This window comes from Nymphaea colorata, chromosome 5, assembly GCF_008831285.2.
Source record: "Nymphaea colorata isolate Beijing-Zhang1983 chromosome 5, ASM883128v2, whole genome shotgun sequence".
NCBI classification, from domain to species: domain Eukaryota; kingdom Viridiplantae; phylum Streptophyta; class Magnoliopsida; order Nymphaeales; family Nymphaeaceae; genus Nymphaea; species Nymphaea colorata.
The window spans coordinates 6,136,259-6,206,941 of NC_045142.1; the positions used below are offsets into that span (position 1 = coordinate 6,136,259).

Sequence of the window (70,683 nt, forward strand, 5' to 3'; positions counted from 1 at the left end):
CGTGAACCGATTTAATTAACGCTGGTCCTAACCATCTTAAGACTGGTATAATGTCTATACATTAATGGGTCCTGAAATTAGCAGTTATGTGCAAAAACTGAAATGCATTTTCTGACCTAAGCCTTTGGTGACTAGATCCATGCAAGGAAATATTTGAGCAACATACAGTATGGGCTTCCCGGACATCTGATGATAATCACAATTAGCAGAAATAGCCGGTTAACCATTCTTGCATTCAACCAATTGCCATCGTCAGAGTTCCTCCAAGGATGGTTGCTTAACATAATACAAAATTTTTTCTCCATTGGAAGAGAAGATAAAAACAATGAGTAGCAAAACGGCGATGATAAAATTGCCATGCTTACAGTCACACGAAGCCTTCCTGCCTCAATATGTAATCTACGGCGTCTCCAACATTATCAACTACCTACAAAAACACGAAGAGTTTGGGATTTGAAAGCTATTGCCTATGGAAAAGAAGAAACGGGAAAAAGAAAAATCGATCTTTAACTCACGAGATCTGCTGGGAACTGGGGATCGTTCTCTTTTCCCTTGAAAACTCCTGTCCTTGTCAAAATACTAAACCAAGGGTGACCAGCCTGAACAAAGAATCATGAATGTTACTTTCATAATTGCAAAAACAAAAGGCAATCGGCAGTCCTGATGTCCAAATAGTACTCTATCAGGATAAATGAAGAATTGAACAACTCATAAGATTGCTGAATTGATCATTTGCTATTGCAAAACTTCCGTACATTTGAAGCAAGGTGGCTGTTCTATCATGAACCAGATGAGCATCATTCAGCACTTTCTTAGTGGCAGAGGCACATGGGGCTTATGTAGGCAATGTCAGCCTGTGTGGCAACACAGACCCATAAAAACTACTTATTTACATAATATCTCATAGTACATATTATTAGCTAAATTACATATCACTGCCCCTCAGTCATTGAATTTTGAAGGGTGGATCCCTCAGCCAGAAATTTCTGGCTGCGCCACTGATTAACCCAATTAGGATGTTACAAATGGCCAGAGTTCTGTGACACAACTGACATGTCACTGTTTCATGGATTGACTATTTCAGAAAAAATTATAGTGAAACACAAAATAAAATTACATGATACACTAACCTGCCGTGCTCCACTGATGTCCACTGCCGGGTTATCCCCCACCATGTATATAGTTTTGAATAAATGAGTTCCAGTGATGGTACTGTTTCCCTTATATGGCTCCACATTAGGACAACATGGAAGATGACTTAATATGTTTTCTGCATTTCTGAAAACAGATGGATTTGGCTTCCCAAAGCATGTGTACTCAAGAGCATTATCATGAATTCTGCACATTATAGGTAACCGGTTTCAAGCTCAAAAGGAGGGAAGCATATGAAAAATTTCTTGTACCCTATGTTTGCATCACAGGAACTTGCCTATTGAAAATGGCCTCAAGTGCTATGCGATAAGCACCCATTCCAAGACGATTTGTAGGAAACACAGCCTGCATCCAGTCGACGAAGAAAAGAGACGCTTTAAATAACGGGTAAGAATTAATGGAAACCTATCTAGCTTGCAAAGTTGACTAACCTGGTACTCAAGATCATCATTTGCAAAAAAAAGAGGAGGCTGGTGGGAGTTTTCTCTGCCAGGCAGACCTCCAGATCTTAAAACATCACACAGTACCTGCAATTTTCATGTGGTTCAATTTGGTTTAGAATATGGTACTTCTGTTAAACAGCATAAGGCCCCCATAACATTGTGCATATTTGTCTCAATATCACGAATACCTCAGTAATCAGTATGATGTTATCCAAGCTACATAGTGTTTACAAGTGCAGATTAAGTAGTAATTTAATGAAGTTCCAGATAATACACAGCAAGGAATCAAACTCCTAAAAGAAAAAGGTAAAGTAAGTTAATCATGTCCTTATGCACCTACTAGATATGGATGCATTTTTCCCATCAGAGAAACTTTTGAAGGCATAGTTGGACGTCAAATTAACAAAAACTCTTACAAAGTAATGTATTCTAATTTTGGAACACGGAATGAATCACAAATTTTAAGCATCTTCTACTTACAGACTAGGAATCACTTTTTATGGATTAATATCCTAAATTTCATTAAGAATGAGACAGCAGAAAAAAATTTCGGACAGTTCTATACTCTGAAAAACAAAGCTTCAGAAAATGCTGGCCAGCTTTCTTTATTTAAGTTTCAGAGCAACACGACTGGATTAAGACAACCATTGTATAAGCTCTCACATCTCCATCATGTAATTTGATTGCAGAAAGTTGCAAATACATAACATATCTTTACCAATAAGATACACATATCCGCTTTACATCCACAATTGTACAATGGTAAAACAGCGTGACACAGAGTAGTTGCAGAACCTGGATATCCCTGCCCCAATCAACAGGGTCACTAACAACAAATGCAGCTTCCACTCTTTCTGAAAAAACATTCCTCGTATGAGGTGGTTTACATGGTTCTTTTTCTCCCTTATCGATCATGCTCCTGGTTTTCCATGTTTTATATGGGGATAAGGGATCTATGCCATCAAAGTATGATGCATACTCATCGATTGAAAGAACATTTCTGAAAATAGAAATTGAGAAAAATCAAAATAATGGAAATACCAATATAACAGAAATACATATGATGCATAGAAGGAAAAAATATAATAATAATAGTAATAACATGAACTCAAGAGCATAAATGCATAGTTGACCTACTTGAAACCGTACTCAAGCATAACATCTGCTGGTTCTCCTTTTCCCACGGCAATGACTAGACCTTCTTTAAACCTGAGCAGGCTCATCCATTAATTTCACGAAACTACATATGGAAAATATGTTCTATGCCGATATAGATAATATTCCAAATGTGGCCAACCGTGAATAATTAGAAAAACTTTGATAACATAACCATCAAACTTGCCTATTTGCAAGATCTTTGAAAGGTGTATGACCCTGTAAAACCTGCATCAGGAAAAGAGGCCAAGAAGGATCTGCAATCTACAATCAAATTCTGAAGAAAAAGCGGGACATACAGAAACTTTTAAAAGAGACATATAAGTATAAATGCCAACTACATAAGATGTTCAATTGTGGTGGAAGATTTCCAAAATAAATGGCATGACCCTTCGCTGTTGATAAGCTCAGGAATGCTACCAGTATAATCTTCCTCAAGGTACTTTAATACAAAGAACCATTTCCTAATAAGACTAATATTGAAGAAACGCCTAAATAAAAAGCATCTTACATGTCATAACAAAGAGGGCCACTAGTCTGTTCACTTTTTAACCCCATCTAGTAGTTCTCAAGATAAACTCTGTTCTGAATAAAAAATCAAAATATTCTCTTTCCATTCCTTTTGCATTTTTTTCCATTGATCCTTCTTGATTTAGGTCCCCCCCTTCATGCTTTTATTTTTCAGTTAACAAGTAAAATGTTTTTCTTTTCCCGTATCTCCTTATTCAACCACTTGAAGAAGTGCTTTCTAACAAGCTTAGCTTGCGGCAGTTCTTAATGGTCGATAGCAGTCAGAAATGAATGCACATAAGGACTTCAACTAGTGATACATACTATTGTGTATGACATAAAGCACCCAAAGAGCGTACACAGCCTGAGTAGAAACAATGACATGTGTTTCATGCTTAGCTTGCAAACTATCACAAAAAACTGAGCTTCAACAAGCTCTGGGTTAAGTGAGTTAATCATATGCATAGTATAAAAATTGAAAAGAGAAGGTTCAACTAAAAGTACATAATTACATAAATCTATGTCATGAAAGAGTACTTGTAAAATGGAGGTGACTAAGTTTGTAGACCTCATAAAGTGCATATTTCCATGCGGCAGGAAGTAAGAACCCACACACAATTACATACAAACAAAAAAAAAAAACTAAATGGTACACATATGTGTGTGTGTGTGTGTGTATATATAATATTATAAAAATAAACTCAAAATTAACAAGATTTTATGCAGTACATATCAGAAACACTTAAGATAATCGATCACAGTTGCACATGAGAACCGCTTGTGACTGCTGACAAATATACCACAACATGAGATGCACAATGTAATGACTAATACAGCTCGGTATTTATTCCTAAATGATCCAACTAATACAACAGTCAGTATTTGGATAATGGGCCACCCAAAATGCTACCTGCTGATGCAATATGTTAATCCCTAATTGCAAACTTAATTCCTTGGCTCTCTTTGACTCTCGAACACCACCTCCTGTCAAATAGAAAAGAAGATCCATCTCAGAATTCCTATTCCACAAAAATGTTGAAATGCTACCACAAGCTCCATTATTAGCTAATGTTGGACCTAAGACCTGGACTTTTTTCTTATGCTCTAAATAAGAAAGACAAACAGACACGATCAGATAACCCACTTAAATTCAGAGACCAGTCTTACAAAATGTATTCAAACTCCTTTCAAAGATTCTGTCCTCCTAGTATCTTAAATAGCTGTCATGTTGAAATTTATTCTCTAAGAAAAGCTGATAAAACTGACTCACCATTCGTTAGAAACAAAAATGGAACCTTCAAACCACCTGCAAAAAAGGAACAAGTAGGTTAGTCTGGACCAATAGAATTATGAACAAAATGAATCTATCTGAACGGCTTTGAAGTCATTGTTTTTTGAGAAAGGGTGAGACCTGACCACCAACCTTTACAAGGGCAACACTATCGAAAAGTACAGAGGATAGAATGGCATGGCTTGACTTCATCCAGGGTCTTCCACTTGACACTATTAACATATCCCTCTTACCACCTGCTTACACTTCTGCCTTTCTTATTTTGTCAATTTAATATCTTAAGAACTATGAGTTTTTATATTCTTTTAAAGAAAATTAACATGAAGCCTATTATTCAACACCTTGTATTTTGTTCTTTTGTCTTTTCAGTTTTGGAGTTCAAATGCATCCCCGAATTTTATATATCTTGCAAAAAAAAAAAAAACTGGCTGACAGCTGACAAGAAGGATATTGATGATCCCTGTAAAAACTAAAGATGATCTTGATTAATAACAGCATCACTCAAGGGATGTTTAATTTACATGTAAAAAACATCCCCGTCTGAGATCTATCGTATGACTTCTTTCATCACCATTTTTATCCTACTTATTGAAGAAATTCCAAAGATCCTTTCGACGTAAATTTCCAAGATATCCATCAACCAATTATTGCTCTTTCTTTTTCAAATCTTATACATATTATGACCTTCCAAAACTACCACTGATCTCATACGATCAATTGAAAGTGACAAAAGAAAATCAAATTTCATGGCAAGAATACCACCCACAGGAACAAGTTCTCAGAAATAGTGCAATCACAGTAGTCAAAACTGAAAAGCACAACACCTGGGCTCTGAGAAACCCTGTTTGTGACTAGGCTATAGTACCCAGGCAGGGACATCGGCCGGCTAAGGCACCTGAGCCAGTCTGACTGCAAGCAAAATGAAAAGAACAAAGAAAAGTTAGAAAGGGTTTTCATCTCCTCCATCCCCATCATCATCAATTTTGGTTCTTCCTTCCTTTTGCTGATTATATAACATACTGTTATGCTGTATATATACTGTTATATACAGGTTTTGACTGTTAGGTATTAATTATTGTGTTGTAGGCACGTTTAATCTATTTAGATATTGTGCACCGCTTTCTGCTTTTGTAAGGTATACACTACTTGTTCATACTTGTTTCGTCCCGCCTAGTCATTTTTAAGGTCCACCAGCAACCTAATTCTTTTCGAGTTCTGATTGTACAGTATGCAGTACATACAGGCAATGCAAAGAGATTTCAGCAACAATTGCGCACATCCTGTAGCAATACTTTGGTCAATCTCAAATTCATCATTTTAACCGTTTAAACGACCGACATTGCACGTCCAGTTAGTTCAGGTAAATCACTGTCATATACGCCTCTCGCCAAAATTGCCATTATCCCCATTATTTCAATCTAGTGACGTTTGAAACTTTGAACTCAATCAGAACTACATCTTTAGACATCACCAATCGACCCTATCTGATCAGACAGCATCTCCTCGGCTTCAATGGATGCTCCATTCATCTGCTTCCAAAATTTCAATTCCCGAAATCTCCAACACCAATTCAACTGCCTTCAAAATTTAATTGTCATTGAATTCCCGGACAAACTAAATCATTCTGTGAATCAAGCTGGACCAATTATCGAACACTACCAAGAAGAATGAACCCCTTGGGAACCTTTCCTTCACGACACTCGCCGAGTAACACGACCCAGACAGAAACTCCACAGAGCAACACCAGAAGAAAGAAAAGGAAAGCCCTACCGGAGTCGCTGTACAACCGTCTCAACGCTTCAGGAGCCCCGGCAATCGGGGTTTGCCCGCGGATAAGCACACCGTCGATGTCGAATGCAATCCCAAATGACGGCCTGCACAAAACCAAAAAAGGAGAAGGGAATAACTTAAGATTCGGCTAACGTCCTTGGGGAGAGAATTGTCGATGAAGGCGAAAGTTTGGAAGTGAGAATCTCTGGAGACCTTGGAGGAGGATAAGAGGAGAAGCAGCGGCGATGAGAAAAAGAAACGGAGGGTCGCCGTTTGCATCTGCATCGAAGAACAGCAAATGCAGAGCTGAACCTCATTCTCCTCCTCGGTCTTCTCTCAGTCGAGAGATCAAATCCCTCTCCTCCAAGCGCCTGGAAAACGAAACAGAAGCCCGGCCCCTTCGACAGTGGAGTCGGGGAACGCGTTTGCGTGCATGGGCGTCATTTCTAAGGCGCGTTTGATTGTGGAGGTAGTTTTCCCTCTGAGAAAAGTTCTACCCATGGAAACCTTTGATTCAGAACCTGCCTCTTAAGAAACGTTTGATTGCAAACAATTCTTTCACATCAAGAAACTTTTACCCTGAATGAGGGGGGTTATCCAGATACGACGATCAAACGCACAAAAAAGTTTTCGTGGATTTATTGTTCGCCTGTATCTCAAAACTAGTATAACGGCACTTCAAGAGGCACTCTTGACAGAATCGGCCGTTATTGCCGATACGATGCAGACTTGGCGTTATATATATATATATATGTTTAAATTCTAAATCAATTTAAATTTGTTTCAAAAAGCATAACATACAAAAAAAAAAAAAAAAAAAAGTAGGTTTCTAATTTAATTCTCATATCACTATGCCTTTGTGGCATGTAACTGAAAGGGTGCACAGTTGTCATCGCATACTATCGCATACTATAAAGCAGCCCATAACCTTAAATGTACAGAAAATTAGCAGCATTCGGGTTTCTTTTATAGGTTGTGAGTTGGTAAACTCTCACTCATTCAAAATTAGTTTAAATCCAAAAAATAAAAAGTGAGTTAATAGAACATGATTTTTATAGACTAATACATCATATTTATGAGCAAGCACAGTTATGGATATTGACTTGGCCCTAAAGGGTGTGTCAAACCCGGTGAGGTTTGACACACCATGTTGGATAAGAAGTTGGTAGGCAACTGGTCTCTGTTGTAGAGCGACATGAACGTATACAAATCAGATAAACTTCCAAAAAATAAGAGGGTAATGCCTCTTAGAAACTTAGCATGTCATGTTTAATATTATTTAGAATCTTATTATGTCCCATTTAATATTATTTAGAATCTTATTATGTCCCATTTAATATTATCCTGACCAGTAGCGTAGATGTTAACCTATTGACGGATACGAACTGAATTTGCTGAACTAAGTTTCATGTCAATTGTTGTTCACACGATTTCCGTTCCGAATCGTTCTAATGAGGGACCGATACGTTACACATCAACCAATGCCGTCGCATACAACTAGTGATAAAACTAGTCCCAAGATCAACTAAATGACATACTAAAATTTGTTTCATTTTTAGCAAGGAGAAGTTTGGAAAGCAAACTAATGAATTGGCAACTATGATAATAAGTTATATTCTTCCATATTATTCCGAACACGCTTGCGTTGTTAGTAAAAAAATAATATTATATTGTTCAACAATGTAAGACCACTTACTTAAATTAGGTTAATTAAGATAAAATGACTAAAATACCTTCAATGTGAACAAATTTTAACAATTTGAGACAAAAAATCACCGGTGTATTTGCTATAATATGTATATTTCTCGTGTTCATATTTAAATAACAACATAATAATTAGCTTAACTATCGACTTAGCAAAATGAACTTATATATATATTTAATTAACCATAAGAAGTTTTAAGTGTAGTTTCAAATTATCCAAACGCGGTTGTCATTTAATGAAAATAAAAGACGTTGCCACCAGTTCTTCCATCTTTAAGTTTATATTTGACTTAAAATTAATGAACATTGTAAGGGTAGGCCGTTTTATGGCAGTTGCCATTGGAGAAAGGTACTTATTAGGAAATCAGAAATGTAGGACCCACATTTTAGATTTGTGCCAAAGAAAGTGGACGTCAAATGAGGATTCTCCCACGACCTAACACGGTGAAACCTATTCGGGGACAAGAGATCTCCTCTTCTTCAGTTTCACCCGAAAGTAGGGTGAAAAAAATCTCTCCTCTTCTTGTGGCAGGGTTTCCTTCGCCCCCAATCTGCGACATCTAGGGTTTCCCTCCTTGGCGCCTGGCGGCCATACTCGCAGCAGACGCCGAGCCGAAGGTTTCCCTCTCTTTCGTTTTGAGTGCGTTGAATGCCAAGGAGTTGTATTGGCTATTCCACCCGTGGCCACTTTGTTGTCTTGGAGTATCTAAGAAGGTGATGTCTCTATAACAGCAATAATAAGCATATTTCATTAGGTCATGCACCATCCCTTTTGGTGTGATCAATCCCCATTCCACCAAGATGGGCAGATGTGATTCTTGGCTCTATGTGCTGCTGCATTGTGTTTTTTCCTTTTTGATAGCATATTGTTTTTCTAAAAGAAATATATTTTAGCCATGTTTAGGTTTGGTTGTTATCTGATATGAGGAATTTATGATTTGTTAACGTTTTCTAACTTCATATACGTTTCAGGGATTTGCGGTTATTTTTCGTCGGAGTTACGGTCAAATATCAAGCTCTCTTCCTTTCAGACTGTCCTTTTCTTTTGAAGGTGGTATTGAAATATTTTCTTCTTGTTGGAACTTCACATGACAAATGCTTCACAGAACCGTCAGCATGAATCGTAAAATATGTTGTTGGCATTTTTTCTTAAAATATTGCTCGGCCTTTCTGCTTGCCTTGTACACATATTGCTTCACGCTTTACTTTCCATTTGCTCAATCCTGCTCAATCATGAAGATGTGGCCCTTGGGACGCTTATTCCAGGCTATTCAGCTGCTTGACAACCCAATTCCAAATATCAATTGGCATATCTATTTCTTTGTTGAGCAGCCTGGTTTTGATAGGATGTTGAATGACTTCATATAATGTGTTAATTGAGTTGCCCTCATACGATGGTTCCTGCATGGAATAGGTTATTTTCTAGATGATACACTTGGTTCGGCAAAACTTGAAGTTTTTCTGCTACGGTCACTACTGTAGCACGTCGTGCAATTCCAAGGTGTATAAGTTTCTGATTGTTTATAACATCATTGTGGCTTTCGTCCCCTTGAAGCGACTTGTTGTAAGCTGCAAAAGAGTGGTTCTAGACTTTTAACTGCCACTGGTTTGTCTCAGTTCCTTCTTAATTTGTTTTTACTGATTTTCTCTGGAGCTCATAGTAACCAACACTCAGTAATGGTCCATTTTCCTCGTTTCCCATGCCCTAACTTATACATTGGTAGGGACTTGGTTTCCGTCTTTTTTAATAGACTACATTGTTGTTGTTGCTTATCATGTCTAAAATAAACTGTCCGATGAATTATTCTACATGAACATAGAACTATAGTGCCTTCTTATTTTTTTTTTTTGTTCCTTTAGATAATTAGGAAAGTGGCAACAATTATAAACTCTATTCTCTGTTTGTACTACATTGTCTAATAGGTTCTTAGAGTCAGAAGTATCAGTAATTCCAATTTCTATCTAACGTTTTACTTAATAGTTAATACAGTCTTTGTAGGTGCATACGGAAAAGTAACTTAGGATCGGTGTGTTTGCTACTAGATATGGAAGATGATGAAGTGACATCTGACCAGATTAACAAGCGTGAGAACATAGTTTGGGCAGATAACGAGATTGATTATCTGGTCCAGTGCTTAATAGAACAAGCACGAATGCCAGGGATGAAAGTAAAAGGAGGGTTAAAAGGAAAAGCAATGGCAACCATTGAGAAGAAAATGATTGAAAAGTTTGGGCCAGAATTCACAAAGGAAAAAATTAAAAATAAACTGAAGTATGTGAAGCCAAATTTGACAACTTGCAAGGAAATTCTCGATACTAGTGGCTTTAGTTGGGATCCTGTAAAGAAGTGCATCGATGTTGATGACAGTGCATGGAGGGATTACATTCAGGTAATTGTTTCAAAAGCCCATAAATTCAAACTCTCTTTTGGCAATCTTCTCCTCTTTCCTGATAGCCTACATATAAGATCATAATATTATGCAGAAATATCCGGATAGAAAGAGATACAGAAATGCTCAAAAATGGAAATACTTCGAAGAATTTCAAGAGGTATACGGAGACTCTAATGCTAATTGTGAAGGTAAGAGCATTGTTGATCATGTGCTCGTAAACAATATAAATGAACAATAAGTTTGTCTATTGGTAAAAAGAAAAAAAAAATCCAGTCGCTGCATATATCCATCAGTGAGTGTTGGATCCCACCATTCCATTGCATGGAAGCTCCCCTCTCACACAGACATCCGACACCTGCCCTCCTAACCTATTGTTGTTCCCCAGTTATTATACATATTATTTGTTTTCCCCATTACACTGCTCCCACCCTCCATCGACTGCCTCCAATTACATAGTTGAAGCATTGCCACATTCCAACAGTTGTTCCATGCCTCCTACATCCGTAATCTCCTCCAAGAAGCGTATCTCTTTCTCTTTTCAACAAGCTACAAGCAATATTATAGAATCTCTTTGTCAAAGTTATTTGAACTTTACATGGGTGCAGAGAGGGGTGGCCATGAGGAGACCCATTTTGGGACTGGTTACCGTTATCCTGATCCTTTTTTTTTTCCTCTCTCACCTACCCTTTAGTTTTTCCCCTTCTATTTATTTTTCTTTGTCACAACCATTTATGCCACCATAGAATTGATGAATCCTAGGAATGAAAAGCGATTTGAAAAACCATTCCCATTTTGTGACTGGTATTACTCACACACACACACACACACACACACACACACACACACACACACACATATACATATATCATATAATATATCATGTAATTCACTTGTTTCTGTTTTATCAAGTATTTTCCTAACCCTAATTTGTGTTTGATTGAATAGATATGGAAGATGATGAGGTGACATCTGATCAAGGCAGGAAAAATGAGAACTTAGTGTGGACAGATAATCAAATTGATTATCTAGTTCAATGTCTATTAGAACAAGCACGAAATCCAGGAATGAAACTAAGAGGAGGAGGGTTTAAGGGAAGAGCAATGACAATTATTGAGAAGAAAATGATTGAAAAGTTTGGACCAGAATTCACAAAGGAAAAAATTAGAAATAAATTGAAATATGTGAAGCCAAATCTGTCAATTTGCAAGGAAATTCTCAATACTAGCGGTTTTACTTGGGATCCTGTTAAGAGATGCATTGATGTTAGTGACAATGTTTGGAGGGATTACATTCAGGTAAATTGTGTTGTATGTTCCTGATTTCAAAATAGTATTTTTATTGCTACTTTTTTTCTTATGTTAGCTTACATTGTCATTGTAATATTGTGCAGAGATATCCAGATAGAAAGAAATACAGAAATGCTGAAAAATGGAGGCACTTCGAAGAGTTTCAAGAGATATATGGTGACTCTGACATCAATGGTGATTGTAAGGGTATTGTTAATCATGTGAATGGTACTGCTGGACTGCTATGTGATGCACTGGGAAGAGAATCATTCACTTCCATGTTCAATGCTGATAGTCCGATGCACACTCCAGCACATCACGGCCTTTCTTCTTCTAGTGATGAAAGGCAAGGAAAAACTAAGCGACGAAAACACACAGACGAAGGAGAACATGTATTGAGTTCCATTGCTAATAACATGCAAACTCTTATAGAAAATTCAAGATATTATCAGGTTGGTGCTTGTACAAAGATTTTGCGAAAGATGCGTACTACTGGAGAGATAGACATTGATCTTCATATGAAAGCTCTTGACTTGCTGGAAGACAAAGAGAAGACTGTGATATTTCTTAATCTAGAACCTGAGATGAGGGTGTCTTGGTTGATTCACAAAGTTTCTAAGGTCTAAGAACAAAGAATATTTGTATGTGAATCTTCTATAGTTAAGTGTTCTTCTACTAGTATGTGAATCTTATATATCATTTAGTTAGTTTATCTAATTCTCTTTATATGCATGCATGAGGAATTGGATGTGCTTCATTAACCATCATATATATTATATACTTTTCTATATATGTGTACTTCATAAAATTTTTGCACATAATAACTCATTTATTGATTATTCACTTTTTTATATACCTGTTGATTTTTTTTTGCTCACTCGGGCACAATCAATAATGCATTTTTTTCTCAGAAATACATTAAACAGCTTGTATTGTAGTGGTAAAAGTCGACATGTTGATACAGTTTTATACCATGATTCTGGAAGAACATTTTTTGTTTGCTTTCATATTGATCCTCATATTTCTCATCCAAACTATGTATAAAGGACTAATCATTGTAATTGTTGTCCATGCACAGACGTCAGTAAACAATTTGTTTATTAACCTTTTTACCACCTGCAAAGCAGCAAAACTGCTCTGACCTATAAATGTTCATGAAAACATTTTGACATGCTGAAGTCCCAGGAGAGAAACTAAAGGATTTAACGAGTGATCAAAGGAGAAAATGCTCAAGGACCACTAACTTGTGCACGCACAAACACATGCACATGTCTATGAGTTTGACCACGGTGGCCCTATGTTATCATACTAGTATTTGCATGATTTTTCACAAATGTATCCATTAAAAGAAAGATATTGTTCAAGATGATTTGTTTCTATTTTCATGTGTCAGTTGATTTTGGCATTTATTTTTCATGTTAATTTGCAAAATATTAAAATTTGATGATGCAGTTGGGGTGATTAAACCAATTAATGCATCAAATAAATCATATTCAAGAATACAATTCCACCCGACACTTAATGCTTAAGTCGACTAAAGCAGAGAGTGTTCTTTTCTAGGACATGAAGACACAGGACCAGAATACACTTCTTCCCCAAATATGAGAGTTTGTTCGTGTGTGTTTGTGCATGAACAAATGCATGTATATATGTGTTTAATTTATTAATATTGGTAGTTGCATGAACAACTAGGATGGGAAACTTTGCATGGCAGAAGGTTGCCCGGTTTTTCTTTTTGGTGGCCGGTCATCGGCCCTGAATTCCCAAGTTCTTGTTGGCATCATTTGCACTTTCCTCACATGCTTCTTTTTCAAGTAAGTCTGCTATCTGCCAACTTTTGACTACTTGCATCAGCTTGCCTCTATTTCAATATCAAACCTTTCAATTATCTTTGACTAGTTAAGCTGTTGGATGCTGTTTTTTTTTTGTGGAAAATAGCGTGTAATTTTTCAATTAGGCAAACTTTTTTTCTGCAATAGGGAAAGAATCTCAACTTGTTCTTACAAGGAGGTTCTCTTTGCAATGGTCAACCATGATATTACCTTTGTCAGGTTTCTGCTTTTGAAGTATCTTTCAGCCATAGAGCTGTGTCCAGTCTCAGCATCGAATTTGTCATGGTTGGTTGTGTCTTGAAATGGGAACACAATTATGACTAATCTCTCATCCAGGAACATCTGCCTGGTCAAGCATTAAGATTAGTGGTGTAACAGCACACTGCCCTAAACTTTAGCCCTTATCTGAATTACGTTTTCCAGCTTTCTATTGCCCGGTGAGATTAAACACTTTCATGATCATATTCTTTTTGGGGGAAAAGGGGTGGGGGGTTTGGGTGGGGTTGGACCAAAAACCTTTGGCTTTAAGATCCATGCAGATGTCAGCAATGTCAACCGAAATTAGTGTCTTTTTATTCTGTGGTGTCTGTGATGCAACCTCATGTCCCACTGCAAAACTCTTTGATAGGAAAAAATATGCTCAACCTACAATACCCTTCTTCTGCCTTGACACTTACTTGTGGAGCTGGAAACTGAATCAACTTTATGGAGCTGTTGCTGCTTAACTAGAAAAATGTTCAGATGTGTCAAACTTGCCAAATGTCTTGCCTTATTACATTGCTCATACCACCACACTTGTGTGCCCAACATTGTCTCGTGATTGCTTCCTACATATCACTTCTACGTTCGCTACTCTCTCATACACCTCTTTTTCTCACTCATACTGCTTCCCCCATTTTTCCTAGTTGTTTGCCTTCCAAACAATTGTGGGACCCCTTGACTATTATTATCTGTATCTTTATCCTCTCTTTCTGTGACATATTTTTATTTTTATGTACCCTCAATTTCTTCTCCTCATCTACCACCATCCTTGAAAATATTTCTTTACATCTACCGGACCATGTCTGCTCATTTTCTACTCTTTTGACTTTGCTTGGTTTGTGGTTCTTCTTTCTTTAAACCTTTTCAGGTGCAACCAATCTATATCCACGATGACTACTCTACCACCCTTCTCAGGTGCAGCCAATCAATATCCAAGTTGACTACTCTACAACATTTGATTTTCTGCCTTTTCACCTTCAAGGTCTTTTTTGCTCAGTCCAGCCTTGTCAACCCCTTTAATGCCATTTACCTTCTCGATCTGTCTTAAGTCAGCCCTGGGTGGCTCAATAGGGGTAGTTCTATCCAGCTTCAATGTTTTCCTAATGGATGGTTCAATCGAGGTTTTGGAATCAAAACTTGTGCTGTGGGTTCATGTATTTAAACTTTGGACAACTTGTGGAATATCAGGTTAGCTAGAATGCTTATTAGAGGGCTTCTGCGAGGACAATGTTGAACAAGCAGTTTTGTTGAGAAAAGTTGAGGTTCAGACCATTCAGGGCCGCATTTTGGTTGGAGATCTCAATGCATTTTTATATTGATGGATCATGTGAACTTGTTCTGCAGTTCATTGCTTTATCCATAGTCATTAATTCTTGATTTGCATTTAGCCATTTGGGTCATCACTTTTGTTGATCAAGCAAAATACTCCTTGTTTCTTTAAGCTGAATAAGGTTCTTTTATGTCTTATAGTCTCTTGTTTGCACCTCCCTTTTTTCCTTAACCGAGCCCAAAGCAATCTCCTATTATGGATCTTTGTTTAATTGCTGGCAGCCACACAACAGGTCCTCAACTTATCTTCTTTTTGAAGAACGGTGAACTTTTGAATATGATTAATGGGTCTTGTTCACTTCGTCTTGAACAAAATAACTTAAAGGTAGGTGGGTTACTCATCCTATTCCTGAGCCTGACCATCCTGTGTCATACTATTAAGGAGCAGCCCATGGGGCTCTAAATACCTATTATACTGGATCTATCAGCTTATTGGATGATGCTGATGCTAAGAACAGCTTCTGTTCGAATCTTCAGTAGTCTCATCAATGAGTGGCACTTAAGGAGATGTGATAAAATGGAGGCATCATACTACCCTCAACTAGCTGTCTTGGTGATGCCAACAAAAGATTCTTACGCATGTTAGGCAGTTTGGTCAATGACCAATTTTCTTCAACATACAGTCAAGGGTTAATCTAGTCTCCTGAATTCTTTCATCAAGTTTTCAGCTTCAATTCCTTATGCAGGTGCATTGCAGTATTCAATTTTTTCAAGAGCTTCACAATGAGGACTTGGCTACCTTGGCAACTCCACGAGTCAAAAGTTCTTGGTGTTGTGCGACATCTATTCTATGATGGTTGCCCACCATATTTGTTTTGGTTTTCTTGGGGCTATCTCCTAAGTAGATCTCCATATCTTGTTCTAGGAGTTCTGTAAAAAAAATGAAGACTTTTAAAGTATTTCAGGACATTGCTGCTTGTTCCCACTCCAAAACAATGGGTCACCCAGTGATTGATGCTTCTATACCTATAGGGTCGGTGTCATTATTCCGAGCGTAATTGACACGTTCATGATTCATCGTTGTCTAAGTTGTTTGCATAAGTACACACACGCTCACGCATTTATATATGGATGAATGAGTAGGACAGGCAATCTTGACATTTTTTTTCTCTCTTAAATCCACTGGATGAGCGTGATCTTCACGTTACAAACACATATAAAGATGACATTTTTAAAGTGTATAATTAAGATTATTAATCAATAATTGGAATTATTTTAACTTGTGAATCTTTACTTTAATTTCCATAGTTTGAGTTATGAAGAAACACATGTACGTAATAAGTTTTCTTTCTCAATGTAAAAATGTGACTACTCTCTCTCTCTCTCTCTATATATATATATATATATATATTATATGTGTGTGTGTGTTTGTGTGTGTGTGTGTGGGTGGGTATCTCAAAGATCCCGTAAACCTCGTTTAAATTATGCGATGCTGACAACAAGAGCGCATGAAAGTGATCTTGAGAAACACTTATGGGTCTTAGTTTCCAACTCCAGCCATGGAGCACCGAGAGGAGGACATTTTGTTCTTGAAGCAGGCGCTCTCTAGCAATGAAACCACCTCCTAGAATTTGACGGTAGATGTTTTGTTCCACCAGTCCACGAGGATTTGGAGATGGATCAGTTGGCACGAACAAAAGGCTTTACCGGGGAACACTTTCTGCAACCTGCAACCTTTCAAGAGACTTGTATTTGATGAACAGATCAGGATTTATCTGACCCCGGCCCTAAGCAAAACCGATGCAATTTGGGTCGCCATGGGAAAATAAAATCTAGTTATGTATTCAGGTCCTACATCTCGTGGGTAAACAAGTACTTGACCAATCTGATTCCGATCCAAGTTCTTATGAGAACTATGTTTTTTGTATGGGAACCCTAAGTTCAGTAAGTACGAACCAGTTGATTTGTTTTGCATTTTTCAACTGATTTGCTGCATGATTTTTCGTTTGAAATAATCAAAATTTGAGTTCTTCACTGGGGTTAATTGGATCTAGATTTGAACCACCCGATTTCTTTGAGGGTCTGATCCGAATGACCATCTAATGTTAACCTCAGGAGCCGTTCGCCAACAGTAAGATGCAATTCCTGTCCTATGAATTTTCCCATGAACACTATCACATACTATTTTATGAATTTGCCTATTTTTTGGGGCAAATTCATGAGACAGGAGTAGTGTTTTATTGTTGCCAAATGACAACAGTAACAAAATTGTTACTGTTCAGTGAATCTATTCGAGAAAATTCATAAAATACTATGTTAAATTATTTTATTAATCTAGCCCATTTTTTGAGACAAATTTATAAAACAGTAACAATATGTAACTAATATGTAATTGTTGCCAAATAACCCCTTAATTTACATTTATTACAGACCGCTTGCTACCGGTTATATATTTTCCTTATACCAGTATATCGTACATATGAAATCTTGATGTATCAAAAAGTGGATAGGTTACAATTAGATAATTTGAAGACCCTTTCTTCCTTCCCTTTCCTTTTTTTTTTTTTGGAATGAGAATGTGGAATTAATGCACGATATAAGGGTTAGATTTCTCTTTTTAATTTATAGTTTTTTAGATCATAAGTTTATGAGGAGCGCCAGAGGTCCAAAGGCTATGGTGATAGCTTACTGTGCACTAAGCAAACATAGATGCATTCAGTAAAAAAAAAAATTTGTGGGTCTGATTGTTATAAGTAATTACCGCAGGAAAAGTGAAAAAAAAAAACATGTGTAAAATAATTTACAATATTTTAAATTGTGCTAAAAGGGAAAAATAAAAATGTGCAAACCTGTATCAGCGCTGTATCGGCAGGTTGGATGCGGAATGACATTAATAGCACGGCTTTAGGTCTACGTCTTGGTTATTTACAACTGTTTTTCCCACCTCCCTACTCAAAACTTTTTCTAATTCATCAAACACGTATCATTTTAGGGTGAGGTGAAATTTCTTCTCTTCCACACTTTACCAAGAGAACTTTTCTCCAGTAAAATTGCACCTCCAAATAAAGATATGCAATCTAACGCTACCTAAATGATAACTAATTACAAAGCAAGGGCTGTATGAACCGAGAAAGGGCTCAGGCATGGCCATTTTCAGTTAGCAACTAAAAAGCTTAAAAGTTGGTTTTTGAAAGTCAAGTTTTGGAAAACTTGATTAAAAACTCAGTTTTGTAAACTTGGTTTGGATGTTTAGATGACAAGTGAGAAACTTGGTTTAAATGCAAAAATTAATCTTACCTGAAAAACATGATGAGAAGCAGTTTTTTCATGCTTTCATGCAAAAAACAGGTTTAATGTCATCCAAACACTCTTTAAATTCTGTTTTAAGGCAAAACCAAATTTTGTCTCTCAAAATCTGATTTTAGATTGTCATCTGAGACTGAACTCCCCTTAAACCCTTAAGTTTGAAGGCATGTTAAACTTTGTAGTGTTTTTATTTCTAATCTTTTAAGCATGTTTTTGAAAGTTTTCCAAGAAAAAAGGAAAACACTTACGAAGTGGGAGCCGGATGGGCGTCGCGGCCTCATTTTTTTGACCGTTTGTTTGATTTTTCGAGTCCAACGGAAAGAAGTTCTGCATATGGCATGTAAGTTGCATATTACTCCAAATACAACTTACGAAACCGTCTGACTCCAAGAAACACCCTTCGGAGAAACTTTGAGATGAACGAAGAAGAACTTTTAAACCAACGCAGAATATTTCAAGGCTTGCAAATTTACAATCATAGTGGTTTTTTATAAATGATCTGTGTAACTCAACTTGGACTCCGACCAAGACTATAACCTAGACGAAAAATACCAACAAAACCAGAAACCATTTCATGTTTGATTAGCACCAGTAGCAGAAACTGAGTTGCACGAACAGGTAGACATTAATCCCATGTTTCCTGACAGACAAGAAAGACAAATTCACAAACAAATGGCCCCAGGACGCGCACTTCATGAGATGGATATCAAGAAGGTATTATGGAGCCAGAGAGTGAGAGACGTTGTTACCTGGAGTAGGAAGGCAGAGCAGACGGTCGATTCTCAAGACCCTTTTTTTGAAACCCTCAAGATGCAGAGCCCAGAAAATGCACATCCATAAAAATACCCTGCTTCTGCTGTCCTTCAACGGGTGAAGCTTGCAGACTTCTTGCCATGCTCTTGTGAAGCCATTTCATCTACAGTCAGAAAATGCCACAACGTTCCCTCGTCATCAGCAATCGCCCATACCGTCGGCTGCACCCATCACTCTTGTTCAGCGATACCATCTGCTGATCACGCCCAAAACTTAGCAATACCTGCAGCTGTTGGGTAAAACCAACTCCAGCTTCTGACTGTTGAGAAAAACCAACTCAAGCAACGGCTGCCCATCACCCCAAAACCAGGTTTTGGGTTAAAAAATCTTCCCCGCCTTTTTCCAGGAGAAGACGACCCAGTCTTGAAGGTACGGTGCTCTGTCTCGTTGTTTCTGTTATTGCTAGATTTACGTTTTTGTTACCGGAGGATGGATTAGGCTCTCTCTTTGTTTTTCTTGTATTTTCGTCGGGTTTTTTTGCTTATAATAGATGCTTAGTTGTTTCCGGGGATTTGCAGTGGCGTTTCGCTCTTCTAATAATGCTGTTTAGCTCTGTACCCATGTTTTTTAGGTTGAAAATTAGGTTTTGGGTTTCCTTGTCTTGTCTCTTGTTTTAATTTTTGGGGTTTTCGTCTACACTGGGTCGATATTGTGAATGGACTACCTATGCAGTCTTTTGGGTTTCTTTATATGTATGCTGTCATACTTGGCTTCCCACCCTCTGCTTCCCCGCCTGGGATTTGGTTGTCTGCAGCATCTCTCTATCTTTTTCTTTCTGAATAGGTCAGAGTTTCATTCTCTTTCCATTTTCTATCCTTTTTTGATTTTTCCCTTGGGGGTTCGGGTGCAGTGGATGAAAAGGAGGACGAGCCTGACACCCCGAGGTTGGTAACTAGCAACATAGGACTTTTTTTTTTCCTGGTTGCTTATATCTTTTCTTTCGTTTTTGTCCAGATTTTTGCATGATCTGGATCTGGTTGTTTCGTTCCCTGCGATTCTTTCTGTTTTGAGCGTATAAAAAAATGCAGCAACTAGTGGGAAAATTGCTTGTTATTAAGAAGCTTAATGCATAAAATTCGTAAAGTCAGACTAGTGGAAGGAATACGGAGAAAAGGGACAGGAAATCGAAGAAGCCAGACTGTAACTGCCTTGTTTCAACCTTGGAATTGTCTTCATGATTCTTGAAGATATAGGGGTTAGGATTATTAATTCCATAGTTTTGGTTGTAGTTTGTGTTTCCTCATGCTTCCGTAATTCAATCATATTCTTCACAAACTGACCAAGCTAAGGGAATGTTGTAGGAAATAACGGTGGTTTATAAAGTAGATGGAACTATTCCTTTTTCCCCCTCCCTAGGACTTTCAAGCAAAATAGTTTGACTGGATGACTACCATGTCCTTAATCACTCAATCAACACTTGAAGAATCAGACGTAATCAGTGGCTATTGGCAGTATGATATTCGGAAGGCACCATTATTTCCGTGCATCTGAACATAGATTATTTCGTATTAAGCATAGCATTGGGTATAATAATGTCTACAATCATATTATAACTCCATCCACATGCTGCTGGTGTTTGTCAGTATTTTATGATGCCATGCAGACACTCGAATTTTGTTACCACTTAGTTGTCTTTGATATGTTGCTATGTCAGCCATGGATATTTCTGGATATTACTGGTGATAAGTAGCACAGGCATGATGTCAATGTCCGTATTAGGTCATGGCATACTGTTATAGACAACAAGGTATGAATGTGAAATCCAAACGTCTAGCTTTCACCACCATGTGCACTGATGCTGCAAGTGACATGGCTGCCTCAGGGTTGAGAATATTATTGCAAAATATTTGCACGTTCTCTCTTGGTCAGCCAATAATTTGGTCATAGAATTGGAAGTGTAAACGTAAACTAGTCTTGGCTGGTCAATTGATGCAGTTTATTCACTTGATTTTGGTTAATAGTGCCTACATTCCTGCCTTTGATACTTAGCTTGTAGTTTCCCTTGTTTCTGTTCAAACTTTATGCAGCTATCTTAATAGAGTGACTTTTTCTGACAAATTTGCTATTGGATGTGAAGGTGGTGTATGACAAAAATGGCCTCATATGTGCCAGTTGCAATTCAAGATGAAAATTTGCACATACATAAAGGTATCCTGCTTCTCTTTAAGTTTTTTCTTTGTTTCAGTTCTTGATAGCGTGTTGGTAAAAGAGGTATTCTGCCTTGGCAGCATGGTTTTAACAATTTATGTCTCATGCTTGTCCTTTCTTTGTTGTTTGACATACCGATAATGCCTGATTATATCTCAGACTTTGATTTGGCTATGCGTATGCAATATAAGGCTAATGTTTAATTGTTCATTTTAAAGTCACTCTTGTTTGTAATCTTTTATTCCAGGTCTGACTAGTACTTTAGGTTCACCAAAAGAACTTCAGGCATGGTTTGGATGGAAAGCATATATGACTTTAAGTTCACTAAGTTTTTGCCACGTCCAGGAAAGGCTGTTGCTGGGGGCAAAAGTGACGTGCGTGATGTTCAGAAGAAAGGACTTAAATCTCGAAAAGCTTTGGCAGATCTTTCAAAGCCTGGAAAGACATCTTTCACAGGTCCAAAAGTTCCTGCCTTGAAGCAAAAGTCTGCTGTGCCAGTTAAGAACAGCAACGGTGCCCCAAAGAATGGTCAACTTACTGAAGAAGAGATAAAGCAATGCAATGAATGGGCCAAGGAAGGGATTGAGCACATCCATTTTTCAGGGAGTGACATGCATAAATTTGAAAAGGAAACGAGAGAATGCAGTAAGCGCTTTGTCAAAATGTCCTTTTTCTTTTTATCCTTGGAATTGGATAAGTATTTTTTTCCCACCTTCTCTACTTTTTTAAAATTGTACATATGTATGTCTGTGTGGTGTGGTGTTCTTGGGCGCATGACAAAGATGTCGAGAGAGAAGTGAACGAAATCATGACTGGCTTCCACAACTGGATTCAAATATCCCACGTGCAGATAAGCTTAGGTCAGATGGAGGTACAGTGTTAATACCTGGATTAGAGTTTCTTTTTGCAAATAGCTTAGTTGAAGTTTTATATTTGAGGAACATGTTTTCCAGTTCATTGAATAATGTTTTAACTGCAGCAGGATGTTGAAAGATATGACAAAGACAACTTGGAGTTTGAGCAAACACCTGAGCGTTTATGGTCCCCAAGAGAACAGCCAGAACATGACGTTTCATCATTTTTGAGAGGTTTATGCATGTGCGTGTGTGTGTCTTATGTGTTTTACGTGCTGTAGAGTGTAGTCTACTCACTGGCTGTGTAATTGCAGGTGATGAAGATCCAAGCAATTCTTTCATGGATGACAAGCAGTACTGCATACCAGAGTTCAAGTTAAAGAGGCAATATGAAGTAGAAACTGCATGATCTGAATAACATGCATTTAGGTATTAAGTTTTGCTTCCGCTTCTAACTTGTGTACATATTTCTTCAGTCTACACAACAATGAATTGTTAAGGACTCAAGATCTCTCCTATAGATGTTTTTTTATGGTAAGGATCCATTCTAAATGTAGACCAACTAGAACCATCTCCTAGGAAGTTAGCAAGCCTGGGCCTGATTGTGAAGCTTATTTATCAATCATGAATGATTTCCATTAGCTGGTTGGCTCACTTTCAAAACCTACCCTGGCAGACCAACATAGGTAGTGGAGTAAGTGGGTGCATCATGCATGTATGCCTCATCTTCTTTTCTGAATCCATCAAGAAAGTGAATTAGGAAAAGATCCTCTTAAAACGTCGTTTTGATCCATGTAACAGATGTGGACCCAAAACTCCATCGCAACTCATTTACACTTATATTTATGGATCCAGATCCTTTTTCTAAACCATATCAACTGATTCAAATCCTTGCTTCACTTTCCTTGATCAACCTTCATCACCTGGAAACTATTTACAGTCCAAAAAAAGACTTACCAAAGCTCATCTCAGCTCGGTCAAAATGTGTAATTGGTAGTTCATTTGGACCCAGCACCCACTCCAATTTGTCTTGGACCAACTTCAATTATTGGCATCTTTGATACCTTATTATTAATTTGATGCTGGATGTTCCTAAAATGTGCTATTAATTTTGTTTCAATGCCAACATTTGTGAACTCGTCATTTTTGAATGATGTCATGATCAAATCTTCATTTGTTAATTTATTTCTTCCTTCACTATCTTCTCTTGATATTGAGTGCCGTAATTTTGCATTGTTAGAGTCCATTCACTACTTTATTACAATTTTCTTACACCTTTTATTATCAATTTGTGCGATGGTCAAGTGACTATCCTGTTAATTTTCATCATCATCACAAAGCCATCATGGACCATTTTCTCGCTGCTTAGATCCCTAATAGCGTTTGGCATGGACTTGAGTCCAACATTTTAAATAGGCAAATATCTATTAGTCATCAAGATATTAAAAATTCTGTATCCAGGAAATAAGAGAGGTAAAAGGTTGAATGCCAAAGACTAGTGGCATCAATTTTTACTAAATCATTCAGTACTTCAAAAGAAATTCATGATTGTCCATTTGAAACCAAGTCGGTGTTTCCTTCATATTTCAGCAGTAGAAATGATTTACATTTATTCATGTCTTTGTTGTTTCTCATCCATGATTAATAGTTTAAGAAAGGGGAGTATGGGAGACTTTGCCCTTGGGTGATGGTGCTAAACATGAGCAGTTCCCTCGCAGGTTGTTTTTCGACAATTGAGTGACCTGCTGCTCTAACAGTAACCAATTTCAAGTTCCTTTTATATTCCACAACATATACTGCAAGCTGCACAAAATAAGCAAGTGAAATAGAAAATTGTTAAGAGCTAGGGAAACCTTTAGTATATGGAGATTTTCTACAGTCATCAGAAGCACTACAAGTTCCTACCAAGAGATGCTAAGCTAGGAAAACATTGGCACATTCAATCTCCACCCCTGATATAAAATAGGAGTATTTAGCAAATAACTTCTGATGTGGCACCAACTGTTGCATAAAAGATGTTTCTTCAACTATGGACCTCAGGGATCGTCGCTTAGCAAGTTCCTACCAAGAAGTGCTAAGCTAGGAGAACCTAGACTAACATATTCATGGAAATGTTTAGTAAATGACATATAGGTTGACACCAACTGTTGCATAAAACGTGGTTCTTAATTATCAACCTTAGGATTGTCGATGAGTTGAACTCATGCTTATGATAAATGGCCTAGTACACGGGACTAACTTGCTTCAAGCCTAAAATTAGCAAATAAGTTATATATGTGTTCGATTCTGGTCTCCAATTGTAACCTAAATGAAAAACCACAAGCTAAATTTGGATACAGAGTGGTGTTCAGGTTGCATTTGTTTTACCAGGTTTGATTCATGAATAGACTGTGTTGATCCAACCCATTTTCATTACTTTTGTTGCAATTATTTATGCCACAATGTCAACTTCACAATGCAGTTCTTTTAACCATTGCCTCAATTGGAGTGTTGTATCAACCGCGCCATGGGGTTTTCACTTTCAACGGAGCAACTTCAATGAATGCATTGTGGGCGTGACTAGGTTGCGGGAGTCGAAATCACCACTGCAATGTCGAAGATTATGGCAATCTTAGGAGCAATATTTACAGAACCGTGTCATATCTTGTGGATCGTCATCACAACAATACCTCGTCCTGGCTTTATGAATACAAAATTTTATGAATATGTTGGCGTGAAATCGTGATACATGCTTCAAATTTGAAGTGCCATAAGTTTGTAGAAACTTCGATATTGTTTTTCTATCCATAAGTTGGTGGAGACACAGTCAATTAGGAATATTTAGTACTTTTAATCCAAAACCGATTAGTTCAAGAAAACTTTGTGTGTGTTCATAAATGGACGTTTTCTCTCCTTCCTTCAGATGTTTATGGAGAATGCATTAGCATTCAATCATGAAAGATATGGATGTTGCCATGTTCTCCATCTGGGGGTGTTCGGTACTCTCTGTAGATGTAATCCCCTAACTACTTGTTGGGGGTTGTTGGTGGCAATGTTGGATCATACTGTTGCCATGTTCTCACTCTCGTGCACTTGGGTTTAGAGTGTTTGAGGGTTAAATCACCAATAAATCCAAAGTGGGAAACCGGCAGCCATGTTATTTTTTAGAATTGGTACGAAATCATATCTCTGGTTCTAAACATTGTCAACATCTTTAGAAAACCAATCAAACCGATACTTGCTTGTCAAAAAAAGTACACACACACACACGCACACACACACATACATATATGTAAAGGAAGATGTCTTTACAAGTGAACTGGTCAGGGCACCCTTGTTGACATGGAATGCACTTTGTACTGCAGGTTTGTTGATACGAGTTGGTCGTTAGATTCTTTCCACAGGTGTACAGGCTGGCCGGTTGAAAATTGTGGTAAAACAGGGTATCTTGTGTTAGTATCCATGTTTCAAAACACATAACGAAACAAGTTCAAGCAAGAAAAATCTTGTCCAAGCAAGTTAAGCTCAACCAAGTAGAATACATTTCAAAAGAAAATTGAAGATTGCTTGGGAACAAATTAAGCGGAGCCAACATCATGAATATGTTTCGACATATAACTACCAAGTACGTCAATAATTTTTTGTGGAATATGTACATGTTTTATATAAAAACTTCATTTAAAGAGTGGAAAAGAGAGAGAGAGAGAGAGAGAGAGAGAGAGAGAGTAATGATCAGACTGGTGATTCGCAACCTGCTCCCTAACCTCAAAAAATTTAGGAACCAAAACAATCACTTGCTTTATAATCCACTCGCTTTTAAGCCACCCAACTAACTTGTCCCGTAGCAGTTTGGTTCTAATTTCAAAAAGACTAAGAACTAGACAACTAATCACTTAAGAACCCCTTTACCGGTCGTCCAAGATTTCTCATAATCTTAGATATATTACTAAACTTTTAAGATGTTATAGGGAGCATTTCTTACTTTCATTTTTTTTTTCTTTGTGTAAATCTTTGGAACAAGCTATAAGATGACAAGATGAAAAAATGTCATTTTCAAGCAATTATGGGATGTCATGCCACATGATATATAAGGGAGGAACTTAAATCTTTTGTAGCATTCTTGTGTATTTGAAGTAGCTTACTTCATTATAGAAAGAGTCGGTATAGGTCGTAGATGTTCTTTATGTTGTAAGTGAAGGTTTTAGGCCTGGAAAGCTCAAGCGATCGGCATTTTGTAGCGTTCCAACAGCCTAAGCAATTGCACTTCTTGTCCACCATCCTAATAACTTGGTCTGATATGATTCCATGGCCGCCATGGAACGCAAACCTTCCTCTAGCATCTTCGAAGTCATCAATGAATGGATTTCCAAGCTTCATTAAAAGAAAGAACACAAGATTCATCAAATGCCACATTGATCGAATGAACAAGCAATTATATTATGATGTGATGAGTGGGTACTTACTATGATTCCTTTGAGTTTAATGCCATTCTCCATCTTCCTGTTGTTGCTGTAAGCTTTGACACAAAGTTTCTGGCATTTTAAATCGCGAGATTTAGACTCTGGAAATTGCTCTCGCCAGTTTGCTAGGAATTAGAAATTACCCATGGTTAAGGCTGTGCCCGACCCGGGCCTGGGCTCGGGCTTGAAAAAAAGGCACCGGGCTGGTTCGATATGTTATCGGGCTGGCTCGGGTGGGCCTGACTAAGCCCGGTTCGAACCAATAAATCTTTTTAGTACATATTTTATTAATTTTTATATATAATTATAATATTATATTACAATTAGTTATATTTATATATTATTTTATATTAAGAACATATTAAATCGGGTCAGACGGAGACCCGGGCCGGGCTCGGGCTTGGGTGGGCCGGCCCGATGCCTAGGCTTATCGATGCTGTCGTGTTGTCTCCATGGAGGAGAAGTCTGAATGACTGGTTGAGTATGAGAACTCAACTCTATAGGGTGACTCTACATAGAGCATGTTAGTATAGAAAAACTTGAATAATGTCATCAACCAATTCAAATGAATCATATGCACATTTTTTTGAAAATGTATGAACGATAAAGGGTGAGGGAGGGAGGGAGGGAGGAACTTATCCTTATTAGAGGAGTGAGAGTTGCTCACAAGTGCTTCTCCACTTTGACCCACATGGAAATCTCTATTGGCTTTTGTAGTGCTCCAAAGCCAAAGGCAGAAGAGAAGTTCCAGCACCTGCGTTTGCATCATTTCAACAAAGAACATAAACTACTTCTATATGCTTTTGAAAATTAATATGCATTTACATTGTCATGACAAATATGTAGCGCTTGATCAATCATGCTTTTAAGCTAGAAAGGTTAAAGCTGCCATTCTATAAGTTGGATCCAATTTTCTAGTGCCATCAAAATGGTATACATGTCAAACTCTTGATCTCGCCTTGAAGGTCTTAAATAGCTACAAATTAAGGAAGGTTTATGGGTCTCTCTTTTCAATTCCCTTTTCTCATATTTCTGTTATAAAAATGTTTGATATGGTTTACTTTATAACAATATTTAGTGGTCATATGGAGACCAAAATATGGTTTCCTAGAAATTGTTATCTGAGCCTTTTTCAGTATATATAAAATGACTCAAAGATTAGCATACTGTTTCCATACAATGTTGGCTTTTAGAAAATTTCAGACCCATTCTCCAATTTTTCTTTAGCCACTGGAATGGGTCAGATGGATTAGTTTCAGAGAAGAAGAGAGAGAGAGAGAGAGAGAGCCGGAAAAATGGGAATGTAAACCAAAATTTAGGGACAAGAAATCTTCTAGTTACAAAAATTGGGGATAAAAAATCCCTTAGTTACAGCAACAAACCGCAAGACAGAAGCAAAAGACGAAATATACATTACAACTCACAAAAAACGAATTAAGAGGGGTGGAGAGAGAGTGGAAGGACGAAACAACACCCTCATCCAGCCGCAGAAGGAAGACGTTGCCGCAGCTGAATGACAAAATGGATATCTCCATACATAAGACGAGCCACAGACTCCGGCAAAAAGAGGGTGCCCCTAAAAACCATGTTATTGCGCTCCTTCCAAATGTGCCACGAAACTGAAATGAGCCATAACCTCTAAACACGACCATAGGAAACAACTAAGTGGGGGGAAGGACAGAAGAGGAAAAGAAGATGAATGGAGGATAGGTCTGGAAGACTACTAACAAGGGAATGCAAGACAGAGACAAAAACATTAAAGAAGAAAGGACACGATGTAAAAGGGTGGACATGAGACTCAATCGCAACGAGATAGAGGGGACACTGGTTAGTTAAGTTGATGCAAAAGTGTTGATGTGGCCAACAAGAAAAAGTCAAACAAAAGCAATAACACAAGAAGAGGGCTAGGAGACCAAAGGGATCGGGGTGAGAGCAATGCCATGGAAGAACCAAAGGAAGCCTGGTAGCAAGAATAAAAAGTGAAACCCCGAGAAGGTGAAAGAGGCCAAGAAAGGGGTGCAAACGATGGGAGGTCAGCAAGGCATAGAAAATGAGAAAGAACAAAAAACAGGTCACACCAAAAGTGAGAGAGAGAGGTGTGAGAGATGGAACTACTCTAAACACTAAGGGAAGACAAGTCAAATTTAAACCAAATGAAAATGGTGATGGGAGAGTGCTCAGTTGCCAGACGCAACCACCAAGAATACAGAAAAGATTCACAAGCCCGACTAAGGTTGGTAACCCCAGTACCTCCAAGAAAATGAGAAAAGACAACCATATCCCAGCGCGCAAGGCGATCCGAAGGCCGATCACCATCCCAAAATGAAATTACGAATAATTCTGTCAAACCTATTCAAAACAGCTATAGGAGGTCGAAAGACCGTCAGGAGAGAGAGAGAGAGAGAGAGAGAGAGAGAGAGAGAGAGAGAGAGTTGGTAAAACCATATGTATGGAGGAGTAAGAATTTAGATTGATTAATGCTTTGTTGTATATCTTGTAACAACCTGGCCCACTCTTATACAAGACTCGAGTTCTTGGTCCAACAAATCTCAATCCACCCCCTAGCATCTTCGGCTCCTATATAAAAAGGCTAGAAACTAGAATAACCAATTACTGAAAAACCTCATTTATAAAACTTTTATTTATAAAACCTTCATTTATAAAACCTTCAAGATTCCTTACCATCTTATATACAATAATAAATTTTTGGATTGTCACATATCTACCAAGTCCATAGACATCTTGAACAAGTAATTAGTATAGGAGAATGAACTACTCTTACTCTTAGCAAAATGAGAGATGAAACTGGAAAATTGCTGAAGGTAAAGGATAATTCATAAAATATGGTAAGAAGGCAAAACTGGTTATCTGCTGTGCACACTCCAAAGCACAAAAATTGTGCACAGAGGTGTGTAATGACAAAAATACCCCTGTTTAAGTAAAAAAGGGAAGTTTTTTAAGAGGACAAAATAGGAGATATGAAAAAGTTAAAAGCTTAAAATGTATATTTCTTTATAAAAAAACTGTAATACCCCGGGCTCCCCTTCTTTTCCTTTTCACTGTACATTTGTGCACATACAAAGATTCAATAATTATTACATGTAGTCTTACTGGCATACCATTATAAGGACAATATAAGCCATTAATATCATAAATTGCAATAAATTAGTGAGTTCATATCCAGAATACCGTGCAAAGTTCACACTGCTGGGTTGCCCAGGAAGACCAGTGATGAGGTCCTTCTCTTTGGAACCAGTTTGTGGGAAGACATGATCACTAAGCTGCTGATAGAGTGAAGCAACTGTGCTATCAGCATTTTAAACCAGACTGCCAACCTTTATATGATTTTCACTCAACGATGAAGTTTACTGTGCTAGCAGCCTAGCAGAAATTGTTCATATTATCATTATGTTAAAAACGGTTTTGTAACATTTAACTATAGTCAATCAGTTGTATTATAATATAAATCAGTTGTATTATAATATAAATTTGAACATTTGTCATACCTATATGTTTTGTTCATGAACATGTAATTGTTTTGTTTGGTTTCATTTGATAGATGAAAAATGTAAGCAGTTATCTTACATATGTATTTTCGATTTTTTAAAAGATTATGTCATAGATGGATAGAAAAAAAAATTGAAAGACTTTCACCGACGCATAAATATGCATCCATAAACTAATAGCAATGTTAAGCCAAACGTCGGTTAAAGTTTTACCGACATCCTTGGTAAAAATTTTACCAACCGCCTGTCTTGCTGTCGGTAGAGTTTTTACCTATGGCTACTAACATTGGAAATAATATATTATTATTGACGTGAGTGGATGTCGCTAACAATCAATGTTTACCTACGTCTAGTATCGCTTCCGTCAAGCATGTCGGTGATAATTTCTACCGACACTCCCTTTATCAGCAAAAGAATGAAACATCGTTAAAACCATTACCGATGTGCATTTTCTTTCACTGACCTTTTCCGGCCATCGGTAATTCAGGAGGAAAGGACGAAGACGCCATTGTCGTCGGTGTAGGCAACAGGGGATGCGAAGGTCAGCATTGCTAAGGTTGTATATATAGAGACGATGATTTATGATGGCTTTTAGCGATTTATGGTTTTTCTAATGATGAATTTTTAAATTAATCTACCCATCTGACTCTATGTGCTTTATATATATATATATATATATATATATATATATAGTCAGATATATGTAATGAATGGTTGAGAAAAAACAAAAAGAAAAAAAATGTGTAGTAATAGATGAAAAAAATATTTATCATCTGAAACAGACAACTATCAGTCCTTCGTATATTATACGGAAGCCGATTTTGATGGGATAAAATGGAGAATATTAAGTTGTGAATATGTAAATCAAGTTGTTTTTTAAGAGTCTGAAATGCACCTCACAAATAGTTTCTATATCTTGAATAAGCGGAACAATTAGGATCACGAATTCTAAATGCTTTAATACATTTTCTTATTCGGTTTAAATATCAAAATACATTAAAAGTTCCCGTATACTCACAAATGAAAATATTTCTCCAAGACAACACTTGGAAGAAACATACATAAATTTCGATGCGTATGAAACTAAAGATTTCTCAAATGTGAATACATAAATAAATAGTACATTCGAATCACATGACAAACATAATCAACTATCAGTATTTACACAAAGTTTTCCCACATGCATAACTACGTAAACATTAATACATCTAAATCGTACAATTGTGTATTCAAACTTAGTCATCAGCTTAATGGTTCATAAAGTTGAGAGCATATCGAAAATCAAAATAGTATGAGTACAATTCCCTCTCAAGTGCCATTTCACACACTCAAATGATCCAAACTTCGTGACCATTCCGGATTCCGGTCCATAATTGGATAAGTTCTTCAACCGTTGGACTCTCCGGCCAAGGTGTCGGTAAAAAGGTGTGCCCGCATTATGCGAATCCAGAAACCCAAGACACTTTTCCGCAATTACAACAAAGTGAACTTCATAAATGGAAATTGTTTTAAAAAAAGATCAGATTCGGGTCAGTCCTGACCCGATCCAAATCTAATGCCGACCTTGGGCTGACTGCTTCCGGTGAGGAAGTCACGAACGTGTCCTTCTCTGTCGGGGTTTTTGATTCGTGGCGCAGGGTCAATAGACCGGCTTCATCCTCGGGTGACCACCTGGATTTTGTTGCTCACATTTAAGTAGTAGCCCTTGAACGCATGGATAACTACAGACTTACCACTCCCCCAGCCCCCGCCATCGGCTCTCGTCCTCGTCCGCAGGAGAAGTTCAAATCGCGAACAAGCCACGGAAAGGGTTGGCAATCCGTAAAATTGACGGGATCTAACCCTTCTCTCAAATCCGCCGTTTCTATATTTAGGGAGGCAGTGGGAAGGGGAGTGGAGTCCCAGACTTCGTGTCTCGTCCCTTTCGTTCACCCTTCCGTGCAGCTCGAGCAGTAAATGAAGAAGAAGAGGAAGGAGATGTGAAGAGAGGTGTGGGAAGAAGTCTGGGGTTGCACACAGCCTGCTGGCACGGTTTCATGCAGCAGATTGGCACGATTAAGCTTTTGATCTTTTCCTCTTGTAGTTAAGGTCCTTTCTTTTCTTCTGTTTGTATTTTGAGCAGGTTTTCAGGAGGGGAGAGAGAGAGAGAGAGCTGTAACAGTAGGTGAAATGGATTCTATATCGAGTGTTTTTAATAGCTGTCCTATGTAGAGGGATCTTAATATATAAAAGAGCGAGAGAGAGAGAGAGAGAGAGATGTAACAGTGGGTGAAATGGAATGTATATCGAGTGTTTTTTTTTTTGTTCAGTGAGATAGCTTTCTGTAGAGAGATCTTAATATATAAGTAAATATGTTTCGCAGTTTGTGAGTTTGATGCTAAGTATGCTTCACAGCCTATGAATCTGAGGTGCTGGAGAGTGCTCATGACCAGCGAAGTTCTCACGCTCGAGAGAAGGTCCCTTTTTTTGTTCTGGTTCTGAGTTTGATGCAAAGTATGCTTCACAGCTTATGAATCTGAGGTGCTGGAGAGTGCTCATGATCAGCGAAGCTCTCACGCTCGAGAGAAGGTCCTTTTTTTTGTTCTGATCTTTTGACGGCAGCATCTTTGGGTTTCGTTGTTGAAAGCGGTTGAGTGTTCGCCACGTTTGCCCTAGAGCGCGCGCACCGGCCCCCACTTCGGGTGCGTGGTATATAGGGAGAGGCGCGGGCATCAGTTTCGGTGTTTGGGCCCGAACGATTGATTCGTCTGGTGCGAGAGCGTTGAGGACGCTGTAACGTAATCTGTGAAGTGAAACCGACATGGTGAAGTGAACTTGTGATCTCGGCCATTTTCTGCGCACAACGAGTCGAGCTCGCTCGAAATCCGATCATTGAGAATGGGGCCGCGCAACAGGTTGGGCCTGAGTCGAACTCCTCTTACAACTCTACTCAAGATGAGTAAAAAGCTTGTTTTAAATTTTTATTAGAAATATTAACCAATGTTTCCGCCATTTAGGTCAAAATCTTAAAATCGTGATTCCACCGGATACTTTTACGGTGTTTGATGGAGGAGGCAAAAGCCATATTAATCTCCCCTCTTCTACCGGTTATCAAACGCCCCCTAATAATAAAATTTAAGAATATGACGAAATTTTCATGTCATAAATAGTTAATATTAGCTGAAGAAAAAGAAAACAACCTTTTTTTTTCTGGCGGAGAATGTGTACACGTGTCGTCTCAAGCGGAGCGAGACTTAATTTTTAGATACGACATCGTTTGATGCCCTTTCCTACTGGAAACGGCTAAAACCCTAACTTCGTCCGCGTCTATTTCTCTCTCTCTCTCTCTTTCTGGGCTTTCATGGCGGGCGGACGAGCGCGAAAACTTTAAACCATTAAGCTACGAGTAACCTTCAAAACAGTGAACAGTGGGTCTCGGCCAAACAGTGACCAGCGAGTCTCTGGGCCGGAAAGCATCCCATGGCCGACGGAAAACGCCGGAGATCGGGAACACCGGAGGAGGAATCGGACGAGGAATTCAGTCCGAAAGCTAAAACCCTCAACCCTAAAAACGCCAAGAAGCCGCGGAAGAAACCTTCGTCGTCGTTGTCGCGCTCATTCGCTTCCTCGCTCGGTTCCCTCCTCAAGGCCGACTCCTCCATTCTATCCTCTCTCAAGCAGTTCCACAAGGAGGAAAAGCAGTCGTTAGAGGAACAATCCCGCGCCCATACGCTTTCCGTCTCCGACCTGAATCTCCCCTTTCCCTGCCACGAGGTCGCCGATCTCCCCTCCTCGTCCGTAGGAGATGCCATAGAGCGGACGATCCTCTCCCTCGCGCGCTCCATCCTCGCCGGAAATGGATTCTCCTTCTCCATCCCCTCTCGGACGAACGCGAACCAGGTATACCTCCCCGATCTCGATCGGATCGTCTTGAAACACAATCCGCTCACTCGCCCCTTTGCTAACGTCTCCACGGTGCGGAAAGCGTCCATCACCGCCCGGATCCTGCATCTGGTCCATCAGCTCTGCAATAAGGGCATCCATGTGACCAAGCGAGATCTCTTTTACACGGACGTAAAGCTCTTCACCGATCAGGGGCAGTCCGACGCGGTCCTTGACGACGTCTCGTGCCTGCTCGGCTGCACTAGGTCGAGCCTTAACGTCGTCGCCTCGGAGAAGGGCGTGGTTGTCGGCCGGCTCGTCTTTTACGATAGCGGTGACCGGATCGACTGCACCAAAATGGGCGTCGGTGGCAAGGCGATCCCCCCAAACATCGACCGGGTGGAAGGGATGGAGAGCGACGCATTATTCGTCCTCCTGGTCGAGAAGGACGCTGCGTTTATGCGCCTCGCGGAGGACCGCTTCTACAATCGCTTCCCCTGCATCATCGTCACCGCTAAGGGGCAGCCGGACGTCGCGACAAGGCTCTTCCTGAGGAAGATCAGAATGGAGCTGATGCTGCCCGTGCTCGCCCTCGTCGACTCCGACCCGTATGGATTGAAGATCCTCTCTGTGTATATGTGTGGGTCGAAGAACATGTCCTACGATAGCTCTAATCTCACAACACCGGGAATCAAGTGGCTTGGCGTCCGGCCGAGCGACCTCGACAAGTATGGGGTGCCGGAGGAATGCCGCTTGCCGATGACGGAGCAAGACGTAAAGACTGGGAAGGATCTGCTTGAGGAGGACTTCGTGAAGAGGAATAAGGGGTGGGTGGAGGAGCTGGAATTGATGGTGAGGACAAGGCAAAAGGCTGAGATTCAGGCGCTTAGCTCCTTCGGGTTCCAGTACCTAACGGAGGTGTACTTGCCGCTGAAAATCCAGCAGAGGGATTGGTTGTGATTTGTGGGTGATTCTGGCAATGGGGGGGACCTTCTCCTTCTGTTGGGAGGTATGTAACTTATTCAAATGCTCCTGGTTTATTTCTTTCTGGTTCCTCTGCTTTCTTTACTAAGTTTTACAAAAAAAAAAAACGATAAGACATGATCAATTGTGTTTCTGAAATGAGTACATAACAATTTAGCTTAAGAATTTGGTGGTTTGTTTGTCTTCTTGGTTTGGTGATCGATTGCTCTGTCGTAACAGAACGATAAAGGCCGTTTCATTAGCATAAGCTGAAAATACTTCTATTTGCTAGGACCCTTTGGCATATGTCTGACGTGATAGATGGGTCTCATTGGCAATGATGAGTTTCCTTTAGAAGAAGTTGGCACATGAACGTGTGATGAATCAGGAGCTAGAGTATGGGGAGTGACATATATGTAATTATAGCGGGAAAAGAAGCTCCAGCCAACATGGGCTCCATGTTCATGGTTAGGTGGCTGGTCTTCAGACCTTCAACTACCTTCAAGTGGAACGAGAAAAAGGGAGGAAAAGACAAAGCATAAAAAATGAAATGCTCTTGGATGTGCAGATATCTAATTGAAGTTGGAAAGGGATAGAATTCAGTGTTTCATTGCATGGGAAAAAAACTCTAGTGCTTCTGCAGGCCTCACCATGGCAACACAAATGGTCCATTCCCTTCTGTGTCTATGTTCGTAGCTGGTCATATTCTGCACATGGTAATGCCAGAAATTTTACTCGGTTGAGCTGCAAATGCATCCCTAATATTGTTGGAAGGTCGTCCTTGTGAGTAGAGGCCATCCTATTATGCAAACCTGTACAATGATTTCACAGTAAATTGGTATTGGTTTCTTCTTGCCCATAAGGGGAAAGTTAACGATTCTGATGGATCGCCGCTTAAAACTAGCTATTAAGGCGATTAAGAGTCGTCTCTGCTAGTAATGTCGACGTGTTTGTAATCATTAACAGAGAAGGTTTTTCTCTAGTTTTGACAAATTTTTTACCAACTCGGCCATTTCATGAAATTGTTGCGAACTTGGGAAGTGCACATCAAGGTTCAGCTCACTTGGGAGTGCTCTTGCCTTGAAATTTGCGAAGGTCTATCCTGTGGCCAGCTCTGTTAAACCTTGAACTTTGCCCTTTTCCTTCGTAGAGTTAAAAAGGAGGCACAGAAGTTCATGCTGTCCATGAGTCTATGCAAAAAGCCCTCTGTCACACCACTTTTGTAAGTGGTGACCGTTTCCTCAATTTAAATAAATAGCTTGCTTAATTAATTACATTTACCACCATTTTTTTGTATCCAGGTTGCCTCAGTTAGGCTAAATAAAGTTGCAGGCACGTGAGCGTTTTTACCATTTATTTAGACGGGAAAGCACACTTTGAATCTCTTGATGTAGTCCCCGGCTGCGCGTGCCTCCGTGGTTAGTACCTCCATGCCAGTGCTGTTAACCGTGGGTGTCCTAATGAAAGTTGCACTATGATTCTTAACCGTCCTCTTAAGAACCCGGAGGCTTCACTGAGAAATGGAATAAATGGCACATAATGGTACTGTGGGCATTGCTGTGAACTTCGTTTACGAGTACAAACATCTTGAGATACATGAACGATGTGATATATATTTCTTCTGTTAAGACTCCGACAGTGCATCGAACATGTTTGGGCCTATTAGAAAGCTGAAAGCATCCTTAGGAATGGTTAATTGTAGTGAATATGACCTTGTAATCGAGTGCTGGGATTTCGTCTGTGGACCTAAAAGATGGTCAAAGAATGTTGCTGCTGGAAAAAAAAAAGAAAAGCTGATGTATTCTTATGCGTGTGTTCCTAAAAAAGGATTTTGGCCTCCCATGTATGTGGAAGGCCTCATTTGGTGGCTGTATCCTCGTAAATAATCAAATATGAGATCTCTCAGGATAAAAAGGAAAAGAAACGAGCGTTGCTTACTTTGTGGTACTTTTCACTCTTCCTTCTAACTTGAGAACCTGGAGAATTGCGAAGAGGCCAAGGAATACCTTTTCCATCTAATTGAATGATCTTGAAATTGTTGTAGTTACTTAATTTTAATCTGTTGATTTTACAGGAGGGGGTTCCTGTGAAGCACCACTGTCATTGCGAGGCGTTGTCTTCGGCTGGGTGGTTCCATGGAGCCTTCTAGGGGCCGTTTCTTTCACAGAAAAATGTTAACCTGTCTTGCCGACGGCAAGCAGGGGTTTCATTCGAAATCTCTTTCACAAGGTGCCTTCAAATCATGCGTCAAGGGCGTTGAGGTTTTTTGAGAAGCTTGCTTCACATGTCACAATGACTGTACGGTCTGTTGACGATGTATGCCCGAGAGGTCTTATTGCCCTTGAAGATGCATTTCCGGGTTTCCTTTCAAACTGGTGGGAGAGAAAAAAAGAAATCCTTGCATTATAAAACAAACAGCTGATTAATGGGAGCGGGTTTTTTGTTTAATTCTGATCTGATATTTATTATTTGTTGTTTTTACTGTATTTTATATTGTTTTGCATGGAAATGCGTGGATCTTGCGTAGAGATGTCACCTACATATACACCTAGATCTCAAGTACTCGAATGAGGCCTTTCTTCATAAAGATGACGCAATCTCTGTTGATGCAATAGATCGGGCTCAGTTGACTTGGGCCTTTTTTTCCATTTCATTAGAGGCGCTACCTTAATGGGTTATAGTGCTAATGTTCTAAAATTAAGGGTCTGAGATGTGCCAAATGTCAAGGTTCTTTTGCTATCTCGTGTATGTGTGCGTGTGTGTGTGTGTGTGTGTGAGAGCGAGAGCCCTCCGCCCTCCGCCCTTTTATTGAAGCGTTCGCCTTTCTAGCCATTCCAAGCCAGAGTTGGCTGGAAATGGTCGGACTGTGACTGCTCAGCCTGCCTGATGCCGATTCTGGTCAACCATTTTTATGGTGGGCTACCGAACGTCCAATAACCTTAAAAGCCAAAAACAGTTTCCTTTTCTCCCTCGTTTCCCAATCACAGGGAAACGATTCCCTGTCTGCCTAATTGTCTAAAAGTTGGCCGGTCAGCGACACCTGTGTCAGACGACTCTAGCTGCCTATATCCCGGCGGGTGAGCGGCTAGCAAATGAATTGCAGACATTTGTTTATTCATCCCTTTTCTAGCTTTCTTTTCAACCACAACTCCATTGATGGGTTCCATGTGATCCAAATAACCTGATTTGCGGCCAAAAGCCTGGTTTAAGACTTGGTTCCCACACAGGGCCTATAGGCATTGGACACTTTGGCCGTTCACTTAGATGAATTCGGTGGGCCTTCCATGAAACCCCAACGAAGCTTAAACATGTAATTTCCTTCTTACTGGCCAATGTCTTCTTTAGTTGTGCTAACCTATAATGGCTTCATGTTGATGGGTATAACTTAAAATGACTTATAAAGGCAAAAAGAAACAAAATTAAACTTGCATTTGAATTTCAGACGAACAAAGGCTACTATGAATTCCAACTAATTTCCGTAGTCTAAACTTAACCCACATCTGGATCGGGGTTGATGGTAACAGATAGTTGTTTACCAATTCCTTTCATTTTCTATTCTCATGTCAATAGATGCTTGTTTGTGTTCGAATCATGCGTATCCGACTCACATTGGTGTGGTCCAATTAGTGGAAGATACAGATGGTTGTAGATTTTTCAAAATACAGAACTATTTGTTCGAAAGGTGGCAGAAGAAATATTTCTGGATCGATCGCTGCCGTTCGACGGTGAGGATGAGCTGAGAGGGCCCACGCCACCCATCCAGAATAAAGGAGCATCTGTGTCTGTGTGAGCCAGTGGCTCAAGGGAGAGCTTGACCCACACGCAGCAAGCTGCTTCACATGATAATGACTTGGAGTCAATTCTAAGCCACTGAGGCTGGTGGGCTGATGGGGACTGCATCAGCAGGTGTGTGGACAAGAATGAAGAGAGAGCAATGGAGAGGATGAAGAAAGGGGGAAAGGGCAGCGGCAGCTGCTGCTGCCCTCTAGGGAGGAGTGGGTAGGGAAGGAGGAAGATGACCCTGCTGCTGTCCTTGCCTTTGAAATTCTCGCTTCTGCATTTTAACAGAACGGATTGCCCAAAGCTCCCATCAGCCTTTTTTTCCACTTCCACTTCTTCTTCTTCTTCTTCCTCACTGCCATCTTCTTGCCTTCGTCTCAGGCCTCGGTCTTCTAAGAATGACTCTGGCGACTCCAGTGAAACAGGTCAGTCTCTCTCTCTCTCTCTCTCTCTCTCTCGTTCGTGCTTGTGTTTTCTTGAACATGCTCAAATTCAGTTATTGGTTGGTCAGAATTTTGATCAAGAAGTTGGTATGAGGAAACTGGAAACTTTACAAAGAATAAATCAGTTTGAGCTTCTGCGATCTAGGCTAGCTTTAATGGAGTGTGGCACGAGCTTCTTGTTTTCCATCTTAGTTCAATCTATAGTAACTGCAACCGTTTTGGCTCTGCTAAGTGAATTTGCTCTGAACTTGCAATACCCATTGAGCCATTGCGTGTGTTTGTTACCGTTTGTCCAATTTCTTGCTTCTTTGAGGAATTTGTGCAAATGTAACGTGAACATGATCCTGCATTTGGTTTGACCGTATGCATGTCTCAGCATAAACTAGAAAACTTGTCCAACACCGTATGAAGAGATGTACAGCCAAATATTAGTGCATTATCTACCTAATCATGCATCTGTTGAGATTTTTACTGCTCTTTTACATCTTACAGTGTTATATACAACTATAAGCATCAGGTTGTCAAGTATCGAATAATATGTGGCTGGGCATGCACATAGTACTGGTAGTGTTAACTTTAAATAGAAGAATCAAAGTTTACTAGTCTGTCGGATCTTCGTGTGCTACATTCACACTCTAGAACTTCATCTAAGAGTTTGGGAAAACAATAGACTGGTGCACTCACTTCCATATTTGCTCTGCACACAGCGTGATTTTCCTCCATTTAATTTTTGATTGGGAGCCATGGATTTCTGAGCCATGAAATGTGGCACAGGAGCATAGCCCCTCAGAATAGAACTGGAAACATGCCGCATAACATGTCCCAGTCTGAAGGTTTGAGCTATGCCTCTCGGGGCCACAATGCAATGTTTAAATGGGCAAAATTTCAAGGAAAAAGTCAGAAGATCAGAACTCCTTTTCACCAGAAATATTTCCCCTGTCAAATGTTGGACAATTTTTTCTTGGAAAATTTCCTGCTTAACAAACAGCCCCCTTATAGAAGGGGACACAGCAGGGAATCCAAATGGAGAATCTTAGTGACCAAAAACTAAAATGGAAGAATTTGGTTTCTAATTGGGGCATGATGCTGGTGACTTATCTTACAACACCATCTTTGGGTTGCAGGAGACAAACCACCAACTGACTGGGACAGGGCTTGGGCTTCATTCAAAAAGCAAGGGAAAAAGAAAGGCATGTTCTCCCAATTCTCACCAAACAAGTATGTGACTTGGAATCCCAGGCGTTCCGACTACCCAGTTTCCGAGGAAGTCGATCCAATCAAGAGAACAGAGAGATCGAACCTGATGCTGTGGACTAGCCCAAAATTTACTCTGGTATTAGCGATTATCATAGTCTCAATGCTTCTCATTTACACCATTTTAGTGCCACAGAAGTAATCTTGCTCCTCAATTTTCAAAATTTGTATGCAGGAGGCAGAGATAAAAGTGTAACCCACATGTAAAAAGATTTTCTTTTTTCCTTGAAATCAAGTCCATGGGATTCAGGGTGGTTTTCTTTTGCTTATTTTGTTCGGAATATGTATAGCCCAAGTCCCATGGAAATTTTTATGTGCCTTATATGATGATTCATCATGTTGTGTTTTTCAACAGAAAATGCTAAAGTTTTGGTAATAAGCGAGCCTTTTTTTTTTTTTTTTATATGTTATGGAATCCATTTTCTCTCAAGCTGTCTAAAACTCTAAATACTAGGGTGAGCAAAGTCAACTCTTTTGCGCATTCAATTAACCCGAGTATGATAATACACATTCAATCCAATTTTGAATAAGGAGTTTTGGGCTTCGAGGGGCATAGTGTAGCTGGTTGGTGAAAGTTCAATTTTCATGAGCGCTAATCCTCTAGACTGTAAACGATGGATGGACAATACTGTTGTAGTTGATGGATGTCCTGCTACTCACCTAGGCCAAAGTAGCCTTGGATTTCCAGAACATGAAGAAAGAGGAAGGAGCTTTGACCTCTTTGGGGTATCCCTTCCATGTAGAGAAATAAAATTCAAACCAACTGAAAACAGAGAATCATCAACTAGACCTCCAAGCAAACATACAAATGAACAAAACCAAAACAGGGGCGCCGAACAAGGCTGATGCTTATGTGTCCAAGGTCAGCCAAATTCATATCTACAATCAGATCCTCTCTAATTCAGCAAAAGCTAGCAATGGCGGCTTGAAAAACGTTACTGCAAAAGATCCTTCCACCTACCAATCAGGCTCCACTTTTGAGGCCAAACTCTTCTGCCATATATCATGGTGCGAAGCCTTCTCTTCCATGCAGACTGCTCTTGTAACTACATAATGGGTGCTCGAAACCATGGAGCTGTAGGTTCTCAGCAGAGTGTAATCTAAATCTCATTTTCATAAATTATTTTGATAAGAGAGGATTGGCGCAAGAGATTCCTGTTTGGACCTTTGAGGCATCAAGACCCTTTTGTTGCAAACTGGAGGCAATTGATGAGCAAATTGAAACGTAGTAGAGGTAGCACCTCAGGACACTAAAAACAAACTATTAGCTTTTTGAAAACAATAATAATCTGTTACTATCCCATGAATCTACCTCAAAAATAAGGCTCATGGAACAATTGTTATAGCATTCCATGAATCTATCTAATCTTTTTTAAAATATATTCACAAGACAGTAACATGTTGTTACTGTTGCTAAATAGCTCTTAGGAGAATAAGGGTTGAGTAAGAGTTTCGTCTATCTTTCAAACAAAAAGATGAAATACTTATCCTCTTCACTTAAAAATTATTTTGATCAAATTTGACTGCACACATTTATATTCTCCATGTCTAGTGCCTGAACTTGTCCCCTTCAAAAATATTGTGGATTTTGTACACGATGTTTTGGCTAAAACTTATCGACACATACAATCTATAACTTTTAAGTTCGCATTTTTTTGTTTCTGGACTTGTATTCAATGATGCAGGGCTGCATTGACCAATGCGGACCGATACAGTGTCCACATCACCGGTACAGGGGCTGTCCTTGGCCGCTTCCCGTTCCGTTGCATTTCACTTTGTCAATAATGTGATGTGCATCAGCCGAAAAGAGCTGGCACAGACCAATAATAACAGCATTATTTTCCAGTTTTGATTAAGTAAGCAGTGTTAATTAACTGCTCTTAAGGGGTGTATGTAGCATAGCTGGCTGGTTGGCCTGAATAATGCGCTAACAACACGTTCTCAGTTTGATTCACGTGGGAACTACTTCTCTGAACGGTAAATTATAGCATGTATGATACTTGAGTTGAAAGGTGTTTCGTAAGACCATCCGACCCTCAGGACAAGAGGAAGAAAGAGACTTTCGGCCTCTCACTTAGGCCGTGAGTTCCCTCCTACTCATTCAAAACAATTAATCAAGTATTAACTTTTTATAAAAAACAACGCCTACTTTTGATGTCTAAGAAAAAGGAAAATGATATTGAATCCCCCGAAATCTGCACGATGGTCAAGACAACTAATATACATTTATCTATGGTTAACTTTGGATAAAGCTACTTAAAATGCACATACTTCAATGATAAGTAAGCCTTTTGGAGATCAGGAACACGCTATTTTGGTTGTGCTAGTGGGGACATGCTCCGAACCCAAGTAGACATTTTAACACAAATGCCGAGACACATCATATATTATTTAAGTTTCATATGTTTTGTATATTGAAAATCTCTGATGTTCATTAATCTTAGAAAATAAGAAACTGTTTCTCCTAATTCACTCAATGTTGTTGGTTTAACATTGGAATGTGAGCCTAATCAGTTCGAGAAAAGATACAGTTAATGGGTTCTGCATGTACTGATCGTGTTGAGTTTGCCTATACATATCAACGTTCTTAAACTATATATAGTTATTGGAAAGTGTAAAAAATATTTTATTTATTGAAAAATAGGTAATTCAAGCTATATTTTCTCTTTCTACTTTCTATATACAACTTAAGCAATATGGGCTTATACTTGCTCGATTACATCAGGTAGCAACAAAAAGTTAGGGCAAATTAGATAGCACGGATTTATGTCACTTCAAGAATAGTAAGTGTTACCGGATTTTTGGTGTGAGTGGAGGGTGCAATCAAACATCCGGCGAAAAAATCCGACATTTTTTAAGTGACAGAGTTGGCCTTTAAAAGGCTTTAACAGGAAAACATTGCACTTTTGAAATACAAGTTTCTGGAACTTAAATTTCAAGAATATTATGTTTTCATTTTGGGAAACATAGATGTTATTCTTGAGGTTGGGTGTAATCTGCCTTCAATATTGGCCATCGATCATGCATGGATCTAGTTCAGACCCCATTTTTGTTCTACCAAATAGTGTTTGTTGGCAACATGCTTCCTGGTTATGGATGTTATTGACAATCAAACATTAGACATGGTGTTGTTGAAACATGTGCTGTAGTAACTAGTAACATGTCTTTCAAGAACACATTGTTCTTCTCGTCAGATGCAAATACGTGTTTCGAGATACCATTGTTCTTCTTGTCAAACACCCTCGGACAGTTGAAGTTTATCTCCTAGATGCAAACATCAACGCACATTTTCTTTTAAAAAAACAAACCAAGATGAATGGTCATTGGTTGAACAGGAAGGGACATCTGCACAGTCTTTCACAAATGTCGCCAACTTGAATATGGCTGCTAGTCATTCAACAGCCTTTAACTTATCATTTAAGTTATCATATCCGTAGGATACAGAAGAAACACCGCAAAAATAAAACATTGGCTGAAAATGAACTGCCTGAAAACAGCAATGGCGTGGATTAATGTTTAGGAACCGATATGTCATGTACTTTTAGTTTTTAATGATAATATTGTCTCACTGAGGAATTATCATGAAAGTTTCAGTATACAGCTTGAAGAATGGGAGCGTATGAATATATGGAAACAATAACCGCTTGTTATATGTGTAGCTTCACCCATTGATATTATTTATGTTGTTCAGATCCCAAAAGAGGAAGAAGGTGCACTGCTTGGGTTGGAAGCTAATGAGAGCAATTGTTCAGGAGAGAAAATGTCAACATGGTAAAGGAGATACAGTCGTGATCCTCCATTTCAGATTTATGTGTATATCTCTTATTTTCTCCTGAAAAGAATATCATTGACTACCTACAATTTCTTGGAGTTGGGGAAGTGAGCTTATTTGCAAGGTGAATTGGCACTTCTTCACGAAGTTTTTTTAAATGAAAACACATTTTTTAAAGAGACTCTGTCTCCCTGCTCCCTGCTCCCTTGATCTTCGTGTACATGACTTAGAAGGAATTATTTGGTTGTTGATCTTTTTAAGATAAACACAGAAAATAAATAAAAGGAAAAGAAATAAACATGATATTTTAGCCATCTAACATAATTAACAACTTTTTCTCCTCGATTTTTCCTCAGCTTTTGGTCTTGGAAAAGCTAAGATGACACCTTATCAGTTACACACACACACACACATATATATATATATATATAACTTTCCTTTTAGTATCTTATTTGCTTATAATTTAAGCAACTGTTCAGTACTTGTGTAATTCTCGTATAAGAGCCATATTTTAGAAAAAGAAATAAACTATCAAACAATAGCAGAAGGAAGCTTGAGAAATGAAAAACATAAGCTATAATAATAAAAATGCAATTTCGTTATGGTGCGCATTCTTGAAATTCAAAATAAACGCAAGCAACATTTTGACTAAAGTCACCTTCAAGTACTTGTTTAAGGGCTTTCGTAAAGAGTGTAGCGGTATAATAAGAAAATTACAGAAGATGGCCTCTTTTCTGAAACTACAAGCAAAAACTTCGCTCAGAAATGAAAATCTCTCTCTCTGTCGCTCGCTCTCTTTTTTATTAAGTTCTTGATATAGTTCTAATGACATCATTGCATACGTTGTTAAAGTTGGTGTTACCTGAACAATGTGTACACAAAATCATTATAATTAGTTTCCTTCATCAAGGAAAGGCCCTTGCTTATATATATATATTCTTTAATCAATAGGTTGACGTGTGCGGAAAGTCCAAACTCCTTGAGAAAAGAACTTCAACGCACGGAAATTCGAGAAGAAGTTTCCAACATCCATCTTCACTGCTTCATTTTCCAATATCACTATCAAATAGATGCTTTCTATTCACTCCCACTTTCGTTTCAATATATATATATATATATATATATATATATATATATATATATATATATATATATAGCTTAGGGCAAATGAAATATCATAATGAATTTGTTAAAATATTTCGGTTACTTTATTGCAATCTGACGCCACAGTGCAATAAATCTACTAGTTAGAAATAGACATGAATGATATTTCAATGAGAAGAAAACATTTAAGAAAATTGCCTTGAGTACTTTGGCATCAAAATAGGATAGGAAGGCTAGACTTGGGCATCGGGCTCGATACTCAACGGGTACCCCGTACCTAGCTTGATTGATTGGGCTGTGGCTGGAGCACGACATGGGTTCGATTTGGCTCAACAACAAATAAAAATTATTTTATATTAAAAAATATTTTTTATTGTAACCAAGTTGAGCTCGAGCTTAGATTTCGAGGGTCGAGCCTGGGCTTGGGTTTTGGACATCGAGCCGACATGATGCCCGGGTCTAGGGAAGGCCCCCAAAGCCTTTTATTATGATGGAAGAGTAAACAAAACAACTATGTATAGAAGAATACAAAAATAAGCAGCAGCAAAGGGAGTCCAAAACCAGTGCTAATCAAAATTGGGGGAGCATATGCAAAAGATCTAAAGCTGGGTTTTCCTTAGTGATGCAGAGCTTTACAGCAAGAGCATGGAGGGGTCTCAATGAGCTCCAAATGGGATTTCGTCCTTCCAGCATACAACTAAAGTCTTCTAAGCCGGTCTTTTCGGTTAGATCCAATTATAATGTCAGTAGCAGCTTCCACGTTCAGGTTCCATAAAGCAAACACAAGCATCTCGGATTCAGGCGAAGTGAAAGAGATCTCCTACACATTGTGGGATCTGATTGAGGCAAGTTGGATCCTGCCTTAGAACATACTGTCACCAAGCATTCCCGTTGGGATGTTCTTGAAGCTATGATAATGCATAGCTGGTTTGGCCCTAGCACCGGTCATTCACCTGAAACCATAGATGTCTTCAACCACCCTCGCATCCTTCTCCAGATTGTGTGGTCTGTTTCTGAGAATAGCAAGGAATTGCTCCACACAAGAAGACCAGACCTGCCTTTGAAGCGTTGAATGGAGAAGCCTTTTGTCACCATGCAGCATGGCATTTCTACCTTTCCAAATCTCGCAGGTGGTTGTTTGAAAGGATGCCCTCCAACCACTCTTAAAAGTTGTGACTATATCACTATTTCAACGAGTCCTCAACCAACCACTCTTAATGGAAGAGCAAGGAACAAATTTTCTGTTGAACTGTTTGGCAATAAAGCTCCAAATCCTCTACACTGTCTCCACTCCAAAAAAAATATGAGGGGAACTTCCTTCACTATTACAGCAAAAGACACAGCGATTAGCCAGACATACCGTTCTTCGTTACAGGCGATTGAGGGTAGGCAGATTAAAATGTCGGTAAAAATCAACATCGACACACTAGACAGAAACTTCGATGTAGGGTATCACAAGCGCGGCCTGAACGCAGGTAAACATTGGCTATTACCAACGTCCAGTCACATTGGTTGGTAGCCGTCGGTAAAAACTCTACGGACATGTAAAAATAACTTGATTAGATACATCACCCATAAGCTTGTTCATGCGTATGTACCTCATAGTAGAGTTTAAATTTTGGTTTGTTCCAAAATGAATCTAATGTTCAAATTAATTTAACATATGAAAAGTAAGAGTTGTAGATGCTCAGAATATTAAGCAATTGATATTATACTCACAAATAAAATTGATATTAGCTGGTTTGACTTGATCCGGTGGTACTGTAGCGGTGGTCAGCATGATCAAAATGCTACCATTTCTGCTATCTAACAAGAAAATCTTTGTTGAGCTTACAAAATTTAATATGTTTTCTGTATTTTTAGATAGTCAATAAGAAACTGACCTTAATTTCTTCTAATTTAACCATATCAGCTACATAAAACCAGTGGCACAGCCGCATATGGTTTGCACACACCAGCCCTTTAATGTTTATTTACTTTCATATTAACATCTTCAAATATTTGCTCTATATATATATATATATATATATATATATATATATATATATATATAAGTGAAAATTTGTGAATGAGTCTCTCTAAAACATCACAACTGCAGTGAGAGTCGCTTTTGCACTGTCCTATTTTATTTTAGAACCAGAAAACTGGTCATCTTTCTCTCTCTTTTTCTTTCTCGTTCCCATCACCTTTGATATATATATATATATATATATATATATATATATATATATATATATATATATATATATATATATATATATATATATATAACACATGCTCAGGTGCGAACATTCTCAATTAAATAAGTTGGCCACGCGTGATCGGTTGTTCTTTGGGGAATATAAAATGTTTGAAGGTTTTCACATTAGCATTAATTATGATTGTGCCTTTTTAACAGGCATCTTAGTTGCTTCCTATACCGCAGCTTTCCTTGACCTCAATGTCAGTGGAGCCACAAAAGCAATAATATATCTTACAGTGGAGAAAGAAAGGAGGGACATAGAGAGTGATTCAATAGTGTACAAGTTTTTCTACACTGAGAGTTTTCTACATCAAATTGATAATTACGTATTTATTTAGCTAAACAAAATGATCTCAAACATGTTAAGCTGTAGATAAGAAGAAAGTTCAAGAGCAAGGAAATATGGACGGCTGATAATGCTTCAAATTTTAAATGATATGAAGTGTAACTTGTGATGAAGATACTACGCTAAATCTTTTTAGACCTTTAAATCAAATTAAATAAACTTCTTTTATCTTAGAGTACGAGGGCACGGCCAGAACTTGGGGAGTATTAAGATATTCTTAGGCATTACGTTAACGAACATGTGCGACACTCCTAATCAGATAAAAAGATACCGAACATGCATATATATATATATATGTTCACGTGGACAAATGCAGGCTTCTCTAAATATAAAATGTTCTAGTTTTTGTATTACGTTGAAGGAAAGCCTCTAAATTTTTGACCTGCATCAATTGAATGATCTTACTTGCATTCTACGGCAGTGGCGGGGACAAGTGTGGGTTGATATGGGCGATCGCCCACACCAGTCAACCAAAAAAATTGCATTATTTACATCATTAAAACCTTAGTCATTTTCATTTATTTATATATGAGTTGCCCTTGACGTTTAAAATATAAATTATTAGTACCCCTCAACTAGAAATTTCTGGTTCCCCACTGTTCTGGGGTTGTAGTTTTCCTCGATCCTTGTTAATGGAGAATGAGAAGCAAGCCCCCCAACCTGCCCAAGATTGCAACACAGAAGATTGTATCTTTACAGAGTTTTACTGACACATAGAGAAACATCAATAAAAACATAAAAGAATGTCAGTAAAATCTTTACTGACGTTTTCATCTAGATGTGAACGAAGGTTAATGCCGTTGAAGCTTCAACAGACGTTGCCGAAACCTCAGTAAAGTAATAGTTTGACTGACAACCGAGCACGTGTATGTCAGACTTTGGTCCATCGTTAAAGATTGCTGCATTTTTTCTATAATAATTGATAATATTGGAAAAATCCCAAGAATGAGAATATATAAAATGCATTCATATATATTCTTCCTCAATATGCAAAATAAAAATATCAGAATGTGAAATAAAATTAAAGTTCTTTTCAACTTTTAATTTGAAACTCGGATACCCTTCCTCATATTCAACTTCTACAAAGAACATAACATGTGCAACAGAAGACCAAAGTATGTAAACTATATCTTTGAACAAAACTTTTTAAAGTATAGCAAAATTCAACAAGTCATAAATTTCACAAAATTCAAAACTATTGCAGTGAGGTTAGAAAAACTTATGGGCGCATGGAACACCCTATGCCGACATTTATCCGAAAACATCAGTAACGATAAACTATTATTGACGTTACCACGGTGACGTTAGAAAACTTCAATGAAAATAATCGAACACCCTACTATATTTATAACAAGCCACTGAGACTGATGTAAAAGTAAATTATCACCGACACTATCTTTTTTGCGCATCTGTGAATGGTGTTTTTTTTCATAATATTAGTAACAAGATTACTGTGTTAGTGTTTCAGCAAATTGTGACATATTTCTGAAATAATAAAACAATTGTTTTAATGTTTCATGAATCTGTATCAAAATTATATTAGTTTTTTTACAAATTAATCTGTTGGAATATATTCATGAAACATTAATGCAGTCCTAATAACACCTATCGACGTTAAGATTTTTATGAATCGGCTTGTGCACAACACTCCCAACAATCAAACCAAGAATTACTAGTCATTACAGATCCGATGCATATTGATCCATACATAAGAACCATGTTGATAACATTGGTTGATGCAATGGGAGAGGGGCCCGGCTAATCGGTCTATAACTTCCATTCTCACGTACTTCAGAATTTTAAATGGTTGAAGAGGCGACCACAAGTATCACACGTTAACCAACACGGTCGGTATCTTCAAAAAAAAAAAAAAGATAAAACATTGTATGTGGACACAAGTTTTTTTTTTTTTCCTTTTTAAAAAGTTAAGTAATTTTAACTGGGTATGGTATTATTTCAATTCAAACTTTGAGAAAGTATACTTAAAAGTTTGTTGATATAACAACACGCACCCCAGTCTCAAATTTTTTTCGAATTATATGTTCAAAATTTAAACATGTTTTTTGTTATTGCATAAAATTAGAGTATATTTTTGTAAAATTTTCATTGTTTAATTTTGGGCAAAGAACAATTCACCTGGACATTGATGTGAGACAAAATTGGGGGCATTAATTGGAAAATCTACAGTGGCTACAAAGTGTCAAACTTGGTGTGGTTTAGAAAGAAGATAATTTATATTTAAAAAATGCGACTCGTGGTTACCCAATTATCTATCATATATATATAACTCCTAGACAAGAAAACTTTTAATAATGAAACCTCAAGTCTGATTAGACCTAAGTTTTCTTACTACTTCATTTCTTCTACTCAATGTGATTTGGAGATGTAGGCTTACCGTCCACTCTTTGGCAGACTTAGTCTGCAAATGAGTCAGATTTGGCGCTTTTTTGAAAAAAAATTGTTCTCTTGAGGAAAAACGAATGATATTTAATTAAGTGGAGCTGCTATAGAAAAGTTGTCGTCGCAAAAGAGATTGTGAATTAAAATTGTTGAAATACATGATCAACTTTTTTGGAGTATAAGACAAACAGATTTAAGTTTCATTTCCTTCTTTTCAATTGTAATTCAAGCAGTTGATACAACATATTCGAGCAAACCTTATCAAATCTGCTGATTTGAATAGAATCAATGACAGATAAACTTGATTTGGTAGCCGATTCAAAAGCTATTTCTACATATGTGAAGAGTTTCCTATTTGTAATCAATTAAAAAAAAACATAAAATTTAAATATCTTTGCCTGTTCACAATTGATTCATTGAATTGGCAGCTTTATAAGTGAATTGAGCGATTCATCAAATCGGCAACTCTTTCAATAGGACTGTGATTTTTGCAGCATTCAGCTTGTATTGTTTCTTTTTTCAAAAGTTGAGCTTATCTTTTATGAAACCTTTAACAAAGTAACTTGACTTTTTATTTTAAACTACTGTCAACTGTCCAGTCGCAGCCTTCGTGTCAGCTCAGTATTTTTTTAGTAACGCAGAAAAACCAGCAACAAACAAAAAGAGAACAGAATCCCTTGAAACGAAAACTGGCACTGTGGCACATTGGTTTGCGCAGGTACTTCACGGGCTTTCCGAGAATTGAGGCCCAAGACACAGGATCTTTTGAATTCTGTGCGCCTATCAGGACCCTGTACTGCATATAAGTGCACCTGCTGTCCCAAATTCCCCTAGTCTGCCGTGTTCTCTTATTCCCGCACCTCCATCCTTTTTCTTCTTCTTCCCTCATTCTGTGATCCTGGAATCTTGCCATTTGCCTTGTCAGAAAGAATCAGACTTGCTTTCAGATTGTTCTTGGGGGGAAAGAAATGGGGAAGAAGACAGGTAGGCCACTGCCCAAGAGGGGACAGTTGAAGGCCCGGATTTTCCGTTTAATTCTCAGGGCTGTCCTTTCTTTGGCTTCTCGAGGAGCGGCTGGAAGAGAGAAGAAAATATCCATGGCGCAGGTGACTCCTTCCCCGCCTTCTCCTCCTCCAAAGATGCAGTTTTAGAACTTCTGTTCATGCGTGGGAAGATGATTGCGTCGTTTGACGCTTTTAATGGCTTACACCATTTGCCAATCGTTTTCCTTTTCCGAAGAGGTCTCTCTCTCTCCCCCTCCCCTCCCCGCCCCCCTCCTCTCTCTTTTTCTCCCTCTCTCTGTCTCTTGTTTTTTTGCAGAGGGTTGGAGCTGCTGCAAGGTGATTTTGTGGTTTTCATGTCTTCCTATAGAAGATGGGTTTTGCTTTGTTAGCAAACGATTCCTAGCAGCTCTCGTTTTCTTCAGCTTGTTAAAAATAGTTTCTGAGCAGTTCCTTGATCTTGGTAGCTTTTCTCAAGGGTGGTTTCCTTATAAAATCCAGCAAGTGTTCCTAATTGGACAAAAAAAAAAAACTTTTTCATGGTATATAAATGCCAGATATGGTAAAGTTCTGTAAGTTCTTAATCTCTGCCCAGGTGAAAAACCATTTGTGTTTTAGTTGTAAATAAATGGTTTTCCATCCACCATGAACCTTAAGATAATTTAGATTACAGTCTGCTGTTTTGAAGAAGATGCCGAAGCATGGCACTGTGCATTAATTTTGAAGAAAAGATAGAAGCATGGCACTGTGCATTAATTTTGAAGAAAAGGCCGAAGCATGGCACTGTGCATTAATTTTGCAACTGGACGGCCTAGATCTGATGGTGGGACTGACATAATGATCCAGTAGATCAGATTCTCATGAAGCATTCAAAGTCATCATGCTGGAGATGCTGTACTTCAGTATTGCGACACAATAAGAAAGGCCATGAATTCCTCAAAAGATGAAACAGATTAAGATTATATGTGCTGCTTTTCTCTTCTTCCCACTAGAGTCATCTCATCTGTGTAATTATCCCTCTGTTTCTGTTATTTTTTCTTGGAAACAGGAGGTGGTTGTCTGGAATTTTTTTTTTGTTATTAAACGGGGAGCAAAGTTCTTTGAATTGAGCGACTTAACTTCTGGTTTGAGAAGATGTTTCGTCCTTCGAGATATGGCATCTTATGAAAATTGTAGTTAAGAGATTGTTGGTAGCGAGAAGTCTTTTGTATTTATGAGTTCCAAGAGTTGTTGAAACTTGCCGGTTCATGTTCCCCATCATAAAAAAAAAAAAAAACACGACAGGGTGGAACGAGAGAGAGAGAGAGAGAGAGACATTAACACGCAATTTTATTTTAGGGGGGTGTATGATTATGTCAGACCTACTAGATATTTAGTTCGTTGATCTAATGTTACATGCTTTCATTGATCTATCCAAGGATCTGCATTAAAATCTTTAGCCTAAGAAGCAAGGATATGAAATGAAACTTAAAATGAAGATGGTAGTTTTTTTTTTGTTTTGTTTTTTTTAGAAACAATTCTACACTGAATCGTCAATCAAATGGATTAAACAACCCACAACCTTTGTGCATAGTACTCTTCATATCTTTACTTAGTTATTAATAATAAACTAAGTTCATTATAAAGCACGGATCTGCTTCCCACTACGTATATTAAAATTTCAGTAATCCTGAATTCAGTGATTGATAGCTTCCGTTAGGTATAAGAATATTCCGAGAATTATTATTTGACTTGGTAGAAACAATATAAAGAAATGGTGCCCGTGGCAAGAGTAAACTATTGAGATTAGGTCCCACGTTGCCTGAGATCTGAACAATAAACTGAGAGAAATTCAGGAAGATGCAAGGAAAGGGGTGCCATCTGCAATAGAAAAACTTCGAGTCAGCAGTCTCAAAACAGAAATAACCTCCAATGGATTATTTCTAAAAACCAACTGAATTTTTCAAAAGGAAGAAGATGCTACTTTGCTGGTGCATGAGTTGGCGGATTTTGTTACTCATATAAAAAGGGACATATTATATCTAACACTAATCTTCCGGTAGCTTACAATAACATTAGTTGCATCTTCTTTCTTTTAAGACACAAAAATTTCTTTGGCTTCAACGATATTTGGATTAAACCTGTAATGGCTTGTGTCTTGGAAGACATTATTATGGTAATCACGGTCCCGAAAAGAATAAACAATATAAAAATGAACGGTAGTGAGCTAGCCCATTAGTTAAGACTGTAGATTTTAGTTGGATTTTTTTTTCTTTTGCAGTCAATGCATTATTTTATTTGAAAGGCTCTAAGATTCAGTTAAGAATTTCTGCTTCAAGGTGCTTAAGAATTTCTGCTTCAAGGTGCTTAGCATAGCTGGTCAAGTAGTTAATTGGATGAAAATCCCATCAATAGTTTGATTCCTAAGGGTGTTAGGTTCCTGTACTGCAAACAATGGGCGTTAGGTTCCTGTTATATTGCAAACAATGGTAAGCAGGGGTGAAGCTAGAAAATTTTCATGAGGTGGACCGAATTAAAATTTCTAAATTTTGACTAGGGCGATACCTCGACCCGGCCCTTTCTTTCATAGCATGCATTCCCACTCATGTTGCAACAGTGTTGGTATGCTACGTGTCCGGTGCACAATGAACTGCCTTCCCTTATCAAGCCAAGACTTGAAGCTCTGCTCTGCGCGCTAGACTTTTGCTTTTGACTCGATCCCGGCATAGCAGCAAAATATCATTTTTTCAAAAAATTTATATAGAACAAGTGATTTTTTAAAAAAATTTACATGTAAATTTTAATTTTTCTTTTTTGAGGTGGTGCAAAGGCCCCATGCAAGCCCTACCTTGCCTCCGCCACTTATGGTAAGAATGACACTATAATAGAAGAGTGTATAATAAGTCAATCATATTATAAAGGAGTTCCGGAGACCATCACGGCCAATGGTTAAGAAATGACTTAAAAAAATTACCATTTAACCTATCTCGCAGTATAATCAGGTGATAACAAAATGGAAGGAGGGGAAATTGCATCAGGAGCAGAGCGTGGATTTTCTTCAGGGCGGGCCAAATGGGGGCTGAGTTTTGTGGGTTGGATTTGGGTAGGGCCAAACTTAACTCACACTAAAAAATACATTGAAGCAAAAAAAAAAAATTCAATTTTTACACTATATATATATATATTTTTCATTTGGTTGGGGTGGGGCCATGTCCTAGGCGGGGAAATTGCATAAGGAGCAGAGCCAGAATTTTCTTCAGGGCGGGCCAAATGGGGGCTGAGTTTTGTGGGTTGGATTTGGGTAGGGCCAAACTTAATTCACACTAAAAAATACATTGAAGCAAAAAAAAAATTCAATTTTTACACCATATATATATATATATATTTCATTTGGTTAGGGTGGGGCCATGTCCTAGGCGGGGAAATTGCATCAGGAGCAGAGCCAGAATTTTCTTCAGGGCGGGCCAAATGGGGGTTGAGTTTTGTGGGTTGGATTTGGGTAGGGCCAAACTTAACTCACACTAAAAAAATACATGAAAGAAAAAAAAAATCAATTTTTACACTATATAAATTTTTTTCATTTGGTTGGGGTGGTGCCATGGTCTAGGCGGGGAAATTGCATTAGGGGCAGAGCCAGAATTTTGTTCAGGGCGGGCCAAATGGGGGCTGGGTTTTGTGGGTTGGATTTGAGTAGGGCGAAACTTAACTCACTCTAAAAAAATACATGAAAGCAAAAAAAATTTTCAATTTTTACGCTATATATTTTTTTTCATTTAGTTGGGGTGGGGCCATGGCCTAGGCGGGGAAATTGCATTATTGCATGACCACATATCGCTAGGACTGCCACTATTTAATGGTCAGTTTGATCTATGCATAGGTAGACATCTCACTGAATAATTTCTAAGAGACTAGAAAATTGGTATAACAAGTATCTTTCATTTAATTACATGCCGTATAGTACTTGTAAAGTCAATTATGAGATGTATTCAGTTCATCGGATCAGCACTTTCAAGCTTTCCCGGTCAACAATTGAAACATCGGAGAAATTAATTCACCATTGTTGATAGGGGTGCAAGATTGCTTTCTTAAAGCTAAAGAACCCAAAATTCATACACCCAATTCATGTTCAATTACTAATCGGACTCAGATTTTTTTGTTGAACAGAACAATAAGATTTTAATTCAAAAGAAACACCAAACAATTTCTGAACCATTGACATCCCCATTGTCAGCAGGTTCATTTTTCATTAGGCTTCCATGTATTCATTAGGGTTTATCTTATCACAAGATAATGATCCTTAAAAGAAAGATGATTCTCACTCTTGGAGCTTTCACATTCTAGAACTTAGCCAAGCATGTAAGTTGCGAAATGGAGTTGAAAGTAGTTCAATTTTTTTTTTTGGGTGTTCCGCATATCCCTCGATAGACGGTCACTTCCAACACTAGCCCAGCATCACTGCCGCTTAAAGTTGTAAAAGGGATCACATAGGAGGCGTTTGGACCAAGGAACACTATGTGAGTGCTTTATGAATCTACCCCATAGATTGTGGCAGACTCATTCAACAGTTAAACATATTAATCTATGAATCCTCTATAACTAGAGGGGCAGATTTATGAGACATTCAGAGAGTGTTCGTTTGTTCAAATGCCCTCATATGTATGGTGCTTTTAAGTCCACATTGAATGCTAAACTTACATGTGGATCTGCAAAAGATCGAGATCTTGAGAATTCATGATACAATTGGAACATAATCACAGAAAACACATTTTTTTCTAAAAAAAGCAAAAAAACCCGATAAATTAACTAGTCGTTTAAAACATAAAAAAATGCATTTAAAAAAATGTTAAAGACGAAAAAAATGCGTTTTAATGTGCTTTTCACATTTTTTCAGGTTTTTACTCTTTTTAATGTCAAACAGTTTTTTTTATTATTTTCTATTTTTTATTTGTTGCGAATCTACTTATCTTTTGATGTTTATGTTATTAGTTTATTACTTATTTTATTTTTTCTTCCATTTTCAGTTTTTCATTTTTTTAAAAAATTTACCATATTTTTTCCGTAGTTTTCTCGTTTTTTCATGCTCGCCGTATTATACCTGAGAAAAACCTTGCGGTTGAAATCTCCGAGACATTATTTGTGACTATGAATTGAAATAATAAAAAAAAAAGTCTTTGGTACGTACTAATCAGGCTTAAATTGGGCTTTGGTCTTGAAATAGAACCGGGTCGATCTTAAATGGAAAACCTCCACAGGTTTAAGCCCAAATATACATCATATCCAGAGTCAATTTGCATTCAACTTTGATATCTGGATCTGGATAATCAGTAGTGAACGAGTTTGAACTAAGTATCCAACACAGGAAACCGATCCATTCGCAAGCCCTGGTGCAAAGCCATGCGATCAAAATAAGTAGGCTACAAAAGAAGATATATAGTTGCAAGTGCTTTGTTTTTCTCATATGAATGATTACATGCATTTAACTTTGTGGAAGTGTTAAGAAGCTTTTGGATCGATCTACTTTAATGAAGAAAACAAAACTGAACATCTCTTTTTCGTCATTCAAAGCTTAGTTTCGTTTCTATCAATTCCCTTTCCAAATAGCCCTAAAGAAAAAGTAAATGGATACACTTCTTTTATAAAGTAGACTATAGTGCCTTCTATTGTTCATATTAAAGAGAGAGAAATGATAAACATGGTACCACATTAAGCAAAGGACAGCAAAAGATCCAGATCCACATTAAGTTTTGGTACGCTTAAAATTGAAGTCCATGACCTATTTGATTTAGTGTTTGACTTGCATGAAATAATCAAACAAACCCTAAGACAAGAACGCAACGCGGAATTGATGAAAATTCTTCCCGGACCTTGTTTTAAACTTGTAAATCCATGCGTTCATGCAGTGGTAGAGCCAGAAAAATTTTTTAGAGCGAACACCCTTCGTAGATTTTCATATCTAAGAGGACACTCGTATACATAACAGACCAAATATTTAAAAATATTAATTGTGTGGGCCCATATGTGGCTTCACCTATGTGTTGATGGGACCCTTTCCATACACTTTTGCCACTTTATCAAGTCAACATCTTTCATAACTTCTATAATGGAAATTTAATCTTAGGGTGTATCATTGTCCATGATCTAAAATCTTGAGGATTTGAAGATTTAAAAACCGTAGATTTAAGCTCAAATTCTCCCCCTCTCCCACCTTAAATGTGACAATTTCTTAATACAAAAAGGTAAAATGAGGATTTAACTTTGAATATTAGGACTAACTTAAGATCATTAGTTTGATGAATGATAGATTCTACTATGGATCTTTTCCCACATCAGCAAAAGCATGTCATGTCAAATACACATCAGATCCATGGATTTCAAACCTGACATTTGGAAAAAAAAAAAAGGCACATTAAGAATACTATTAATAGACCCATTTATTCCTTTCCCACCTAAATACATATGAGAAAATTTCAGAAAAATATGAAAAGAATCTGAACTTGTATAGATTGATCTTTATGCTCTTCAAAGTGAGCAGCAAAAAACCGAACAAAGAAAGATCAACAAAACATGGGCAACTTGATCGTAGGTTGTTCAATGACTTTTTTTAGGTGAATTGCATTGAAAGGATTTCCTTGCTTGATCCACTTACTTCTACGGCTGTTAATATATCTGATCTGAATCGAATATCCAATTGAACAGACCTGAAAAAATCAAATCTGAAAAAAATTAATACCCGATTTAAAAATTAGATCAAACTTAGATTTAAGAAATGACATCCGATCAAATTCTGATATACATAAATATATGATCAGATTAGGATATGAATTCAGACTAGATTTATTTTTAAACAACTATCCTATACCCAATGCTCCTAGATTTTGAAAATGGGTAAAATTCAGATTCGGATATGAATAGAAAAAAAATCAGATTCAAATTGGATTTGGACTGTGAAATTGCATATTGAATTCGAATTCAGGTATGACTTTTTTTGTTTGTATTTAAATCTGAATCAAATGGATTAAAGGTATACCCGATTTGATTCAAATCCATTGACATTCATAAATGGTTTGGAATTGAACTAGATGTAGTCTTTATCAAACACGACTTAATCTGAATCAGATACAAGATTCAGGGTTGGAAAGGGAGCTTTTTTTTTTTTTGTTTAAATATGAAGTTGAATGTCACTGGCATAAGTTCTAACATGTGCATGTAATTGGGTTGGATATCTATCAGATCCTAATCTGGTATCAGACTCTCATTAGGATTCAGTTATTAATCTGAATGCAAAATCTGAATTCGAGTTGCAACCAAATCCACATATTTAACTACATCTGACAAAATGGATTCAAAATCAAATTGGTAATCAGATATACCCGATCTATTTATATTCCTACTCTAGCAGATACGCGTGTTAGGGCTCGGGGATTTATTTTATAAGATACGTTTTAGGGCTTTGCATTGTATCTGTGAGGGCCCGATACAATGCATATCTGCCGATCTGGGTCGACACCAAAAGATATTAATAACACCACTTCTGAAGTGACTTTGACTCGTGCGTATCGCCCGTGTAAGCCGATACGCCCCTGTATACCATTAAAACGCAACGATGTGGAGCTTGATTCGGTTCCTTTCCTTCATGAGGAGGTTACCTTCTAATCTGCTCTCATTTTAAAGACGTCATTCAAATGAAACTCTAATTTGGATTTGGATCAGATGATTCTTTGATGAACAGGAGAGACCCACCCTCCCGCTAAAGGCGGAAGGCTCCATCTAATTCTTGGTCCCTTAAGAATTGTTTGACCAGATTGTTATTGTCTAATAATTTAGCTTTAAAATTTAAGACAAATTCATAGAACACTAAATTATATAGTATAGTTTCATGAATCTGACTTAATTTTTGAGCGCAACATTCACTTTGACATTCATTGGATGATCTTGTCTGGACAGCCATGATAGACGTCATCAAAATGACATCACTCATATGACGTCAACATTTACTTACATGCAGGCTATACTTGCACATAAGTTCACTTCTGTGTTCTGTCCCAAATTCATCTACTCTGCCGCGTCCCATTATTCCCTCTTCTTCTTCTTCTTCCCTCGCTATCCTAGACTGTGATCCGGTGTTTTTTGCCATTTTCCTTACCAGAAAGAATCAGACTCGCTTTCAGATAGTTCTGTGGGGGGAAAGAAATGGGGAAGAGCGCGAGTAGGCTACTGCCCAAGAGGGGAGTGGTGAAGGCCCGGGTTTTCCGTTTAGTTCTCAGGGGTGTCCTCTCCTTGGCTTCTGGAGGAGCGGCAGGAGGAGCCAAGAAAAAATCCATGGCGCAGGTGACTCCTTCCCCTCCTCCTCCTCTTCGGAGTTGATGTTCAAAGATGCTGTTTTAGGCCTTCGGTTGAAGCATGGGAAGATGGTTGTGTCGTTAGGCCCTTTTAATGGTTTACACCATCTGCCAATCTGTTTCCATTTCCAAGGATCTCTCTCTCTCTCTCTGTCTCTGTCTCCCCCTCTTTCTGTCTCTTATTTTTTTTTGCTGAGAGTTGGATCTGCTACAAGGAGATTTTGTGGTTTTGAAGTCTTCCTACAGAAGTTGCGTTTTGCATTGTTAATAAACAATTCCTTACAGCTCTGGTTTTCTTGAGCTTGTTAGATATAGTCTTTGAGAAGTTCCCAGATCTTTGTAGCTTTTTCCGAAGGTAAAACCCTGCAACTGTTCCTAATTCGACCAAAAAAAAACCTTTTTCATGGTATATAAGTGTCAGATGGTGAAGTTTTGTAGGTTCTCATGTAGGGAAATTCTATCCCCAGTTGAAAAACCATTTGTGTTTTCAGTTGTAAATAAATTGTTTTCCATCCACCATGAGCCTTAAGATAATGTAGATGACAGTCTGCTGTTCTGAAGAAGAGACACAAGCAAGATACCATGCCTTAATTTGGAAGAAAGAGACAGAAGCATGACACTGTGCATTAATTTTGCAACCGGACGGCCTAGATCTTATGGTGCGACTGTCATACTTACCATTGATCTGTAGATCAGATTCCCATGAAGCATTCAGAGTCATCATGCGGGAGATGCTGTAGTTGCGTGTCACGACACAGTAAGAAAAGCTATGATGAATTCCTCAAAAGATGAAGCAGATTAAGAGTAAATTCAGGATTGGCTGCATTACATGTGGGCTTTTTCTCTTCTTCCCACTAGAGTCATCTAATCTATGTAACTATCCCTCTGTTTCTGTTTTTTTTTTCTTGGAAGCAGAAGGTGTTCTCTGTAACGTTTTTTGTTAATAAACAGAGATCTGAATTCTTTGAAGTGAGCGAGTTCTGGTTTGAGAAGACGTTATCGTCCTTTGAAATCTGGCATCTTGTGGAACTTGTAGTTAACAGATTGTTGTTGGTGAGAAATCTTCTGCATTTGTGAGTTCGAAGAGTTGTCGAAACTTGTCGCTTCATGTTCCCCATCACAAAAGGGAACCAGACGGTGGAGAAAGGGAGAGGGAGACCTTAACACGCAATGTAATTCGTTTCTGTTTTAGGGAGGTGTTTAATTATGTTAGATATTCAGTTCGTGGATCTAATGTTACAAGCTTTCGAGAAGAATAGGGCTGCACAGAAGCCAAACAGAGAACTAGACTCGGCTCAAAAAACTCGAGCTTGAGCCGAGCTCCTTATGGCAAGCTCGAGTTTGACATGACTACACAAAATTGAGCTCGAACTAGACTTGTTTAACCCATTAACTCGTTTAGGTGTTAATATGTTTAACTTTAAGTAGTGCAAGCATTAACTCGTTTAACTCTCATGTATGTCATCTAACTTGTGAAAATTTATTTTTACCTTAAAAGTTAAAACCGGTGATTTGGTGAACCGATTTTGACAATATTATACATAGTACCAGTTTGCGAGTCGAGTAGAGTATAATTGTGGTTTATTGTTTTTAGTATCTTTGTAAGCTCTAACTCAACACGAGCCGAGTTTTTTCGAGAGAGTTCAAGTCCAGCCCGAGTTGGGCTTGTTTGTGCAGCCCTACGTGAGATCAAATTTAAAATCAACATAAATAAGAAGTTATTTTTCTTTTTAGAGATAATTGTTCAAAGAGCCTTAAGAAAAAAGTTAATTTATACGCTTCTTTTATAAAGTAGACCACAGTTTTACTTGTCCAGATTAAAGGAAAAGACAAAAGGAAAAGAAAGAACAAACATGGTACCAAATAAAGCAGAGGACAGCAAAAGACCCAGATCCTCAGAATGCAAGATGCCACTGGATCAAACAAAAGAGTCTCGAAATCAGTCTTGGATTTTGTGTTTTGATCCAGACATAGAACTGCGTCCATCTTGAAAATCTCCACAGTTTTTAAGTCCAAATTTACATTATATCCAGAATCAATTTGCAATTTCACGTTGATGATCTGGATCCAGAAAATTAGTAGTGGAGGTATTCGAACCAAATATCCAACACTAGGAACCGATCCATTCTCAAGCCTTAGTGGCAACTGGTGTGGGGTATTGGTGATTGGATGAGAGGTCAAAACTGCCCTGCTTCGGAATGTGGATGGTAAAGTGAGACATACGTCAACAAGAGTGGATTGTCAAAATCAGTTCTAAAAGAAGATAGTTGAAAGTGCTTAATTTGTTATTCTTGTATCTATGTTTGTGGACTATTAAAATTGAGCCTGAAGGGGTATAGTATAGTTGGTCAGTCTCGTAGGTCTTTAATTCGATTCCCATGGGAGCCATTTGTGTTTTTGTTTTGTCATTAAGCATGAATTTCATGTTTATCAGTAAGCATTAATTTTCTTTCTGATAGCACTGGAAGTAAGTATTGCTTTGATCTCTTGCTTCCATATGTTTGAGGACGGAGTATCTTTGATTCTCTTGAAGAACATTTTGCAAGCGAGCGGCGGTGCAGTTGGGCTAAGCCGGTGCATTTGGCAGAGAGGCCTCACCTCTGCCGGCATTGACCTGGCCCTAGGGCCGCCGAGGACATTAGCTGGGTGGGTTAGTAGGCTGGTCAGGTTGGGAGTGGAGGCTGGCCGGTCAGGTTCGGGTTCCTGTCACTTGTGCTGTTTAGAGGGGTCACTGCCATGCCTACCGATACCCAATACCCATCAGATTCTCTCTTTAAAGTGAAACATAGTCTGAAAAATATATATACTTATAGCACCTAATTGAGAAGTTTAATTTATAAATGATAAAAGACTTATAAGAAGATTAGTCAAATGATAGATTGTTGTGATTCATAACAATATCATAGCCCTAAAGGGGAAGAATTGAAGTTGTGAGAAGGCGGGTTAAGATCTATCAAACTAGGAACCAGTGCCCAATATATAAGTGGCTTCGACTCCTATAGTAGTATCAGAGTCGGTTCAATACTTAGGACCTAAAATCTCACATATATAGACATAAGAGGAACTCAATATTGAATGAACTACAGTCACCGGCCAATTCTGCCATCAATATTGAATGAACTCTAAGTTTAACTTTAATAGTTTGTAATATGAAACCAAAAGGGTTTTTGGTAATATGAAACTTCGTTTCCCATGTGGGCTATAAATTGATGGTTCTTTTTGTTAGGCAAGAATGGACAATATCTTCTCGGTAATTTTAAAATCTTAGATCAGATCAAGCGTTGAAACCCTCTCAAGATTTTGCCTCCGAGATCTCTCAAAGACAAGAGAAAAACATTAGAATCCAAATCAACGAGATACATAGCTGGAAGATCAGGTTCCAGTTGAACCATCATATTCAAAGTTGGTCAGCCAAGGAACAAAGAAGCGCCAAAAAATATAAAAAAAAAAACTTCATGTCTAGAAATAGTCAAGGATTTCATATATGTTGAAAGTAAGCCTGCGCATGGGGTTGGGCTGCCATCGGATATTCTGTGTCAGGCCCAACTCGGAAAACGAGACTCAGGCCCGACTTGGAAAACGAGACCCAAGCAGCCCAAACTCATTATTGGGCCAGCCCGAGTGGGCTCGATAAGCTTTAATGAGCTATGTCACCTGAGTGCGGGGTGCGGGTGCCGGTGTCGGTGCGGGTGCGGGTGCGGCACATCTCAAAAAAATTAGGTGCGGCGGTGCGGTGAAGATATTTTATTAATATTAATATTATTATTATTATTATTAATTTTTCGTAGAAATTGAATAACACAATTAAAATTATACATTTTATGATAGTGAGAAAAAATAAAAAAAGAAATGTTTGAAAAAAAAAGCAAACAGATCGTTTTATATGAAAGCCACCATTCTTTAGTCCTGTATCGTTTTTTTTTAAAGAGAAAAGAGAACATATAATATATCTATAGATGTCTTAAATTAGATTTAACTGCGACGGGTGAGAATGGTGGATTTGATTTTGTGGATTGTGGATTTGGTTTCATTTTAAAATCAGATCCAGATCCAAACCATACACGCATGAACTTGGTTTGGATTTGGTTTCGACTCGGAACTAGATCGAACCATCATCGGGTGCTGATTGGGTGCGCACCCGCAACGCGTCGGGTGCGGGTGCGAGCTCAAAGGAAACGCACCCGGTGACATAGCTAATGAGGCTCGATAATGATTTTTTTTAATTTTTAATTAATTATATATATATATATATATATTTATAATATTTTATTACAATTAATTATTTTTATGTATTATTTTATATTAAAAATATTTTTTTAATGTACTTGGGTTGGGCCCAAGCCAAGCTCGAGCTGAGGTTTTTCGTGTCGGGCCAGGTATGGACCCAAGTTTTAGATGTTGGGCCGGCCCAAACATGACTAGTTATCGGACCGGGCCAGCCTGATGCACAAGTTTAGTTGAAAGTGAAGGATCAAAGTTGGGGTGTAGCCTCGCCGACCAAGGGGCAGGACTTCAAGTCAATGAAAGCCAGATTATTGGGTGTTTAACGACGATGGAATTGTGAAATTTTAAAATTAAAATTCTCACTTGATGAAATAGGAATTGTGATATCAAATGAAGAATGAATTACAGGCCCATGCTTGAGTAAAAATTCAGGAATTGTAATTACAGGCTCATGCTTGAGTAAAAATTCAGGAATTGTAATTCTAACCTAAGGTCTGAAATTCTGATTTTTAGAGTTATAGAATGTTTCCATCTTCCTTTTAAGACACATGCCATGTTATGTTATGCACCATCTTTATGTACGTAAGTCATGCATCATTTTAACTATGACAAAAAAATTATAAGATAAAAACAAAAACCACAAAATAAAGATTTGGAGATTCGTAACATTTATCATTTTGTATATGCATATCAGATGTACCTCCTTAAACAATAAAAAAACATTTTTATTTTTTTTATCTTGTTTATACCATTATCTCATTATCTCATTTATATTTTATCGTCTCATAAACATTATCTTATACTTAAATTTAATGTTGTTTCATGTATCTATCTATTTTACCTTATAAATATTTTGTTATCTTATCTTATAGTGGTCTCTCATGTCTGTTATCTCATATATAATTATTTGAGTATTATTTTATACATTTATCCATTCTTTATCTCATAATTTTTATTGTTTCTTATTTGTTATTTTATATATAATATTTAAACATAAAAGTATATATATAGTGTTCACTCCCGACCTACGCTCATGGTTTACGCGTTGTTGTGACACGCGTTCAAGGAGGTGTAAGGTCTGAGGTCTGGAGCGTCTTTGGGATACCTGACCCCTTTTTGAGGTTGTAGGGGATTGAGATTGCTTGATATTAGTTTTAGGTGCCGACGGCCCTATCTCTCTGTGTCTTTGCTTCGATTTTGCTCCTACTGGTGGATTTCCTCTGGCAGAGGACAGAAATGGAGAGGGGCTCGCTCCCAAGAAGAGGCCAAATCAAGGCTCAGATCTTCCATTCCGTGATCAGGTCTCTGGCACCCCTTGTTCTCCTGGCTCGCCGGGCGATGTGCTTATAAGATGATCCTTCTGTCCAGGAAGCTACCTCCATACTCAATTCTTGCTCTACAGAGTTCCTCTCCGATGATAAAACTCAGAAAACAGAGGAGAAAAGAACTCAAAGACAAGAACGATTTTAACGTGGTTCAGCTTTAAGCTTACATCCACGACTCTGCAATTTCTCTCAATAGTTTGAGAAATGCAGGTTCCACTATATATTACGTGGGTTTACATTTGGATAGATACGGTTGCCTACAGAGTAGCTGATTTTCAGCTTTAGGTTGGGCAAACATATCTTTTCTTTCTTTATCCTGTTCATCACTGATTTTGTCAAGTATATCACGAGAGATTTGATCGTGATTTTCTTTCATCTTAACACGCCCCCACAAGCTAATCTCCATGGGAAGGAGATTGAGCTTGTCTCGAAGAAATATGAATCGAGGTCCTGGTAGAGACTTGGTTAAAATATCTGCAAGCTATTCATTAGAAGAAATGAAAAGAATTTGAATCTCTTTCCGTGCAACCTTCTCCCGGACGAAATGAAAATCAATTTCTATATGTTTTGTACGGGCGTGAAGAACAGGATTTGCTGCAAGATATGTAGCTCTCAAGTTATCACACCAAATTTTTGGGGTGATTGAATTTGTTACATGCAACTCTTCAAGAATTTGTTGCAACCAACTGATTTCAGCAACTACTTCTGCCATAGCTTTATATTCAGCCTCCGTACTAGACTTGGCCACTGTTCGTTGTTTGGATGAACTCCATGAGATAAGATTAGCTCCAAGAAAAGTAAGGTACCCTCCAGTGGACCGCCGGTCATCTGGACACCCTGCCCAATCAGCATCAGCATACCCAGATAACTTAAAGTCACTCTTAGTAATATGAAGACCAAGATTTAGAGTGCCTTTAAGATATCTCAAGATACGTTTGACATAGATCCAATGTTCCTCAGTTGGATCATGCATAAATTGGCAAGCTTTATTTACTGCAAAAGAGATGTCAGGCCTTGTAAAAGTGGCATATAACAGTCCTCCAACTATACTCCTATAAGTGGATGGCTCTTTGAAAGCATGCCCACTATGTTTTGATGGTGTGGAGTTAACTATTGCAGGAGTAACCGTTGGATTTGCTTCATCCATATTGGATCGGTGAAGTAATTCTTTGATGTATTTGCATTGAGATAGAACTAAGCCTTTCTTTGTTGTACCAATTTCAATGCCAAGGAAATAGTGAATGGATCCAAGATCTTTAATAGAGAATTCTGAAGCAAATGCCTTTATAAGATTATGAATATAATCATTGGAGCTCCCTGTGATAATGATATCGTCAACGTAAATAAGTACAAGTGTGGTTTGATTATTGCTATTAGCAATAAATAAAGAGGAATCTGCCTTGGAGTTATGAAATCCTGATTTTTCCAGATATATCCTTAATCTGTCATACCATGCTCGAGGAGCTTGTTTAAGACCATATAACGCTTTCTGTAGTTTGCATACATAATGAGGCATATGCTTATCTTCAAATCCTGGTGGCTGCATCATATAGACATCCTCTTGTAGTGCTCCATGCAGAAAGGCATTGTTGACGTCAAGTTGTCGAATGGTCCACCCATGACTTACAGCAATCGAGAGAACTAGACGAATAGTGGTAGGCTTGACAACAGGACTATATGTCTCAAAATAATCTACCTCTTCCTGTTGACTATAGCCTTTAGCAACCAATCTTGCCTTGTGTCGAACAATGGATCCATCAACATTGCGTTTGAGTTTATAAATCCATTTGCACCCAACAATATTTTTATTGATTGGTGGTGGAACCAAGTCCCAAGTTTGATTTCGTTCAAGTGCTGACATCTCCTCATTCATGGCGTTCATCCATTTGGCATTGTTTTGGGCTTGCTGAAGAGTGTGAGGTTCCTCGTCTTCTTGACTCGCTCTTGAGTAGGAGGAAAGATACGAAAAGGGAACTTTAGGACGCCTTGTGCCGTCTTGCGATCTAGTTACCATGTGATGGGTGCGTTGAGGCATGTGATTTGTGATATCTGCATCATTGGATGTCTCATGTAAATCTTGCTGAGGAATCAATTGGTCGTCTTCTTGTCTTGGTTGAGAACTAGGAAGAGTGTTGTGAAGAGGATTTGGCAGCTCAATAATTTCATTGTCTGATATGCTTGTTGGAGACTGTTTTTCCTCTAGAAGCCATTTAGCTATATCTGGAGCACAAAAATTCTTCTTGGGGAACAAAAAATGATTTTCATCAAAAACCACATGACGAGAGATGATGGTCTTTCTAGAAATTGGATCGTAACAGAGATAACCTTTATAGCAAACACCATATCCAATGAAAACACATGCCTTGGATTTAGGAGCAAGCTTATTCGACCTATAAGGTTTCAAGGAGGGATAACATGTACATCCAAACACACGGAGATGTTTTAAATCTGGTTTGTGTTTCAATAGCATTTCATACGGAGACTTCTTCCCAAGTTGAAATGATGGAAGACGATTGATAATATGTACCGCAGTTCTGAAAGCGTCAAACCATAAGAAATCCTTTAGTGAAGCATGAGACATCATGGTAAGACCAGTTTCAACCACATGTCTATGTTTACACTCGACGACACCGTTCTGTTGATGGGTATGTGGGCATGAAATTCTTCTTTTAATTCCATGATGATTAAGAAATTGAGAGAACCCATGACTCATGAACTCACCCCCACCGTCGCTCTGAAAAATTTTTATTTTCTGACCAATCTGATTTTCAACTATGTTTTTGAAGTTCTTGAAGCAATAGAAGGTGTCAGACTTTTTAGTGAGAGGAAATATCTATGAGAATTTAGAATGATCATCAATAAGTAGCAAGTAATACCAATACCCTTCTCTAGATGCGTGAGGAGCTGGTCCCCATAGATCCGCATGCACAATTTCAAGAGGAAAGCTAGCAACTTTATTTGAACTTTCAAAAGGTAAGGAATGCATTTTTCCAACCATACAACTAGAGCAAAAATCAGCATACTGATAATGTTTAAACAAAGACGAAGTCTGATTCATGAAATTCAATATTCTAGAGTTAGGATGACCAAGACGACAGTGCCAAACCGTGGCATCTTTATTCCTTGCTAAAACGTGCTGAAGAAGAAAACAGAGTTTCTAGCAGACAGAACGTTCCTGGCTTCTTCAGCGTTTAAACCACTCTTGAATCAGATGATCTATGTGTCGAGAAGTTGAAAAGAGGATTTTTGCAAGGAGCATCAATCAACTGCCTTCTGCATCAACTTTTGGCTAGTGATTCACAACAAAGAGACAGGCTCTGATACCATGATAAAACTCAGAAAACGGAGGAGAAAAGAACTCAAGGACAAGAACGATTTTAACGTGGTTCAGCTTTAAGCTTACATCCACGACTCTGCAATTTCTCTCAATAGTTTGAGAAATGCAGGTTCCACTATATATTACGTGGGATTACATTTGGATAGATACGGTTGCCTACAGAGTAACTGATTTTCAGCTTTAGGTTGGGCAAGCATATCTTTTCTTTCTTTATCCTGTTCATCACTGATTTTGTCAAGTATATCACGAGAGATTTGATCGTGATTTTCTTTCATCTTAACATCCGACGCGTCACGCAGAGAAGCCCACATGGTATGGGTCAGTTAGATGAAACCATTATGGCTTTCTCTACAAAGACTGTTTTCAGTCGAGGAGGAGAGATTTTACTGCTGTCAGTTCAGAAGTTGGCGATCTTTTTCTGGAGGTTTGATGGCTTCCTTTTCTTTTCATGTGTCTGCTTCTGTTTTGGTTTCTGGGAATTAGGATTGCAATCGTTGGTGTTCCTTTTTCGTTTCTTATTAGCGTCTGTTGTTCGGTGCTTTTATGTGCATCTTTCCTCCGAGGGCCGCTTGTGTAAACGAGTGATATGTTAATTTAATCATCTGTGTAGATTTTTGTATATTTCTCTTTCTGTGTTGCTGCGCTTTGTTATATGAAAAACAGAGTCGTTTGATCAAAGCTAAACTCAAGAAAAATGTTGACTTCACCATCTCTCTTTTCAGAGGCTATGATTCGTTTCTCAAGGAAGCAATTGGTGGTTGCAAGGACGCTAGACTGAACAAATTCTTTGATTCTATAGGGTTTTTCCTTTGTGGGATTGAACAAATTCTCTGATTTTCTTCTTTTGTGTTTTTGAGAAGATTCCTGCGCGGGCAGTGGGTCCCCAAATTTTTATTTCAATCCAAATAAAAATTTTGAGAAGAAGATTGCTCTGCCTTTCAGTAAACAGGTTTTCTGATAAACCAGTTCGTCGGTTCATCTGGCTCTTTATGAAGGTTTTGATTCAGAAAGGAGCAGTGTTTTCCTTGTAACTCCTTAATATGTGTTGGGACATAGATCTTTTATTTGAATCGGATATTCAAACTGAACCGATTTGAAAAAATCAGATATAGAAAAAGAAATATTTGATTAAGAAATCAGATTAAATTCAGATTTAGTAAATGACATTCGATCATATTAGAAATCAAATTGAGGTGGAATTTATTTTTAGACAAATATCCTATATATAATGCTATTACATTTTGAAAATTGGCAAAGTGCAGTTCAAAATTCGGATTCCAATTTGCATAAGTTACTCTTTTCTACAAATCATGTTTCAACATTGAAAGTTAGAACTTGTGACCACACGTATATGCTCTCGACTTTTTGTTTCAACCATAACCACAAATATGGATTTTGGGGTTTTTTTTTTTTTTTTTTTTAAGTTTTAAAGTATGAGGTTTTTCTCATACATCATGTGCCATTGACTCTCCAAAGATCAACGGTAATAATGTGGCGTTTAATACAAGTGACAATGGCGAGGTTTTTGCCATGAGGATTGTGAATAAGAATGAATTTTCTTCACGTGTAGCTTCTCCAAATTAAGCGAAGAAAATTATTTATGGGGTTGTCAACAAATCAAATTCAAATTCTTGGATATTCACTATGGTAGGGTACAAATTTGGATTTGAATGCATATATATATATATATATATATATATATATATATATATATATATATATATAGCCTGCCTAGGTCATGGTCCGGGTGAACAAGAAAAAAAAAATTATATTGAAAAAATCAATTTTATATATATATATATAGCAGAGGGAAGGGGGGTCCGTCGGGTCCGCCTAGGCTATGGCCCGGGTGAGTAAAAAAAAAAATTATATTGAAAAAATCAATTTTTTTTAGTTTGGCTCACCCTGAAAAAAATTTTGGTTTTGCCCCTATATATATATATATATATATATATATATAATTTTAAACTTACAATGAGGATCCAATCTGAATTCGAGTTAAATTTCACAACCAAATCCAAACTGCATTACGATGTAACAAGGAGTTTGGATATATTTAACTAGATATAATGTATTTAAGACCAGATCCTGATATGATTAAATGTCATTTTTAAAATCTGAATATCCCCAATTTCATAATCATATGTGGAACGACTTATCTAAAGCAATTCACTTGAATAT

At 38.1% G+C, this 70,683-nt stretch overlaps 5 protein-coding genes across 13 annotated transcripts; 4 read left to right on the forward strand and 1 right to left on the reverse strand.

Annotated features, from left to right (window-relative positions):
* Window positions 1-202: 202 nt before the first annotated feature.
* Window positions 203-6,813, reverse strand: LOC116254924 (uncharacterized protein YKR070W). 4 transcript variants are annotated; one of them, XM_031630572.2, is made up of 12 exons: window positions 6,535-6,813; window positions 6,322-6,425; window positions 4,531-4,566; window positions 4,171-4,244; window positions 2,938-2,978; window positions 2,733-2,804; window positions 2,391-2,595; window positions 1,584-1,679; window positions 1,430-1,497; window positions 1,131-1,338; window positions 516-599; window positions 203-427 (listed from the first exon to the last, which is right to left on the reverse strand). In XM_031630572.2, the coding sequence occupies exons 1-12, from the start codon at window positions 6,636-6,638 to the stop codon at window positions 368-370; spliced, it is 1,152 nt and encodes a 383-aa protein (XP_031486432.1). In that variant the 5' UTR covers window positions 6,639-6,813; the 3' UTR covers window positions 203-367. The 4 variants fall into 4 exon arrangements, with proteins under 4 accessions (XP_031486432.1, XP_031486434.1, XP_031486433.1 ...); XM_031630574.2 differs by lacking the exon at window positions 6,535-6,813 and having other exon boundaries at window positions 2,938-3,007; window positions 4,531-5,460; XM_031630573.2 differs by lacking the exons at window positions 6,322-6,425; window positions 6,535-6,813 and having other exon boundaries at window positions 2,938-3,027; window positions 4,531-6,314.
* A 1,645-nt stretch (window positions 6,814-8,458) lies between these two features.
* LOC116255089 (L10-interacting MYB domain-containing protein-like) lies at window positions 8,459-12,436 on the forward strand. Of its 4 annotated transcripts, none has more exons than XM_031630839.2 (6): window positions 8,459-8,739; window positions 8,998-9,076; window positions 10,007-10,415; window positions 10,510-10,606; window positions 11,364-11,713; window positions 11,809-12,436. In XM_031630839.2, the coding sequence occupies exons 3-6, from the start codon at window positions 10,071-10,073 to the stop codon at window positions 12,328-12,330; spliced, it is 1,314 nt and encodes a 437-aa protein (XP_031486699.1). In that variant the 5' UTR covers window positions 8,459-8,739; window positions 8,998-9,076; window positions 10,007-10,070; the 3' UTR covers window positions 12,331-12,436. The 4 variants fall into 4 exon arrangements, with proteins under 4 accessions (XP_031486699.1, XP_031486697.1, XP_049934040.1 ...); XM_031630837.2 differs by having other exon boundaries at window positions 10,016-10,415; XM_050078083.1 differs by having other exon boundaries at window positions 10,025-10,415.
* Window positions 12,437-19,457: 7,021 nt separating this feature from the next.
* LOC116255300 (uncharacterized) lies at window positions 19,458-25,071 on the forward strand. Its single transcript, XM_031631085.2, has 8 exons — window positions 19,458-19,554; window positions 20,036-20,069; window positions 21,263-21,333; window positions 21,679-21,978; window positions 22,116-22,204; window positions 22,313-22,421; window positions 22,502-22,616; window positions 24,649-25,071. The coding sequence occupies exons 3-7, from the start codon at window positions 21,270-21,272 to the stop codon at window positions 22,594-22,596; spliced, it is 657 nt and encodes a 218-aa protein (XP_031486945.1). The 5' UTR covers window positions 19,458-19,554; window positions 20,036-20,069; window positions 21,263-21,269; the 3' UTR covers window positions 22,597-22,616; window positions 24,649-25,071.
* Window positions 25,072-33,381: 8,310 nt separating this feature from the next.
* Window positions 33,382-37,404, forward strand: LOC116254592 (DNA topoisomerase 6 subunit A). 2 transcript variants are annotated; one of them, XM_031630074.2, is made up of 2 exons: window positions 33,382-35,002; window positions 36,258-36,978. In XM_031630074.2, exon 1 carries the CDS (start codon window positions 33,592-33,594, stop codon window positions 34,951-34,953), a length of 1,362 nt encoding a protein of 453 aa, XP_031485934.1. In that variant the 5' UTR covers window positions 33,382-33,591; the 3' UTR covers window positions 34,954-35,002; window positions 36,258-36,978. The 2 variants fall into 2 exon arrangements, with proteins under 2 accessions (XP_031485934.1, XP_031485933.1); XM_031630073.2 differs by lacking the exon at window positions 36,258-36,978 and adding an exon at window positions 37,031-37,404 and having other exon boundaries at window positions 33,396-35,002.
* A 1,411-nt stretch (window positions 37,405-38,815) lies between these two features.
* LOC116254594 (uncharacterized) lies at window positions 38,816-44,273 on the forward strand. Of its 2 annotated transcripts, none has more exons than XM_031630075.2 (3): window positions 38,816-39,161; window positions 40,304-40,512; window positions 44,125-44,273. In XM_031630075.2, the coding sequence occupies exons 1-3, from the start codon at window positions 38,972-38,974 to the stop codon at window positions 44,206-44,208; spliced, it is 483 nt and encodes a 160-aa protein (XP_031485935.1). In that variant the 5' UTR covers window positions 38,816-38,971; the 3' UTR covers window positions 44,209-44,273. The 2 variants fall into 2 exon arrangements, with proteins under 2 accessions (XP_031485935.1, XP_031485936.1); XM_031630076.2 differs by lacking the exon at window positions 44,125-44,273 and adding an exon at window positions 40,609-40,812 and having other exon boundaries at window positions 38,848-39,161.
* Window positions 44,274-70,683: the final 26,410 nt, after the last annotated feature.

What these genes read in the sequence shown, in the direction of transcription:
- LOC116254924 (XM_031630572.2), bottom strand. Translation starts at nt 6,638, where the DNA reads ATGAGGTTCAGCTCTGCATTTGCTGTTCTTCGATGCAGATGCAAACGG. An exon ending in TTAACATATTGCATCAGCAG is followed by an intron (nt 2,979 to 4,170) that starts GTAGCATTTTGG and finishes TTCCTGATGCAG; the next exon opens with GTTTTACAGGGTCATACACC. An exon ending in ATGCTTGAGTACGGTTTCAA is followed by an intron (nt 2,596 to 2,732) that starts GTAGGTCAACTA and finishes TTCTATTTTCAG; the next exon opens with AAATGTTCTTTCAATCGATG.
- LOC116255089 (XM_031630839.2), top strand. Translation starts at nt 10,071, where the DNA reads ATGGAAGATGATGAAGTGACATCTGACCAGATTAACAAGCGTGAGAAC. An exon ending in CATGGAGGGATTACATTCAG is followed by an intron (nt 10,416 to 10,509) that starts GTAATTGTTTCA and finishes AATATTATGCAG; the next exon opens with AAATATCCGGATAGAAAGAG. An exon ending in TTTGGAGGGATTACATTCAG is followed by an intron (nt 11,714 to 11,808) that starts GTAAATTGTGTT and finishes AATATTGTGCAG; the next exon opens with AGATATCCAGATAGAAAGAA.
- LOC116255300 (XM_031631085.2), top strand. Translation starts at nt 21,270, where the DNA reads ATGACAAAAATGGCCTCATATGTGCCAGTTGCAATTCAAGATGAAAAT. An exon ending in TAAGCTTAGGTCAGATGGAG is followed by an intron (nt 22,205 to 22,312) that starts GTACAGTGTTAA and finishes TTTTAACTGCAG; the next exon opens with CAGGATGTTGAAAGATATGA. An exon ending in CGTTTCATCATTTTTGAGAG is followed by an intron (nt 22,422 to 22,501) that starts GTTTATGCATGT and finishes GTGTAATTGCAG; the next exon opens with GTGATGAAGATCCAAGCAAT.
- LOC116254592 (XM_031630074.2), top strand. Translation starts at nt 33,592, where the DNA reads ATGGCCGACGGAAAACGCCGGAGATCGGGAACACCGGAGGAGGAATCG.
- LOC116254594 (XM_031630075.2), top strand. Translation starts at nt 38,972, where the DNA reads ATGACCCTGCTGCTGTCCTTGCCTTTGAAATTCTCGCTTCTGCATTTT. An exon ending in TGGCGACTCCAGTGAAACAG is followed by an intron (nt 39,162 to 40,303) that starts GTCAGTCTCTCT and finishes TTTGGGTTGCAG; the next exon opens with GAGACAAACCACCAACTGAC. An exon ending in CTAGCCCAAAATTTACTCTG is followed by an intron (nt 40,513 to 44,124) that starts GTATTAGCGATT and finishes TATGTTGTTCAG; the next exon opens with ATCCCAAAAGAGGAAGAAGG.